Here is a 72,089-nt window from a genome sequence, read left to right on the forward strand (position 1 = left end):
TTATGGTATGTGGCTTTTGACCCATGAGGATCAGAGACACCAACGTGGGGAAGTGGGCTATACTTTTTACAAGATACAGACTGTACTAGTAATCAGGAGACAGGTTGTGGTCTTGGACAAGTTTGTAGAGATCTGTAATAGTCTAGAATTTATAGTTCTTTTAGAGAGAAGCAGTGGAGACAAGCTGCTAGTGTGACATCTGTATGTGAGTATGTGAGTATGTGAGTCCTACAAAACCAACTAATTGCTGTAGATAACTAAGTGTGTGATTCCCTTCCAGATGTGAATTCAGTGGCTTTACCTTTACACAAACTCTGTGAGCATTGATGATTGGGCATGTGTTAAGAGACATAAGAAAAACTTTGAAATACTGATTTGATCATTTTAAAATTAGTGAAGTGTTTGAAGGAGAAACCAACTGGAGACACACCGACCATTACAAATACATCCGTAACCAAAGGGAAACACAAGGAGAGTCTTCAGTCTCTGCATTGTGCTGCTTATTGGACTTCTGAGGTTTAAAGGACATTTAGTACAATATATTTATTAATCGTCATATGGCTACTGTAAAAGTGATCAATTTGATTGTTTGATATGTACAAATTGTTTAAATGATTCCAATGTTATTTTTTCTATTCCTATTATTGAGGAGGAGCTGGTGACACCATACCGCTAGAATTTTATACTGTAAAATATGAATAAGTGGGTATGTATTTTCAGGTTTATCAGGAATATTAGTAGGTTTCGTAGAAGTATTGTGGTTGTGCAGGCCAGACTCTTTAGAACTTCACTTCTGATTCCAGTTTGGTAAATGATACTAACCTGTGTAAAAAAGTATAGGGAGATTTTAGAACCTCATTAACATGGAGTGAAGATCCAGAAGAGAAAGGTCTTAAAGTCACAGAAAAGAGGGAATTTAATATATGTTATTCTAATGATGGGAATGGGCAAAGGTTGAAAATGTAAGTTGGTCAAATATGAGAGATTTTTAAGTCAAGGGACTGCTGTACTAATTGATGTATATTGGCAATGTGGTAGTCTGGCGTATACCAGACTCCCCGGAGACTGGTCCGTTGTGTGCTCAATGGTTAAATTAATCCACCCCTTGTTGGTAATCCCTAAGCATGCATGGGTTCCAGGTGAGTGTGTGCGAATCAAGAGAAATCCATATTTCGCTCCAGAGCAGGTTCCAGATGATTTTAAAATATTTTTAAAAGCTGAAATTTTTTTTGCAAGTTAGTTGAGTACAAGCAGTGGCAAATACAAAATGGATCCAGAAAAACAAGTACGAGCTATTAAAGTTTATAAATATTACAGATAAGGCCTTGAATGCCATCAAGGAGGAGCTCAGAGGTCTGAGATTGACAGCGGTACAGAACCGATAGGCTCTCGACATGATTCTCGCTTATTAAGGAGGAGTTTGTGCAGTTATTGGAGACTATTGCTGTACTTTCATCCCAGCGAATGATGATAAGCAAAACAGGACTCTTGTTAGGGACCTCGAGCACATCCATTCTTTGAATAAGCTAATGATTGATGAAGCTCGAGTCACAGGTGACTGGTTCTCAGGGTGGTCTTTGAATCTTCCATCTTGGTTCTTGCCGTTACTGCTCCAGTACTGTTATTGTGTCTTGCAGGCCTATTGTTGTTTTTGTGTTGTAAAAGACTGTTCTCGAAAGCCACCATGATGCTCACCTACGCACCTGTTGCTACAGAGGAAGCCAAGGATACGGAGTGTGAACTTTGTTCATTGTATCAGGAGAACATCATATATTGAATTGCAGAAAGCCAGAGACATTGTGTGTGTGGTATAAATGTTGGTATCTGTGTGTGTGTGTGTTGGGAAAACCAACAACAGGGGAGAATGAAGAAGAAAAAGAAAAATATATAGTATAATGTCGCCTGATTATACCAGACACTACATTCCTAAGGTGGGGGGTAAAGTTTAGGATGGTTATGTGTATAAGATGAGTGTGGGCCTCTCCCCCTTTGAGCATTCTCCCCCTGCGATTGAAGCTGTTAATGTTGTTCGGCTAGCAATAAACCTTATTCTTCCTGAAGAATGCGTTTTCTGAGTTGTTTTCCACAACAGTGCGCAGTGCGATCCCCAATGGCCGTGATGTCTGCCTTTATAGTGTTTAAGGCTGACTGAATATCTGAGTGTATAGACCTTTACAGGTCTGCCATTAAATCTTGCCACTTTGACGCCTGGTAGATGGGCCCAACACGTATGTGCGCTAAAAGCTTATATTATTCATTTATAGTCTGTATTGTACCACTTTTATCTAGAATGACTCCCATTTCTTAGCTCTATTGTTTGTATATATAATGGTGTGCAGCCATTTTGTTTTTTTGCAATTAAATCTTGCATAGCAGACAGGGTGATCCTATCATGTTCAGAGCTTATATTAGGGCTCATGCTAAAGTCAGACTTTGCCCCTGCTGGAGAGCTTTGGGCAGACCCCCAACTCACATGGCTAGTTTTACTTGCAGGGGAAATATGTCCTACTAGCTTCTCATGGACCTGTAGCTTCATGGGGCGCTTGTTGCTGTAGTTCATTGGTGTCTGTGCTGCCTCCTGCATGTTTCCCGGGGGCCATCTTGGACCGGTGCTACTACAAAGTAAGAGGTACGTTTTGTGGGGGGACCAGGGTTTTTCTTTATCCTCGTCATCTCCAGTGTCTTCCTGGTGGTGAGTGGGTGGAGAGGGGTCTGATCCAGCACAGTTTGGGTGCCTCTGGGGTGCTTTATAATGCTGTACTCGGCTGTGGCTGCTGGAGCTCAGCTATGCTTCTTACGGCTTAGCTCTGCATCTGGCTCTGCCCCCCCAGTCTGACTTGTGACTGTCTGATTTAGCTCTGCTGTTATGTCTGGAAACTTGTTTTCATCTGGAAAAACTGCTGTGTCATTGCCATTGAGTATCATTGAAGCTCTAGTGTAAGTCTATGAGAGACGGAAAGTGATACAATGTATCTGTTTGTGCTAAGCTTCTCCACTCCACCCCTCCCACTAGTAGGTTCTAGTCTAGCTAAAACTGTATATAAGGAGAGCAGTTAGACCCCCTAATGTTCTGCCGTTAAGGACCAGTGCTTGGAGGGGAAGACTCATGCCAGTCTGCATGAGTAACCAGAAGAAGACGCTGAGATGGGGACGCTGAGCCAAAGACCATGGGTCACTCGCCCTGTGACCAAGGAGCCACCCGGACTACTGAGCTACAGACCGTGGGCCCTTGACCAGGATGCCAGCCTTCTAAGAGAGAGAGGGCAGTTAGTTCAGGCCTTTCCTCAGCATCAAACATATATGAAAAAGGGATGCTATTTTCTTTACTGTGCAAAGATTACTATATATTTTGACCTGTGCCATTGTTCACTACAATTCTATATGCTGTATACTATGATTTAGATACACTTGGTGTCAGTATACAGTGCTAGTCTAGTATTAAATTTATTATATTCAAAATAACACACACCAACCACAGTATTATGTTGAGATTATTATATACTTTTAACAGTCCCATTACATGTAACAAATGTACAGAATACAACTCAGACTCATTGGGTGTCAGTATATACCGCAATTTTGCATAACATTTAAAATACTTATTGATTGTCTGCTGAGCTGCGTATCTAATCCTATCATGAGTGATACTGCCTGCTAAGCTGCATAGCTAATCATACCATGCGTGATACTGTGTCCTGATCTGGGTATCTAATACTACCATGTGTGATACTATTTGCTGAACTGTGTAGCTAATCCTATCATGTGTGATACTGTCTGCAGAGTCGTGTGTCTAAGCCTATTTTGTGTGATACTGTCTGCTGAGTTGTGTATCGAATCCTATCATGTGTGATACTGCCTGCTGAGCTGCGTATCTAAACCTACCATGTGTATTACTATCTGCTAAGCTGTGTATCTAATTCTGTTCTGTGCAATACTGTCTGCTAAGCTGTGTATCTAATCATATTAGGTGTGATAATGTCTATGAAGCTATTATATGCATGTGTATAGAGTGTGATACTGTCTGCTGACCTGTGTTTTTAATCCTACCTTGTGTGATATTGTCTATGAAGTTATTGTATGTATCTGTATAGAGTGTTATACAGATACAGAGATAAGGAGCTCTGCTTTGTGTACATACTGTACATGCCAGCCACTGCTGAGAAAAGAGAGGTGGGGGAGGTGCTGATGGATGTCAGTCCCTGTATTTCCTTGTCTTGTGGATAATGCCTGATTACAAGTTAAGTTATAGAAGCCATTCGAGTTGCTATTAGAAAACATAACACAAAACATTCTGAGGCCCCTTGCAGATGAGCGTCTCCGTATTAAGTTGAAAATAGTGCAAGTGCATACGCAATTTCATTCACTTTTGACTGCGATTGCATTGCGTTGCTGAGTTTAACATGGTTATAAGGGAAACTAATAGCATTCTTAATACAGAATGCTTACTAAAATGTGGCTTAGGGGTTAAAAAAATAAATAAATTAACTCACCTCATCCATTTGTTCGCGCAGCTGGCATGTCTTCTTTCTTCTTCTTTCAGGACCTGCAAAAGGACCTTTGATGACGTAATCGCGCTCACCCGTCAGCGCAGGTCCTGCTGAATGAAAATAGAAGATTCTATCTTTATTCAGCAGGACCTGCGCTAACGTCACTGCGCTCACCAAATGGTGAGAGTGACTATGTCATCAAAGGTCCTTTTGCAGGTCCTAAAAGAAGAAGAAAGAAGACATGCCAGCTCCAGCGGATGAGGGGAGTTAAATTCTTTTTTTTTTAACCCCTCAGGCCACATTTTACTAAGCATTCTGTATTAAGAATGCTATTATTTTCCCTTATAACCATGTTATAAGGGAAAATAATACAGTAAATTGACTTTAATGGGGTTGCTCATCCCTATCATCTCCTAGCAACCATGCATGAAAATCGCACCGCATCCGCATTTGCTTGCGGATGCTATGTGATTTTCACGCATCCCCATTCATTTCTATGGGGCCTGCGTTGCGTGAAAAACGCAGAATATAGAACATGCTGCGATTTTCGCGCAACGCACAAGTGATGCGTGAAAATCACCGCTCATCTGAACAGCCCCATTTAAGTGAATGGGTCAGTTATCAAAGTAGAACTGGCTTAGTTGTCCACAACAACAAGATTCCTCCTTTGATTTTCCAAAGGAGCTGTCCAAAATGAAATATGGAATCTGACTGGTTGCTATGGGCAACTAAGCCAGTTCTACTTTACACCAGTTTGATAAATGACCCCTATAGACTTCTTTTATGGGTTAAATGAGGGAGAAAAAAATATCTGAAAAAAAACATCCATCTCTCCCAAGATTTAAACCTGGGATTTCTACACGCAAGGCTAAGCACTTAGCACTAAGCTATAGCATTATCTTATCACATAGAGAAGTGTGGTCTTTCTATGCTCAGAAAGCTAACACATATTGCCCGTGTCTTTATAATCATATATTGTGCCTATGAATAAAGCAGCATGTATATTGGCTTTCTAAGTATATCTCAATGTGGTAATGCAATATTATATAATATATATATTAGTAGATTCTGCAAAACAACTCTTTCCTCAGCATGCTGATTTGTGGCCCTGTCAATCAAAGGGAGGGGACAGTGTGCAGAGCACAGGGGTGTTACAAAGCAGTGCTCAAAGGATTCAGACCCACCACCTGGTGCTCCAACTTGCTTATTTGCATGTGAATAAAACACAGCTATCTTTGCAGCAATTTAGCATAACGACAAAAGAAAGATATCATTTTAATCAGTCTGCTGAGCTCTACCATGCAGTATGCCTGGTTTAATATGATTGATCATGCTGACTGAGCCTGCTTAACATATTTATAGACATTTGCAGTGATTACAAACTCTATAATCCAACCTGTTTCTTCTTCAGAAGATCATTATATTGAACTTCTGGAAGGACAAGTCTGTGACACAATTTTTGGTCATTTTGTTCTAGCCCAGACTTAAGATTGTACCCTAGAATTGTAGCTAAACCAAACTGCTTTGGAAGCATTGATTTGTCTTTTAGTAGACTTGGGTCCACTTGACCATCTAGACATTTCTCAGAAAGCTGTGCCCGTCTTGTTTTTAGTTTCTCCACTTCATACCGCATGCGTTCCCTCCCAAACCTTTCCACATGATTCCAAAATGAATTGTTAAAGTAAATGTACAACTGCCAGTCCAGCTGGTTCCAACTTTTTATTCTCTCCTGGGCCTCATCAGATAGATTTGATCTGCTCTTGTTACTTCTGGTATTGAGTGGAAATGACAAGACATCATCTAAATTCCAACAGAGGGCATCTTTAAGGAGCACCAAAGACTCATCAAAGTATTCTGCTATCAACACCAGATCAAATATTGCGTCTACTGCTCGCCAAGGTAGCTTGAAATGCTTCAACAAAACAGGCCCATTGTGGTCAAAACCTAGATCAAAAGTCATGGGATTCTTAGCAAAACCACTATCAAGTTGGTCGCGTTGATAAAATTTGTTGGAGTTGTTTAAAAAGTCTTCTATATTTTTAGCTTTAGAGAAAGAGCTTGTGTTTTTGTAGTATGTGAAGGCTGATTCCATTAGGGTGACTGGATTTCGCAAGATGGTGAAGTAAAATGTATCACTGGGCATGACCTTTTCTACCTATGAAATAAACATATAATTTACCAGATTATTATTATTATTATTATTATTATTATTATTATTCCAATTCCATACACAACTGTTTGAAAATAAATGTTACAAAAGTATTTTTGAAGTATTACACCTTAACTCTAAGGCAGGATGATGTAGAAGCTACAGGAGCAACACCACCAGCACCAATAAGACTTAAAGGGGAACTCCAGTAAAAGCAAGTTGTCCCAAACTTGTTTGTTGGGGGCAAACATTGGGATCCCCACCAATCGTGTTAAATGATGTTCTGTTTCCCGTCCCTCACCCACCACATATAAATGGACTGATGGTCAAGCAGGCTTCAACTGCCTTCATTTCTAGGTGACGGCTGATACAATGCTTGGATATCTGTACCAAATGAGCATGCTTGACCGCTACTCCAATCAAAAAAGGGACATAGAATCCCCATTCACGTAATTAGTGGGTGTCCCAGCTGTTGGAATTCCACTGATCTAACAGTTATTCCCAGTGGATGGGAGATAACTTGCTGTTACTAGACTAACCCTTTATTGGTGACAACAAAGTGGCACTATTTATCTGGGAACCAAACCTGGACTGTTCTTCCTGTGACTATAAGGAAGAAGCATTTATAGACCGAATCCAATGAGGTGCCGTGAGAGAGGGGCACACGATATTGAAATTCTGTTCTTGTCATCAGAAAAAGCCATCTATTTCAGGCACTGAAAAACATTTTCGATGCATATGTAGTGCCCTGGAGAGGGGGTACTTTAAAGTAGAGTAGTGGAGATTTGCGAACATTTTCCCCTGTTTCCCCTTTGCAAAGTCATCAACTCCTTATTTTATTTCACTCTAAAGGGTTAATTTGCACTGACTTATACTGTTTAACTGTGTAACTGCATTTTACATATATGTTATCATATATGTAGAATACCGCTCCGGCCAAAAATTCTGAAGACTTGCCGCAAGGCCGGATCCGGAATTAATGCCCATTGAAAGGCATTGATCCGGATCCGGCCTTAAGCTAAACGTCGTTTCGGCGCATTGCCGGATCCGACGTTTAGCTTTTTTCGAGTGGTTACCATGGCTGCCGGGACGCTAAAGTCCTAGCAGCCATGGTAAAGTGTAGCGGGGAGCAGCATACTTACCGTCCGTGCGGCTCCCGGGGCGCTCCAGAGTGACGTCAGGGCGCCCCACGCGCATGGATGACGTGATTGCATGGCACGTCATCCATGCGCATGGGGCGCCCTGACGTCACTCTGGAGCGCCCCGGGAGCCGCGCGGACTGTAAGTATACCGCTCCCCGCTCCTACTATGGCAACCAGGACTTTAATAGCGTCCTGGGTGCCATAGTAACACTGAAAGCATTTTGAAGACGGATCCGTCGTCAAATGCTTTCAGTTCACTTGCGGTTTTCCGGATCCGGTGTGTAATTCCGGCAAGTGGAGTACATGCCGGATCCGGACAACGCAAGTGTGAAAGAGGCCTAAGATACACATTTCCATTTTTCACTGACGTGCTATCTACATTTTCCAGGGACAGCACACATACCCATTCATTTTAATGTGCTTGTTCACACATCAGTAGTTTTTACTGTCCAAAAATGATGGAGACATGCACTACATTAGTCTGTGATACAGACCAAACATGCCCATTGAAGTCTATGGGTCTGTGATAAACCACTGACACAATACGGATGGCATTGCTCCATTTTCACTGACCACTGGAAGGAGATGCTTTGGAAATTCATTTTTAGCTTAGCAGTGTCCGAAGAATACAGATTGCACACGGAGGACAAAAAATGGACACGTAGACCAAACACGGATCCTTAACATACATCTTAGTTAAAGGAAAGTAATGCAAATACTAAGGGCAAGGAAAAACCTTAAAGCACATATTAAATAATTAGAGTATAACCTGGAGCTGTAAGCCCCCCACCATTTATGGGAAGCAAGCAAGACAGGTCATTCCTCTATCCCAGCACATAAACACTTCCATGCACTGCGGTTGGGGTAAACTAGAAGACTTGCTATAAACCCAGGGGTGCACAAGTGCACCAGCCCAAAAAAAAAAAAACTCAAAGCCCTAATTGCTACAGTGCTGACAGGACTGTAAGGATGTGGGGCAAGTTACCTTAAATGTATTTCTCTGTTATGTTGTTAATTGCATAATTACTGCAACAACTCACCTTGGTCAGTAGATGGCAGCAAAGCATAAGGTGGTCAAAGTCTACATTGGAGCTGCCTATTAGAGGAATACTATAAACCTATTTAGTTTGCAAAGTTGGAAGATAGCTAATTTCTGGGCTGTCTTGGACTCTTATAAGTGTGATAGAAAACTGAAAATGCAGGTTTAACACTGCACGGAGCAAATCACTTATTGCATTACACTCTTCCTGTGTAATGGGAGGAGGTTCCTAGAGGAGCAGGAAGTGTCCAGACAGAGGCTGTGCTTTGTGGTGCTGGTAAACAGAAGGAAGCAGCTCTGCTGATTCTAGAAGTGAATGGACTGGCTCACGGTGGAGACTGCCAACAGCATGAAGGGGAGGTTTGCAGCGACAACCTCAGGAGTGTCGTGTGTTTAGGATCCAGTTCTGGAGGGGACCAGGAAATATGGAAAAGCACAAAGAAACTGCTCAAGGAACTGTAAGTGCGGCTTTGCTGCATCACATTACACCACACTGTTGAAGTGGCACTTACAGTTAATACACCAAGTAGAGTTACATTCATAGGGTGTTATATACTGGGAGCTGGCGTAAGGATTACAGCTATAATCAAAAGGGATAGACATTTACCTGTGGATTACAAATAGTATTGACCAATACTTAGGGTGCACCCCAACGAGATACTCGTCCAGGAACATACAAGTGCAGCTACACTGCTTAACGAACTTTGTGGAAAACATCAAATTGACAGGTTTACTGTTAGGCAGTGTTACATTTACTGTTTATTCTCTGTTACCAATCTGTTTTATATTTTCTCAGCATTTTTTTCACTATATTGTTTAGCAAACTCAATTGCTGCAAAAAAAAAATATATGTTGTCTGTGTCTGTGTGGCATAGTGTACCCTCTGTACCTGGACCCAGCTCTCAATTTTCTTTCAGTACCAAGGGACTTTTGTTCATCATTACTGTTCTAGATGTCATTATTCATTGGATCAGGTAATATATATCCATGTTCTCCGCAGCAGAGTTTGACAATTATTACAGATCACGTCTGCCTCCGTTTTGGTATTTCTGTAGTGATTAGTATGGTTATAGCACTATCTAGCAGTGTTAAGTTGTATTAAACTTTGTTTTTCCTATTAAAAAGACTGCTGTATTGTTGGTTGTGCAAAGCATTGTGGGAGTGAAAAGCATCCTGGGAAACAGAAGTCTCCAGTTACCAGGACACATCAGCAGAGCTGTGCATATCTCCTTCTCAAACGCCACCATCCTTGTACAATCATATCTGGTGAGAGATCTACCTTTGTTTCTGGGATATTATGTTATGCAGAGCTGTTCAGTCAGTTGTAATTGTTACTCTGGGAGTTGTTACTACTGTTAGTTAGACATATAGTTCTATGTTAGGCAGCCATTTTACCATGTGCTTCAGTGTTATGCAAATGTTACAGTACATGCTATTCTATACTTTATACTTATAAATGTTATTTGTATTCTTGTAGTTTTACCACACACTTGTACCATCTCTCACTCACGTGCATTGCGCAGAGAGTACAATCTGTTGACCAATAAACAATTTAGACTACAAAGAACAGTCCTCTTATTTGGAAGACAGGAATGGTTTATGCTAAATGTCCTACTGCACACTGTGTGAATGTGTATGAAGACAGAACAGTAAAACAGATGCCAGTCACCAGCGATGGTGGATCTGACTATATGGAGCCGCCCTAAGCCACTTGGTTCTGCGTACACGATTTCAGTGGCTGCCATACAGTCACAAGAAGTGAGAGTGCAGCCCCCAGCAAGCGCAGCATGATCCATACCACTTAAGTCTATTCCTACCTAGATTGAGTCTGCACAGAGACATTAAGCAGCCAGCAAAAGACAATGTCCACTAGCCAGGCATCATCATACAGGACCAGGTGACGAGCAAGCTGCTCTAGCAAGTCCTCAATAAAAGAAAAGGCTGCTCTCACCCATGCAGAAGCTGAGGCTGCAAAAGTAAGGGACAAGAGATGCAACTAAAGAAAGAGAAAGCATGCCTGCAAGCATCACTGGAAAAGGAGAGAGCATGCCTGCAAGCATCACTGGAAAAACTCACAGCAGAGAAAGAAGCGGCAGCCGCAATAGCCAAAGCAGAGTTCCCCGGATCCGAGAAACACAGCGAAGTATTTGGGCCAGACCTAGGTCAACAAGATCCAGCACAGCGCATCTCAGAATATGTCCATCAGCATCCCAAGACAGATGACAACTATGATCCAGTATATTAGCCAGCTTATACAGAGTGCCAAAGATGCTACCTTGAACCGCAGTACCTAGAGCAGGACATTTCGTGACAAATCGATGCCAGCCACAACTACCTCCCTACGTAACAAACACTACAACCTTTGCTTCAACTTAAAGGGACAACCTTCGAGTCAGAACGGTATTATACAGACTTCCCTAAGCCAGAAACCCCTAAAAGGTATGGTGTAACACCGCACACCGAACAAAACAACAGCACACCCGGTAGTATTGGCGCTAACCAGGCCGCCATGGACTTTGCTAAGTTCTTTGCTAAACGGGAGCTGGTTACCAAAGGACTTATAAAGTTCACCGATCGCCCCGAGAACTACAGGGGATGGCGAGTCTCCTTCCAAAAGGCCATAAGAGACTTAGATCTTTCCTGTAGTGAGGAGTTAGATCTCTTGGTAAAGTGGCTTGGAAGCGAGTCTGCTGAACACTCCAAAAGATTCAGAGACATTAACATAAGCTATCCGGGCAAAGGCCTAAAGATGGTGCGGTGTGGGAAAGACTTGATGAGTGTTATGGGTCAATAGAAGCTATAGAAAATTCTTTATATAAGAGAATTGATAATTTTCCTAGAATAGTGGGTAGGGGTTACCAGAAGCTCAATGAACTCAGTGACTTGTTGATAGAGGCACAGGTTGCTCAGGCAGAAGGATATCTGCCGGGGCTACATTTCTGGACACTGCCAGAGGTGTCAATCTGATTGTCCAAAAACTCCCTTATAAACTGCAAGAGAAGTGGATCACGCATGGTTCCCATTATAAACAGTTTCATAATGTACCATTCCCCCTCTTTGTAGTGTTTGTAGACTTTGCTACTAAACAGGTGAGGATTATAAATGATCCCGGTTTAGACTTTACTCTGTCATGTCCCACTACCCCTTGTGCCAAACCTCATAAAACACCAGTGGCAGTCCACAAAACTAATGTCGCCTCCACAGGTTCTTTTTACAGGTCGTGTAAGTCTTCTCAAGAAGAGAACAAACCCAAAGATCTTACCAAACAATGCCCCCTGCACAAGAAACCACATTCTCTACTAAAATGCAGAGCCTTCAGGGAGAAGTCTTTAGAGGACCGCAAAGAATTCCTGAAAGAAAACAACATCTGCTTTAGGTGCTGCACTTCAACATCGCACTTCGCCAGGAACTGTAAGGTCAGTGTGACATGCACAGAATGCGGTAGCACAAAACACAACACAGCTTTACACCCTGGACCACCTTCTCAGGTATCATCCCAAGCAGGGGAGCATGACGGGAAGCAGATAGACACTGACATAGACACCGCAGTAGTTACTTCTCACTGTACAGAGATCTCTAAAGGACTTGCACAACAGTAGTCCTGCAAAAAAATCTGCCTTGTCAGAGTTTATCCGGTTGGCCACCGAGATAAGGCAATCAAGGTATATGCAATCTTAAAGAGGACCTTTCACCAATTATGACAATGTGAACTAAGTATACAGACATGGAGAGCGATGCCCAGGGATCTCACTGCACTTACTATTATACCTGAGCACCGCTCCGTTCTCCTGCTATGCCCTCCGGTAACTTCGGTCACAAAGTTATGGTAGGCGGAGTCTGCCCTTGTTCTGCTCTAGCGCTGGCCAATCGCAGCGCAGAGCTCACAGCCTGGGAGGTTACTTTCTCCCAGGCTGTGAGCTCTGCAATGCGATTGGCCAGCGCTACAGCAGAACAAGGGCAGACTCCGCCTACCATAACTTAGTGACTGAAATCTCCGCCTACTATAACTTAGTGAGCAAAGATACCGGAGGGCATAGCGGGGGAACGGAGCGGCGCCCAGGGATAATAGTAAGTGCCGTGAGATCCCCGGGCGCCTCTCTACATGTCTGTATGCTTAGTTCACAGTGTCATAATCGGTGAAAGGTCCTCTTTAAATTACCAAATCAACAGGTCTTTAGCTAAATCTACCTTCTTCGACACCTTCAACATCGTAGGGCCAGGTTCTCCCTACTCCTTAAGGACATGCTTGTCCCTGCCAACCATACTGGAGTGCAATCAAATTCCTGAAAATTGGTCAGAGATACCTACACCAGAGGTAGCGGCATACCACCCCCACCTGAGGCATATACAGTAGCTCACCTGATATCGGAACTGGACCCAAAAGCCCAGATAGTCTTACTCCTTGGAAGAGACATACTATGAGTTCATAAGGTTAGAGGACAGATTAACAGTCCCCAGAACGCTCCAAACGCCCAGAGACTTGACCTAGGACGGGTCATCATAGGAGACGTCTGTCTAGGAGGAGCACACAAGCCAACCGTATGCTCACCAACACACTTGAAAATGGACGTCCATCCTTATTCCAGCCATGTCACAGCAGTTTCCTGATAAAAGAATTGCCACACAGAACTCATGTGCCTTTTCCTTTCGCAGATACCTCCTGTGAAGACCACCCATGCGATGGTGAGCAAGATCACTCAGGGTGGACAGTCTTTCACAGGACAAGAGAAGACAACAGGGTCGCAATGTCCATAGAAGACATGCTGTTCTTGGATATCATGGGTCAAAGAATAGTAAAAGACAAGTCAAAAAGCTAGGTTGCACCTTTACCGTTTAAACCCCAGAGACAACGCTTACGTAACAACAAAGAACTTGTCTACAGTCGATTCATCTGCCTCAAACACAAACTTCAGAGGACACCAGAGATGAGAGAACATTTCTTTACCTTTTACCCCAAAGCAATCAGTCTCCGAAATGCTCAGAGACTATTGCCCCTTCCAAGGATAGAAACTACCACAGACTGAAAGTTACTGCTGCATTCGTGACCCTATGATGATCTCTTGTCTGCAGTGGTGTCTGAATCTGTTTGTATATATATTCATAAGCACTTCCTACTTTGCTCTTGCTACATATATATATATATATATATATATATATATATATATGCTGTGAACTGTGAACAGTAATGCTTTTCAGTGCAATGTGTTTCTTTTTTTCTATTGTAATACTTTAATTTAAATGTCAGTTCTTGTTCCTCGGTCCGTGGCATCTAGGATTGCTCCAATCAACATTTCATTGTATTGTACATTGTATTCATTGTATTGTACAGTGACAATAAAGGCATTTTATCTTATCTTATGGAAAGAATATTCCAGAACAACCGTGCAGAAATGGCACCCACGCTCCAAGACTCCAAGGAGTGTTGGTACTTACCCATATTTAGCGTGTATCATCCTAAAAAAACAGGGCAGATAAGAGTAGTATTCGACTCGAGCGCCAGGTGCAAAGGCATTTCGCTATATAATGTCTTACTGTCTGGTCCAGACCTCAACAACAGACTTCTGGAGGTACATCTACACTTCTGCAGAGATTCCGTAGCATTCATGGCCGACATACAACAGATGTTCCACTGCTTTCTCGTCAAGGAAGAACACAGAAACTACTTGAAGTTCTTCTGGTACCGCAACAACGTCCCCAATGAAGACATTGTTGAGTACTAAATGAGAGTGCACATCTTCGTAAACAGTCCTTCCCCTGCACTTGCTATGTATTGTCTCAGGCATTCAGCCTAAGAGGGTGAAGCAAAGTATGGCTCAGATGTCAGATCCTTTGTGGAAAAAAGTTTTCTACCTGGATGACTGCTTGAAGTCCACACCCATAAACGAGACCGCAGTCTCCTGAAAAGGGCCCAAAAATGCTTGCTCTATCTAATTTGAGGTTGCACAGAATCGCCTCCAACAGCCATGAGTTAATGGAGGCCTTCTCACCCCAAGACCATTCAAGTGATCTAAAGGACTTGGATCTTAGCACTGACTCCCTTCCCATGCAGCGGAGCCATGGTTTGCTCTGGGATTTAAAGGCAGACACATTGACCTTCCAAATCAGCAAGGAAGAAAAGCCCTTTACACGTAAATGAGTTCTGTCCACCATAAACAGCTTATATGATCCTCTGGGATTCGTAGCCCCTGTTACTATTCAAGGCAAAATTATGTTAAAAGACTTCACCACAGAGACGTCATATTGGGATGATCCGCTTTCCACAGAGAAAAAAGACCTGTAGACAGGTTGGAAGAAGTCTCTTGAAGCTTTGACCAGCCTTCACGTGCCATCAACAGAGGTCAAGATGCAAAATTTTACTTTTTTAGCAGATTTTCCATTTTAATCCATTTACATCAAGGGTTAACAGCCAAACAAAACTCAATATTTATTACCCTGATTCTGTGGTTTACAGAAACATCCCACATGTGGTCGTAAACTGATGTAAAGGCATATGACAGGGTGCAGAACAAAAGGAACTCCATATGGTTTTTGGAAGGCAGATTTTGCTGGACTGGTCTTTAGATGCCATGTCCCATTTGAAGCCCCCCTGATGCACCCTTACAGTAGAAACTCCCAAAAAGTGATCCCATTTTGGAAACTATGGGATAAGGTGGCAGTTTTATTGGTACCATTTTTGGGTACATATGATTTTTTGATCATTCATTATTATACTTTATGGGGCAAGGAGACCAAAAAATTGTTAATTTGTGTTCACCTGAGGGGTTAGGTCATGTGATATATTTATAGAGCAGATCATTACGGACGTGGCAATACCTAATATGTATACTTTTTATTATTTTTTTAAGTTTTACACAATAATAGCATTTTTGAAACCCCAAAATTATTTTTTTGTGTCTCCATGTTCTGAGAGCTATAGTTTTTTTTTATTTTTTGAGCGATTTTGCGTGATGATGTGACAGTTTTATTGGCACCATTTTGTGGGACATACTCATTTTTGATCGCTTGGTGTTGCAATTTTTGTGATGTAAGGTGACAAAAAAGGCTTTTTTTTTTACACTTTTTTTTTTTTTTTTTTTTTTTTTACGGTGTTCACCTGAGGGATTAGGTTATGTGATATTTTTATAGAGCTGGCTGTTACGGATGCGAAGATACCTAATATGTATACTTTTTTTATTTTTATTTTACTTTAACACAATAATAGCATATTTAAAAGGAAAAAATGATGTTTTAGTGTCTCTATGTTCTGAGAGCTATAGTTTTTTTATTTATTGAGAGATTTTCTTATGTAGGGTCTCATTTTTTGCAGAATAAAGTGAAGGTTTTATTGGTATCATTTTGTTCAACATTGATCGCTTGGTATTGCACTTTTTGTGATGTAAGGTGACAAAAATTGCCTTTTTTGACACCATTTTTATTTTATTTTTTATGGTGTTTATCGAACGGGGTGGATCATGTGATATATTTATAGAGTCAGTTTTTACAAATGTGGCGATACCTAAAATGTGTTTTTTTCTTTTTTTTTCTATTTTGCATTAAGAAATCTGGGGAAAGGGGCGTTTTTTTTTTTTTTTTTTTACTTGAAACTATTTTTTTTATTAAAAACCCTTCTTTTAACTTTATTTCTGTCCCAATCTAAGACTTCAACCTTTGGGGGTCTGATCCCCTCTGCAATGCATTACAATACATCTGTATTGTAATGCATTGCCTGTTAGTGTATTACACAGAGTAATACACTAACAGGTTGCCTAGGAGACCCAGCCTGAGGCTGGATCTCCTCGGCACCCATAGAAGGCAGGTCCCGATGCCGTTCAAGGCATTGGGCAGCCTCTGCATGGCATCGAGCTGCCTTGTCACCCATCGGGTCCCCGCCACAGCAGCGCGGGGATTCGATGGGCTCCCTCACACGCAGCAAACCCCTTCTATGTAGCAGTCAGCACTGACTGCGGCATACAAGTGGTTAATCGGCTGTAAACAGTGATGCCGGCGGATACAACAGGGGCTCGGCTATAAGGGACTGCCGGACCCCTTGCAGTAATCGGGCATGCAGCGCTCCGATGCTCGCCCAATCATCATGATATACTATTACATCAAAATGCAGGAAGTCACTGACTTCCATGACGTAATAGTACGTCAAATGTCGGGAAGGGGTTAAAATCTGCATCATGTCTGTGGACTGGTTTTCCCCTTAAACTTCAATTAGATTATTTACATAAACAGAAAATCTGCACCAAATCTGCACAAAAACGCATAAAAACAGCACCAAAATGCGTTTTTGTGCAGATTTTCTACACATAAATCTAGACTGTGCAGGTCAGTGATGGTCAGTTTGCAGTATTTGCCAGCGAACACATGCGGGCTGCCATCTTTAGTAAGATAGACTCACCCGTCCGGCGATGCACAGGTAAACCCTTACCTGTGCCTGTGCCGGTCTGAAATTAAATGCAGTCACCGGGAGCAGGCAGTTTCGAGAACAACCGCCAGGCGCCTAAATCGGACTGTTCTCGGAACTGCCTGCTCCCGGTGACTGCATTTGATTTCAGACCGGCTCCCGGCACAGGCACAGGTAAAGGCTTACCTGTGCATTGCCGGACGGGTGAGTCTACCTTACTAAGGATGGCAGCCCACATGTGTTCGCTGGCTAACACTGCGAACTGACCATCACTGGTGCAGGTACCCTAAGGCCACCTTCGCAATTTGCGGATTATGTGTGGTTTTTCTGCGCAGATTCCTGTGCAGATATAATGCAGTGTAATACAAAACCAGGAAAGTGTATGAGATTACACTAATCTTATGTAAACTTCTGTGCAGAAATTGGCCTTTTATGTGGATTTCCAAATTTATAGCATGTGAGTCAGGGGTGCACAACCTTCATGTATTCTCCCATTAGATGGGAGTACTAGAAGTGTAACTAGACATTTATAATATATACTGTATGTTCAATATGCCATAAATAAAGTATTTCAGTTGGTAATAACCCTTTAAGTAGAATTTTTGGCCGTTGATATTGGTTTAGGGTGACAATGTGGCCCCCAACCAGAAAAGGTTGTGCATAGAGTTGAGCGGACACCTGGATGTTCGGAAAAAAGTTCGAGTTCGGGACCCGAACTTGACCACAAACCCCTTTGAAGTCAATGGGGACCCGAACTTTTGAATACTAAAATGGCTGTAAAAATGTCATGGAAAGGGCTAGAGGGCTGCAAATGGTGTTAAAATGTGGTTAAGAGCATGGCAAGTGCTCTGCAAACAAATGGATAGGAAAATGACTTTAAATAACATAAAATACATAGAAATAAAAAAAAAAAAATCTTGATTTAGGAGGACCAGGTCCATATGGAGTAGAAGGTTGAGGAGGCCAGGATGTGGCGGTGTAGGTAGAAGTGGTGGTGGAGGAGGAGTAGGTAGCCTACACTGCTTTTTGTTTTAAAATGTACTTTTATTTGTTTAAATTAGGGTACACCCCAGAACATTGGGAAATATAACCCTCTAGTCATGCTAAACACACGTTCAGACAACACACCGGCTGCAGGGCAGGCCAGCACCTCCAAGACGTAAAGGGCAAACTCAGGCCAAGTTGCAGGGGTTGACCCCTGTCAGTTAGTTCGTGTAGGCGTGTGCATACTTACTGCCCCACCCACCATGTCGCACATCCCTGTGATTTTCACGATCCAATTTGATATCTGCTCTATCAACTTTCGATGTTCTTTTAAGCGCCTACCATGGTGATTATGGGTGGCGGGGAATGAGGGTTCCAGGCCGGAGAGGGAGCGTGAGAAAAAGAGACCAAAGTTAAAGGGATTGTCCAGGTTCAGAGCTGAACCTGGACGGCCCTCCATTTTCACCCCGCCAGCCCCCCTGACATGAGCATCGGAGCAGTTCATGCTCCGATGCTCTCCTTTGCCCTGCGCTAAATTGCACAGGGCAAAGGCATTTTTCTGAGTTCCGGTGACGTACCGGGCTCTCTATGGGGCTGACAGGAACCCTGGTGATGTCACCGGCACTGATGGGCGGGATTTGGCTCTGCCCTAGCCAGTAAAACGGCTAGGGCAGAGCTAAAGCCCGCCCCTCAGAGCCGGTGACGTCACCGAACACACCGCTGAGCGGAAGTTACCGCCCGGCAGTGTGTTATTGAAAACACAAGAGCCTGTGCCCTGCGCGATCTAACGCAGGGCACGGGAGCGCATCGGAGCATGAGATGCTCCGATGCTAACATCAGGGGGGCTGCCGGGGTGAAAATAAGGGTATGTCCGGGTTCAGCTCTGAACCCGGACAACCCCTTTAAGGGAGATAAATTTTTAAAAAATTTGGATCGAGAAGAAATGTGGGAAAAGCTATTGAGGCGCAAATGTGGGACAAATTACAGAAGACAAAAACACAGAAATATAGTGGCAAATCTGGGGGAGCTGCTCAACCCCTAACACTGTAGCGTGTTTTTCATTGGGGGAGCAGCCCCACCGCATGTGGACCGCAGCAAACGACTATCCCCAGCAAAAAAAAAATTGCATACGGTGGATGTCGGCGCGGTCCACATGCACCACAAAGGCATCCTACACAAAACGGAGCATTGTGCGGATGAAAATATAATCATATAAATCACAGAAGAAATGCACCAAACGGATATGCCCCTGACTATACTGGCTAGTCATAAATGCAGATATTAAAAGCTGAGACTTTTGCCAATATATTCCTGTCAGGAAGATATCGGAGCCCAACATGCACAACATGATTTATACAAATTACAGAAGCCCAAATGTGGGACAAAAGAGTCAAACGGAATTGTGGGAAAAGCTATTGAGGCGCAAATGTTGACCAAAAGAGTATAGCAGAAATGTGGGACATAGTATTGATGCTTAAATGTGGTACAACTTGTTTAAGTTTAAGCATTGAATCAAAGAAGGGGGCGTGCATCAATTAAAGAAGCATTTCAGAAATTGTATTCCCTGTCACCTATGCAGAGCAGGGGTTTATTCACGTCTAAAATTATATAATGTCAACCCAAGAATGTAACAGAAAAATTACAGAAATTAATTAACCTGTCTACTTGGTAGAGCAGGGGTCTATGACAGAAAACAAATGTCTATTGTCATACGAAAATGTAAAATAAAAATTATGCGACCTGGATGTCTGGGATGGCGTTACATAATAAAAGAGAGGAGACTCACCAAGATAGATGCGACCTGGATGTCTGGGATGGCGTTACCCCGACGCGCGCTTCGGCGTACGCTGAAACGCGCGTCGGGGTAACGCCATCCCAGACATCCAGGTCGCATCTATCTTGGTGAGTCCCCTCTCTTTTATTATCCATCCTTCGGTCTGGCCCCTTGCTACACAGATGGGATAGAGGTCCAGTTAGGTCACACCATCGCCTGGTGCACGGGCTGTATCTGCGTATTGATTACCCTCTGGTCACCACCCATATTATCTCAATAATTTAGCCATACCATATACCTTGGACTCATATGTAATTTCATCAATGTTTAATTTAGCTGTGATTTTCTATGTCGACACCGTAGAGCTGGGATGGCGTCTGTGCTCCCTATTTTCCTTGTTTTTATGGCATTTTATTATTAACTGACTGAGTATTTAATAATGCTTAATATTTTTTCACCATTGGACGTCTAAAAGCTTTTAGTTCTCTGTTTTTTTATTTTAGGTATAGCAGTGGTACTATACACCTAGTTAATTTCACCAGAAAATGTTAATGACATATTTATTTTTAACCGGCATACTAGGTATAGCAGTGATACTATGTGATTTTGTAAAATTAAAGGGCTTCTGTCACCCCCCAAAAGTCTGCAATTCAAATCCCGCGCCTGCACCTCATTCGGTGACGTCATCGGCGCAGGTGCACTGAGGGAGTGCTGAGGAAGTGAGCGTCCTTCTCTCAGAGCGCCTGCGCCGAATGAGTTGCAGGCGCGGGATTTGAATTGCAGACAGGGCCAGCCGGAGGAGGAGAGCACTTGCTGGCCCTGTCAATCAGCAGAAGGAGGGGGCGTTTTTCTTAAAGGAGGATGCGGCGGCTACCAGCAAGTAGACACCCTACTTGCTGGTAGAGAGGTAATTTACATATTATAAAAGTGCAGTTTTTAAAGAAACTAGCCAACATAAAAGGGTAAGAGCCCTATATATTGAAAAATCGCAGTATAGGGATTTTAATTAGCCTAAAAAAAAAAAAATGACTTTTGGGGGTGACAGAAGCCCTTTAAGGTAGACTCCAAAAGAGTGTGAAATATACAAAATACAAACATGAGCAATTGCGCTGCAGTATAAGGCCTCATGCACACGACAGTTGTTAGAGTAGGACCCATCTGATTAGAAGCCACCTTGACGTCTGGTAGATGGGCTCGACATATGTTTTATCAATCATATGCACAAAGAGCTTCTAACTGCACTTGCAATAAGTATGGCCACCAAGCTGCTATTATTTTTTCAGTGTTTGCTTATATCTTTGTGCAATTGACTAGCAGTGTGCTGTTACCTGTAGTTCTACTAATCCAATTGTGTTTCAGCCAAGGTAGCGTGCACCTGCGCTCTCAAATTTACTTATTATGGAGGTGCTGGTTCGTTTGTTTTTCTTCCCCTGTATTACATTCATTGGTGGCCAGTGCGCCCCCCCCCCCCCCCGTACCCCCCTCCCTCCCGCTACTGTATTACATTCATTGGTGGCCAGTGCAGTCCCCCCCGGACACCCTCCCTCCCTCTACTGTATTCATTTCATTGGTGGCCAGTGCGGTCCCCCCGGCCCCCCCTCCCTCCCTCTACTGTATTAATTTCATTGGTGGCCAGTGCGGCCCCCCTTCCTGTATTAATTTCATTGGTGGCCAGTGCGGCCCCCCATCATTGGTCGCAGCAGAGAGTTCCGATCGGAGTCCCAGTTTAATCGCTGGGGCTCCGATCGGTAACCATGGCAACCAGGACGCTACTGCAGTCCTGGTTGCCATGGTTACTTAGCAATATTAGAAGCATTATACTTACCTGCTGCGCTGTCTGTGACCGGCCGGGAGCTCCTCCTACTGGTAAGTGAAAGGTCTGTGCGGCGCATTGCTTAAAGCACAGATCTGTCACTTACCGATAGGAGAAGCGCCCGGCCGGTCACAGACATCGCAGCAGGTAAGTATAATGCTTCTAATATTGCTAAGTAACCATGGCAACTAGGACTGTAGTAGCATCCTGGTTGCCATGGTTACCGATCGGAGCCCCAGTGATTAAACTGGGACTCCGATTGGAACTCTCTCTGCCGCCAACGATGGGGGAGAGGGGAGATGGGAGGCCGCACTGGCCACTAATGAAATTAATACAGGGGAGGGGGGGCCGGAGGGGGCCGCACTGGCCACCAATTCAATTAATACAGGGGAGGGGGGCCGGGGGGGCCGCACTGATGGGGGCGCTTCAAGTTAGAATATACTACGAACTGTGTACATGACTGCCCCCTGCTGCCTGACAGCACCTGATCTCTTACAGGGGGCTATGATACGCACAATTAACCGCTCAGGTGCGGCACCTGAGGGGTTAATTGTGCTGATCACAGCCCCCTGTAAGAGATCGGGTACACCATGGGAACACCTCTGTGTTAGAATATACTGTCGGATCTGAGTTTTCACAAAGTGAAAACTTAGATCTGAAAAAGCTTTTATGCAGACTGATCTTCGGATTCGTCTGTATGAAAGTAGCCTACGGACACGGATCACTGACACGGATGACAATCTTGTGTGCATCCGTGTTTTTTCACGGACCCATTGAGCCATAGGACAGGTCATATTTTTTGGACGGACAGGAAACATGGATCACGGCCGCAGATGAACAACGGTGCATTTTCCGAGTTTTCAACAGACCCATTGAAAGTCAATGGGTCCGCAGAAAATCACGGAAAACGGCCACGGATGCACACAACGGTCGGATGCATGAGGCCTTACAATGGCTGCTTAGTGCCAGTATACATGTCTATTTTGCACAAGGTACGGACAAGTCCTGAGGGATCCATGCCTAGTTCATTTTAATGAATGTGAGCTTGTCCACATTGGCTGTGGACAGGCGGCTGCTCTTGTCTGTGATGACGCCTCCTGCCGTGCTAAACACACGTTCCGATAATACACTGGCTGCAGGGCAGGCCAGCACCTCCAAGGCGTAAAGAGCAAGCTCAGACCATGTGCTCAATTTGGAGACCCAGAAGTTGAAGGGGGCAGACCCGTTATTCAGTACGTGTAGACGCGTGCACAGTACGTGTAGGCGTGTTCCATGTCAGCTGGTGGTGCTGGTTGTTGTAGCGTGCTTAGAAAGCTTTTCCAAATTTTTGGCCATGCTAACCCTGCCTTCTGAGGTGCAGGCGGTGCTCCAGCTGCGTTGGCGACCTCTTCCTCGTCCTCTGCCTTCGCCTTGTGCTTCCACTGTGCCCCCGCTGTCAGGTGGGAATGCCACCAGCAGCGCGTCTACCAGCGCATCTTAAGATCATGCTCCAGTGACGGAATTAAGGGCGGTATGTTGTCCTTGTAATGGGGATCCAGCAGCGTGGCCACCCAGTAATCATGTATCACAGAAATATTAGCTATTCAATTAAAATTTACTTTTAATGGATAATAATTAAGAGAGGTATTGATTCCAAATATTTATTGATGTATTATCAAAATGCCAGAATAAAGGTAGAATCAAGACCCACCGTGGACATCAGGGCAGTAGGTCATTCATTAATGAACGTAAGAGATATAGCACTTACAGTTGGATGGTTCATATATAGCTGGATCAGATCTGGTGAGGTCAGGAGTTATTGTCCCTAATGATGCCCTGAGGTATCTACCCCTGCCTACAGGCAGAGCACCCGCCCCGAAAGGGGCGACTCCACCTCTCGGTGGCTAAACCCTTTCCTTACCCTCACGTGACCCTAGGTGTTACCTCACGGTGGGTTAAATGGTTCTCTGTTTTATAGGACAAAGATATCAGTCCTAGATGGTATAAGTTTTTTGTTGTCCCGACGCGTTTCCCCAAGTAAAAAGTCCTTGGTTCCTCAGGGGACTTTGCTGGTTACATTCCCATAGCCGAAGGATGGTGGCTATATGCTGGCGATAACAGTGGCTGATGATACGCTGCCTCTATATCTTAATGCAAGGTTTAAATAGCAGAGTTTTGGCGCCACATGAATAGTACCGCCCCTTATGATTTGGGAGTGATTGATATCTAAGATGGCCAATCGTTAATGATGTCCCACTATGCCGGTTATATCATTGGTCTAGGGTCTGGGTATCAGGATAGTGAAATACCTGTCAGCCAGTCCCGCTGCTGGTTACCTCCGAGAGCACCGGTAAAACTATGCGTCATGTCCGGTCATGTGATTGGGAGCTCAGACCACACATGATCACTCTCATGTTTTATGGTTAATTGACTGGAGACATAGTTGGAACAAGGGTGTTGTGAAGGGAAGGGATGGCTCGCCTTGAAAAGTAGTGGCGGCTGGGCATGACGTACTGTGGGACAGCCACCGCCATAAGGCCTTTAAAACTATCCGTCTCCACCAAACGGAATGACAGCATTTCAAAGGCCAGTAATTTAGAAATGCTGGCATTCAGGGCTAGGGATCGAGGGTGGGTAGGGGGGTAATTCCTCTTTCTCTCCAGCATTTGGGATATGGAGAGCTGAACGCTTCCGTGGGATATTGTGGAGATGTTTGGTGACCCAGGTGTTGGTGTTGCTGACAGATCCTCTGTTTGTGGGGTGGCAGGTGGCACTGTCACTCCAGAGGTGGATGAAGAGGCCGCGACTGCAGCAGAAGATGAAGCAGGAGGAGCCAGAGACCTTTCTTGGTTTTTGAGGTGTCTACTCCTCTGCAGCTCGTGATTTGCACTTAAATGCCTGGTCATGCAGGTTGTGCTCAGGTCGAGAACGTTTATGCCTCACTTCAGGCTCTGATTGCACAGCATTCAAACCACTCATGTCTTGTCGTCAGCACATTGTCTGAAGAACTGCCACACCAGGGAACTCCTTGGAGCTGGCTTTGGTGTGCTCGGTCCCTTGCTGCGGTGAGCAGTAGGAGGCATACTGTCTAGAGGACGGCCGCTCCGCTTTTGCACCCTGCTCCCTCTTCTGCTGTGCTGGTGGCTCTGTGCAACCACCGCCTCTTCCTCCGAACTACATAGGTCACTCGCATGACCTTGATTCCATGTGGGGTCGAGGAACTCATCGTCCTCCACATCATCTTCCACCCAGTCTTCACCCCTGCCTTCCTTGTCTGCACACTTTCGAAAAGCCACAGCAGTTGGCACCTGTGTTTCGTCATCATCCGAGACATGCTGTGATGGTCCTTTCATGTACTTATCTTGAAAGAAAAGTGGTTGGGCATCGGTAACTTCTGGGGCAGGGATAGGTGGATGGCCCTGGGAAACCCTGCTAACAGAGTCATCAAAAAGCAGAAGAGACTGCTGCATGACTTGGGGCTCAGACTGCTTGGCTGATCTGAGGGAGTGAGGTGAAAGACTGTGCATATGACTTTTTGATCGCTTGCTATTACACATTTTGTGATGTAAGGTGACAAAAAAATTGTTTATTTAGCACAGTTTTTATTTTTTATTTTTTACGGTGTTCATCTGAGGGGTTAGGTCATGTGATATTATTATATATCTGGTCGATACAGACACGAAGATACCTAATATGTATACTTTTTTTTATTTATGTAGGTTTTACACAAAAACAAATCATGTTATAGTGTCCCCATAGTTTTTTTTATTTTTTGGGCCATTGTTTCATGTAGGGGCTCATTTTTGGCAGGATGAGGTGACGGTTTGATTGGTACTATTTTGGCATACATGCAACTTTTTTTATCACTTTTATTACCTTTTTTGGGAAGTAAGGTGGGCAAAATTTCAATTTCCTGATAGTTTTTATTTTTTTTATTTTTATGGCGTTCATTGTGCGGGGAAATTAACATGACCGTTTTATAGATCAAGTCGTAACAGATGCGGCGATACCTAATATGTGTAGTGTATTTTTTTAATTTATTTTTATTCAGTGATAAATGTGTTTTTATTATCTTTACTTTTTTTTCACATTTTTTACATTTTTTGGACCCAGACCCACTTGGTTTTTGAAGATCCAGTGGGTCTGATGTCTGTATAATACAGTACAGTACACTATATAGGGTACTGTACTGTATTTTACTTACACTGTCTGAACAGATCTATGCCTTTAGCATAGATCTGTTCAGCACCGTGGACAGCAGGACGCCTGAGAAGGCATCCTGTTGCCATAGGAACCTTCCCCGTCTGCCACAACTGACCAGACGGGGAAGGGGAAGGAGGGGAGCTCCCTCCCTCTGTCACCCCATCCATCTGGGGGCTGCAAAAGCACAGCAGCCCCCCGATGGCAGAGGGAGGGAGCTCCCTGACTTAAGCCTTTCCATACATCGGTCTGTACGATGTCAGCCGTTTATACCAGAGTGTCAGCAATGTGCTGACACTCTGGTATAAACCACTGACCAACATGAAAATTCTAAAGGAGGCCTCCCGCAACTCCCACACCGCCCACAACCCGCCCCCCCCCCCCTGCACCCCGCCGACATAAAATCATTCAGGGGTGCAGGGGGGGGGTTAAAAATATTTTACTTTGGCCATTTTAACCACCTCCGGACCGCCTAACGCAGATGTGCGGTCCGGAGGTGGCAGCCCTGCGCACGACGACGCATATACGCGTCATCTCGCGAGGGCCGGGATTTCCTGTGAACGCGCGCACACAAGCGCGCGCGCTCACAGGAACGGAAGGTAAGCGAGTGGATCTCCAGCCTGCCAGCGGCGATCGCTCGCTGGCAGGCTGGAGATCCGAATTTTTTAACCCCTAACAGGTATATTAGATGCTGTTTTCATAACAGCGTCTAATATACCTCCTACCTGGTCCTCTGGTGGTCCCTTTTGTTAGGATCGACCACCAGAGGACTCAGGTAGGTCAGTACAGTCGCACCAAACACCACACTACACTACACTACACCCCCCCCCCCCGGTCACTTATTAACCCCTTATAAACCCCTGATCACCCCATATAAACTCCCTGATCACCCCCCTGTCATTGATCACCGCCTTGTCATTGATCACCGCCCTGTCAGGCTCCGTTCAGACGTCCGTATGATTTTTACGGATCCACGGATACATGGATCGGATCCGCAAAAAGCATACGGACGTCTGAATGGAGCCTTACAGGGGGGTGATCAATGACAGGCGGGTGATCACCCATATACACTCCCTGATCACCCCCTGTCATTGATCACCCCCGTCATTGATCACCCCCCTGTAAGGCACCATTCAGACGTCCGCATGATTTTTACGGATCCATGGATACATGGATCGGATCCGCAAAACACATGCGGACGTCTGAATGGAGCCTTACAGGGGGTGATCAATGACAGGCGGGTGATCACCCATATACACTCCCTGATCACCCCCCTGTCATTGATAACCCCCCTGTAAGGCTCCATTCAGACGTCCGCATGCGTTTTATGGATCCGTAAAAAATCATGCGGATGTCTGAATGGAGCCTTACAGGGGGGGTGATCAGTGACAGGGGGGTGATCACCCTGATTACCCTAATCACCCCCTGTCATTGATAACCCCCCTGTAAGGCTCCATTGAGACGTCCGGATGCGTTTTGTGGATCCGATCCATGTATCCATGGATCCGTAAAAAATCATGCGGATGTCTGAATGGAGCCTTACAGGGGGGGTGATCAGTGACAGGGGGGTGATCACCCTGATTACCCTGATCACCCCTTGTCATTGATAACCCCCCTGTAAGGCTCCATTCAGACGTCCGCATGCATTTTGTGGATCCGATCCATGTATCCATGTATCCGTAAAAAATCATGCGGATGTCTGAATGGAGCCTTACAGGGGGGGTGATCAGTGACAGGGGGGTGATCACCCTGATTACCCTGATCACCCCCTGTCATTGATAACCCCCCTGTAAGGCTCCATTCAGACGTCCGCATGCGTTCTGTGGATCCGATCCATGTATCCATGGATCCGTAAAAAATCATGCGGATGTCTGAATGGAGCCTTACAGGGGGGTGATCAATGACAGGGGGGTGATCAGGGAGTCTATATGGGTGATCACCCCCCTGTCATTGATCACCCCCCTGTCATTGATCACTCCCCCCCTGGTAAGGCTCCATTCAGCCATTTTTTTTGGCACAAGTTAGCGGAAATTTTTTGTTTGTTTTTGTTTTTGTTTTTTCTTACAAAGTCTCATATTCTACTAACTTGTGTCAAAAAATAAAATCTCACATGGATGCACCATACCCCTCACGGAATCCAAATGCGTAAACATTTTTAGACATTTATATTCCAGACTTCTTCTCACGCTTTAGGGCCCCTAAAAAGCCAGGGCAGTATAAATACCCCACATGTGACCCCATTTCGGAAAGAAGACACCCCAAGGTATTCCGTGAGGGGCATATTGAGTCCATGAAAGATTGAAATTTTTGTCCTAAGTTAGCGGAAAGTGAGACTTTGTGAGAAAAAAATCAAAAAAAAATCAATATCCGCTAACTTATGCAAAAAAATAATAATTCTAGGAACTCGCCAGGCCCCTCATTGAATACCTTGGGGTGTCTTCTTTCCAAAGTGGGGTCACATGTGGGGTATTTATACTGCCCTGGCTTTTTAGGGGCCCTAAAGCATGAGAAGAAGTCTGGGATCCAAATGTCTAAAAATGCCCTCCTAAAAGGAATTTGGGCCCCTTTGCGCATCTAGGCTGCAAAAAAGTGTCACACATGTGGTATCGCCGTACTCAGGAGAAGTTGGGCAATGTGTTTTGGGGGGTGATTTTACATATACCCATGCTGGGTGAGAGAAATATCTTGGCAAAAGACAACTTTTCCCATTTTTTTATACAAAGTTGGCATTTGACCAAGATATTTTTCTCACCCAGCATGGGTATATGTAAAATGACACCCCAAAACACATTCCCCAACTTCTCCTGAGTACGGCGATACCACATGTGTGACACTTTTTTGCAGCCAAGGTGGGCAAAGGGGCACATATTCCAAAGTGCACCTTTCGGATTTCACCAGTCATTTTTTACAGATTTTGATTGCAAAGTACTTCTCACACATATGGGCCCCTAAATTGCCAGGGCAGTATAACTACGCCACAAGTGACCCCATTTTGGAAAGAAGACACCCCAAGGTATTCCGTGGGGGGCACGGCGAGTTCCTAGAATTTTTTATTTTTTGTCACAATTTAGCGGAAAATGATGATTTTTCTTTTTTTTTCTTTTTTCCTTACAAAGTCTCATATTCCACTAACTTGCGACAAAAAATTAAAAATTCTAGGAACTCGCCATGCCCCTCACGGAATACCTTGGGGTGTCTTCTTTCCAAAATGGGGTCACTTGTGGCGTAGTTATACTGCCCTGGCAATTTAGGGGCCCAAATGTGTGAGAAGAACTTTGCAATCAAAATGTGTAAAAAATGCCCTGCAAAATCCGAAAGGTGCACTTTGGAATATGTGCCCCTTTGCCCACCTTGGCAGCAAAAAAGTGTGACACATCTGGTATCGCCGTACTCAGGAGAAGTTGGGCAATGTGTTTTGGGGTGTCATTTTACATATACCCATGCTGGGTGAGAAAAATATCTTGGTCAAATGCCAACTTTGTATAAAAAAATGGGAAAAGTTGTATTTTGCCAAGATATTTCTCTCACCCAGCATGGGTATATGTAAAATGACAGCCCAAAACACATTCCCCAACTTCTCCTGAGTACGGTGATACCAGATGTGTGACACTTTTTTGATGCCAAGGTGGGCAAAGGGGCACATATTCCAAAGTGCACCTTTCGGATTTCACCAGTCATTTTTTACAGATTTTGATTGCAAAGTACTTCTCACACATATGGGCCCCTAAATTGCCAGGGCAGTATAACTACGCCACAAGTGACCCCATTTTGGAAAGAAGACACCCCAAGGTATTCCGTGAGGGGCATGGCGAGTTCCTAGAATTTTTTATTTTTTGTCGCAAGTTAGTGGAATATGAGACTTTGTAAGGAAAAAAGAGAAAAAAAAAATCATCATTTTCCGCTAACTTGTGACAAAAAATAAAAAATTCTAGGAACTCGCCATGCCCCTCACGGAATACCTTGGGGTGTCTTCTTTCCAAAATGGGGTCACTTGTGGCGTAGTTATACTGCCCTGGCAATTTAGGGGCCCAAATGTGTGAGAAGTACCTTGCAATCAAAATGTGTAAAAAATGGCCTGCAAAATCTGAAAGGTGCACTTTGGAATATGTGCCCCTTTGCCCACCTTGGCTGCAAAAAAGTGTGACACATCTGGTATCGCCGTACTCAGGAGAAGTTGGGGAATGTGTTTTGGGGGGTCATTTTACATATACCCATGCTGGATGAGAGAAATATCTTGGCAAAAGACAACTTTTCCCATTTTTTTATACAAAGTTGGCATTTGACCAAGATATTTTTCTCACCCAGCATGGGTATATGTAAAATGACACCCCAAAACACATTCCCCAACTTCTCCTGAGTACGGCGATACCAGATGTGTCACACTTTTTTGCTGCCAAGGTGGGCAAAGGGGCGCATATTCCAAAGTGCACCTTTTGGATTTCACCGGTCATTTTTTACACATTTTGATTGCAAGGTACTTCTCACACATTTGGGCCCCTAAATTGCCAGGGCAGTATAACTACCCCACAAGTGACCCCATTTTGGAAAGAAGACACCCCAAGGTATTCTGTGAGGGGCATGGTGAGTTCCTAAATTTTTTTATTTTTTGTCGCAAGTTAGTGGAATATGAGACTTTGTAAGAAAAAAAATAAATAAATAAATAATCATAATTTTCCGCTAACTTGTGACAAAAAATAAAAAGTTCTATGAACTCACTATGCCCATCAGCGAATACCTTAGGGTGTCTACTTTCCGAAATGGGGTCATTTGTGGGGTAGTTATACTGTTTGGGCATTGTAGAACCTCAGGAAACATGACAGGTGCTCAGAAAGTCAGAGCTGTTTCAAAAAGCGGAAATTCACATTTTTGTACCATAGTTTGTAAATGCTATAACTTTTACCCAAACCATTTTTTTTTTTGCCCAAACATTTTTTTTTATCAAAGACATGTAGAACAATAAATTTGGTGAAAAATGTATATATGGATGTCGTTTTTTTTGCAAAATTTTACAGCTGAAAGTGAAAAATGTCATTTTTTTGCAAAAAAATCGTTACATTTTGATTAATAACAAAAAAAGTAAAAATGCCAGCAGCAATGAAATACCACCAAATGAAAGCTCCATTAGTGAGAAGAAAAGGAGGTAAAATTCATTTGGGCGGTAAGTTGCATGACCGAGCGATAAACGGTGAAAGTAGTGTAGTGCCGAAGTGTAAAAAGTGCTCTGGTCATGAAGGGGGTTTCACCTAGCGGGGCTGAAGTGGTTAAAGTCTCTGATCCCCGCGGACAGGGACCGCAGGGATCAGAAACGACAGAAAGCGATGCAAACCGCAGGTCACAGGACCCCCCCCCCCCTAGGCATTGACCCTGGGTGCCTGGCTGTGTGTAACAACCGGCACTCAGCGCTGTCACCATGTCTGCAGACATGGTGACAGCTTAATGCCATGACGAGTATACTCGTCATGGAGCGCTAAGTATCAGTGCTCCAGGACGAGTATACTCATCATAGGTCCTTAACGTGTTAAATTGCACACTGACTAATCAAGATGTTGTAGATTGCCCAAAAAGAGTTTTTTTTGTAACAGAATATGAAAGCTGTATATATTAATCCTGAATTTAACACTTGCAGATCTGGAAAATACTGTTTTTTGAAAAAAAATATTGTGTTTTTCAAACCCCCAAAAATGATGGGTGTATTTCTAGCTTAAATTGCACACTGACTAATAAAGATGTTGTAGATTGCCCTAAAAGTGGTTTTTTTTTTGTAACAGAATATAAAACCTGTATATATTAAACTTGAATTGAACACTTGCAGATATGGAAAATACTGTATTTTGAAGGGAAAAAAGTGTGTTTTTCAAACCCCAGAAAATGATGGGTTTATTTCTACCCTAAATTGCACACTGACTAATCAAGATGTAGATTGCCAAAACAAGTGTATTTTTGGTAACAGAGTATGAAACCTGTATATATTGAACATGAATGTAACACTTGCAGATATGGAAAAAAAAAAATGTAAAGTGTGTTTTTCAAACCCCAGAAAACGATGGGTGTATTTATAGCTTAAATTGCACACTGACTAATCCAGATGTTGTAGATAACAGAATATGAAAGCTGTAGATATTAAACTTGAATTTAACACTTGCAGATCAGGAAAATACTTTTTTGGGGCAAAAAATTGTGTTTTTAAAAACCCAGAAAATGGTGGCTATATATCTACCTTAAATTGCACACTGACTAAGGCCAAATGCACACGACCGTTGTGTGCACCCGTGGCCGTTGTTCCGTTTTCCGTGATTTTCTGCGGACCCATTGACTTTCAATGGGGTCCATTGTAAACTCGAAAAATGCACCGTTTGTCATCCGCCTCCATGATCCGTGTATCCTGTCCGTCAAAAAAAATATGACCTGTCCTATTTTTTTGACGGACAACGGTTCACGGACCCATTCAAGTCAATGGGTCCGTGGAAAAACACGGATGCACACAAGATTGGCATCCGTGTCCGTGATCCATGTCAGTAGCTTGCTTTCATACAGACGGATCCGAAGATCCGTCTGCATAAAAGCTTTTTCAGAGCTGAGTTTTCACTTTGTGAGAACTCAGATCCGACAGTATATTAACACAGAGGCACCTGAGGGGTTAATTGTGCGGATCAAAGCCCCTGTAAGAGATCGGGTGCTGCCAGGCAGCAGGGGGCAGTCATGTACACACTTCTTAGTATATTCTAACTTGAAGCGTCCCCATCACCATGGGAACGCCTCTGTGTTAGAATATACTGTCGGATATGAGTTTTCATGATGTAACTAAAATCCGATGGTATATTCTAACATAGAGGCGTTCCCATGGTGATGGGGATGCTTCAAGTTAAAATATACCATCAGATTGGAGAAAACTCCGATCTGATGGTATAATAGGGACTCCTGACTTTACATTGAAAGTCAATGGGGGACGGATCTGTTTGCAATTGCACCATATTGTGTCAAAGTCAAATGGATCCGCCCCCATTGACTTGCATTGTAAGTCAGGATGGATTCGTTTGGCTCCGCACGGCCAGGCGGACACCAAAATGACTTTTTCCTTCATGTCCGTGGATCCTCCAAAATCAAGGAAGACCCACGGAAGGAAAAACGGACACGGATCACGGAACTACGGGACCCGTTTTTGCGGACCGCCAAAAAAACGTCTGTGTGTATGAGGCCTAATCCAGATGTTGTAGTTTGCCAAAAAAATTGTGATTTGCAATGTCCCAAAAGTTCAGATGCAGTGCTGGTGCACTGAGCATGCATAAAATGGCTCCCGCTGCCACCCACCTAACTAACAGAATTATAAAAGTTAGTCTTTTTTGGTCAATGGCCTAAAGGGCAGGGTAAAACGATAGTGCCCTGCACCCACACAACTATTTGTCTGTAGATCGCTGAGTTAGATTCTCCTCTATTCTCTCCCTGAAATCACAAGTCCAGCAGCATCCTCTCCCTACACTAGTAACAGCAGAGTGACATGCAGCGCTACGTGACTCCAGCTTATATATAGCCTGGGTCACATGCTGCTCTGGCCAATCACAGCCTTACCACTAGTAGGCATGGCTGTGATGGCTTCTACGGTCAGACAGTTAACCGCTTGTTGATTGGCTGCTCTGCAGCCTTTCAAAAAGCACCAAGAAAGCGCCGAATACCGAACCCAAATTTTTACGGAAATGTTCTGGTAAGGCTCCATTCACACGTCCGTGGTGTGTTGCGGACCCACAAATTTCGGATCCGCCACACACCAGCCTGGCACCCCTATAGAAATGCCTATTCTTGTCTGCAAGTTCTATCTTTTGCCGACGTGCGGACATGAAGATCGGGGCCACGCTCCGCAAATGCGGATGCGAACAGCACACTGTGTGCTGTCCGCATCCATTCCGTCCCCATAGAAAATGAATGGGTCCACACCCATTTCTAAAAATTGCGGAACGGATGCGGACCCATTTGCGGACGTGTGAATGGAGCCTTAGGGTCCAGGGTCCAAAAATCCTAAAGTTCGGTACGAACCCAAACTTTACAGTTCGGGTTCGCTCAACCCTAGTTGTGCACCCCTGATGTCAGTTATATTTACGGTTTTAGCTGCAGATTTAACCCTTTTCCAATGAAGGATGAGATCTGTGGCAAAACCACATCAAATCCATGTGTATATGGTGCAGAAACACATACATTTTTTTATGCAGTTTTTTGAAACAGCGAAACGAATATAATTCCCCCCTACACTTCGGTAACATTTGGCTAAGTTATGACGAAGCGTGCGTCTCATAAATTGGCTGAATCTACAGCAGTCTGTGTGCTCGCCGTAAAAACTGTACCCACAATTACGCCTGTTTCCAAGAGTAAACATGATTACATTTTCCGGGGCCAGAGTCCGGGCACGGCCTCTAACCGGCCCTTGCTCTGCCCCATTCCACCCAACTGCTGAACACAGCGTAAAACTTGCAGTGTGACTAAAGATTGTCACATAGTCAGTCAAAAGGGAGACTTGCAACTATTTTTACAACTAAAATATTTGCAAGTCCCTTAATAAATGACCACCATTGTGTCCCGTTATCACATGTTGGTTCTTGATGTCTCACCTGAGAAGTGATTTCCTGCTTTGAAATTGAAAGCTGATCATTGCTATCCCAGAGAAGATGACAACAGCACAAAACAGCATCGGGCAATGAAGTGTTCTGTAGGAAAAATCAAAATGTTGTATTTTCCTTGTATATTTTGCTTATATTCAGCAAAGGAGACAGAAGAGTTGCCGGGCTACGCGATCAAGTGGAATAAGGTGAGTTAATTTTTATTTATTTTTTTAACCCCTCCAGCGCTATTTTACTATGAATTCTGTATTCAGAATGCTATTATTTCCCCTTATAACCATGTTATAAGGGAAAATAATACAATCTACAAAACACCGATCCCAGACCCGAACTTCTGTGAAGAAGTTCGGGTTTGGGTACCAAACATGCACGATTTTTCTCACGCGAGTGCAAAACGTATTACAATGTTTTGCACTCGCGCTGAACACAACACACCCGCACATTTTCCCACATCGCCCGTCTGAAATAGGCCTTAGGGCTTTTTCACACGAGCGGATGCCGTGTGTGGCATCCGCTCCGTGAAAGAGTGCCAAAACCCGATGCAGACTGCAGAGGCACGGAGCATTAACATGACTGATAACGGTCCGTGCCTCTCTGTGACCTCTTTACTACGAAATCACAGTGACAACTTTATCTCGCTGTGATTTCGTAGTAAAGAGATCACAGAGAGGCACGGAGCATTATCATTCATGTTAATGCTCCGTCCCTCTGCAGTCTGCAGCGGGTTTTGGCTGTCATTCACGGCGCGGATGCCACGCACGGCATCCGCTTGTGTGAAACAGCCCTTAGAGGCTCTGCCTTTTTTTCTATCTTCAGTGACCACCCCCTTTTACTATTATTTAGTAACCTACCTGCTCTGAACTTGATTTTTATGTATTTATGTATGAACTTTGAATATTTAAATAATTTTTCGGGATTTGTTTTATTCCCTTTGGCCACCTGCCGTTCATTTTGTATTTATACAGATATCTTTTTTTTTATTTATTTTTTATTAAACCCTTTGTAAATTCCAAAGGCTACAGCTGACTTTTCAGATTTGTCTTTTTAAATTTCCTTTTCTTCAGATTTATTGCCATTTTTACAGTAGCTGTAAGCCATGGGGGGCTTTAATTTTAGCCGTTTATACTTGTTACCTACAGGAATAAATTATGCAGTGCGTTTACCCAATGTAGATTTATAGGTCTCCTATTCATCCTCTGTATTATTATCTGATAGTAGCTGCTCCCAGTCTATGCCCTTAACCCGGAGAAACTGACCTTTTGTTTTGCCCTCCTAGACAGAGTTAGAAATTACCAGATCAAACAGAGCATCGCCCCTAGTGGGATCGTCTACACATTGTTCCATAAAGTGGTCCAGCAGCAAGTTGAGGAATTTTCTCCCCTTTGCACTTGAGGCAGAACCATAACCCCAATATCTGGGAAGTTATGACTGCTGTACCTGCCTGTGCAGCCCACTCTATTTGGTTATATAAGGTTTCAACATCCTCACCCACAATTTGCCTCTTTCACACTTGCCTTCCTATCACCCCTCACATTCAGACACATGCCACCTCCTTTTATATTTGCCCTGTCATTCCTAAAGAGTGTAAAACACTGAATATTAACAGCCCAGTCGTGTGAAGAGTCCAGCCTTGTCTCAGCCCCACTAACTACATCTATGTATCTAGTATCTTAGATTCCAGCTCCCTGTTTTGCTTGCTAGACTTGTGGCATTTGTAAGCATACGTTTTAAGTTCCTAGAATATAAATAGGCACTTATCTGTTTCTTGCACTTCACTATATTTCTGCTCCATCTACCAAACCTCTCTGTACTCGCAAACCTCGCTTGCAGTTTCCGTAGCTTGAAGCTTAACCCCTTAATGCCCAGTGTCGTACATGTACGTAGCTGGGCGGGTGTTTAAAGATGGCGCCTGCTCCTGCCCACTGCGGGCGCCATAGCAGACACCCGCGGCTCATGTCTGCAACTGGCAGTAATGCCGATCGCGGACATTTACCCCCTCAGATGCCGTGGTCTATCCTGACAACGGCATCTGAGCACGCTGAAACCAAAAGTGCGCACTTTCGGTGGTGCTCCAGCTCCCCCATCAGAGGAGCCGGAGCATGTATACAGCAGCCCTTCTCTTTATCATTGACAGAAGGCTGCTGCATAGTATTTCCTATGGAGCCTCTGCCTGTAATAGGGCTCCATAGGAAACTAGTAAAATCATCATAGATTCCAATGCAAGTACATAGATTTCCCAAAATAAAAATAAAGGAATAAAAAAAACAATATATATATGTATATGTATATTTATATATATATATATATATATATATATAATCACATCATGGGTATCGCGATGTGCGAAAACACCCATAGTATAAAAATATAAAAATATATTCCCCATATGGCAAACTAATAAATAGGAAAAAGCGTCCAAATGGCCGATTCGCCGTTTTCTACAATTTTTTTTATAAAAAGTGATCAAAAAGTCATACACAACCCAGAATGGTATCAATAAAAAGTTCAGATCACCCTGCTAAAAATTTGCCCCGATACATCTCCGTACGCAATTACAAAAAAGTTATAGGGGTCAAAATATGGCGACAAAAAAATAAAACAGATTTTTATCCACTTTTAAAAAATGTTATCACTATCAAAATGCAAGAAAAACTATACATATAAAGGTATCGCTGGATTCAAACTGACCTGTAGAATAAAAGTATCTGGTCAGTTTTATAGCACATCGAACGTCATATGCAATATAAAATGGTGGCGTTGGAAAAAAGTACAACTTCTCCCGCAACAAAAAAAAGCCCTCATATGGTTATGTGAACAGACAAATAAAAAAGTTATGGTTGTGGGAAGGCATGGAGTACAAAACTAAAACGCCAAAAAAAAAAAAACTCTGGGCTTGAAAGGGTTAAACAGCAATCAGGCCACTGTTTTAACACCAGTTATTTTTTATTTTTTTATAGGGGTTTTATAGTTTTGTATTATAGGGGTTAAGGCTAGGTCTACACAACGACATTTGTCGCACTACATTTTGTTGCACTAATGTCGTGCAACAATTTTAATAATGGCAGTCTATGGTGTCGCACTGCAACATGCGACATGCTGCGACTGCGACGCGACAGTCACAGAAAATCCATTCAAGATGGATTTTTCTGAAACTGTTGCGTCGCAGCAACAGTCGCAGAAACAAATAGAGAAAAGCATCCAGCTAATGAAAGGGGTACATAAGATGAGTATTGCAGATTATTGAGAGCATAGATATAGCGGTCAGGGAAAGAGTTAAAAGGGCTGGGGGATGATACATAAGGAGAAACAATAGAGCTGGAGCATAGAAGATGGATCAGGCAAGGAGAGAGATGTTTCTTTGAAGGAGCCCAAGCAGTAAAGAGAAATATCCCCAATGATTCCCTACCTGTACATGGCTGAAGGTGTGGATTCCTTGTTGATCAGTCCTCTTCCTGATGTAGTGCTCTTCCTTCTCCTCGGCTCTTCTTTTTCCTCTGTAGTTGATGTTCTGTCAGGAAAGAGCAGATGCAGTCAGGATCACTATCAAGACTGAGCTACTTGAGGATAAACTAGTGAATCTAGTGATCTCATATCTAGAGATGGCCTTGCGGTTTGCCCGGCGGTCGTTTCGCAAACTTTGCTTGTTCTTGTTATTCTTTTGCGTTGTGCAGAACTTTAAACCATGACACATCCATCAGGTAGGACAGGACAGCCAACTGAGACATTTCGGCACATGGACACACACCCTACCGTATAAATAAACCTCATCTGGCCGCCATTTTACATTCAGTGTATTGCCAGTGTAGGGAGAGGTTGCTGTGTGGAGCAGTGACAGACTGTTAGGGATGCCAAATGCTAGCTAGTAGGTCCACAAAAGCCCTTTTAAGGACTGGTATAGGTGTCCTATCGATAGGTGTGATATACTGAGGGGTGTGATATACTTCTAATATATATTCTAACATACAAAGTATATTATAGTGCATTTGTATTGTTCAGCAGTTGTGTGTGGTTCTGCAGCGATGCTGCATCTATACAGAGGTACAAACACTAATACACCAACAAAGGCTGAGACCAGCAATTACATATACCGCATGGCCACAAAACATGAAACTCCTACAAAAGCAAAACCAACCGGCGGTAATGTCCGTATCAATCTTTATTAAACAATTATGCACACATACAAGATAAATAATTAAAACCCAGTAGGGAAATGCAGAGAAGTGTGGATAAACCCCCCCAAAAAATGCCAGTACATATATTAATGCATTATAATTGCTTATAGTTACCGCTGCTTGTGTGATACACCAAGAACTATCCAAGAAGGAATGAACAGATAAGTATGCTAACTGCTCATCAATGAATGCACACATGTACCACAGGCCTATATAGTACACAACCTGGGTGGCTTGAAGAGACCCATAAGCATACCGCTATATGAGGTACCACTAACACTCGGTACTGACACACAAACAGTGATAATAGCATAATAAATACATAGCAAATAACCAACCTGGGTAGAGGGCTCGCCTTGCTGACATTCAGCAGCAACACCACTCGCCCGTCAGACATCTAATTTGTGACTGCCCAACGCGCTGGAACTCCACCTTGTATATGCTTAATAGGCTGCTCCAGTAGAAATATGCCATTAACGTCTACCTGTACGAACTCTGCGGCAGGATAGGTTCTGGGGAGCTTGTTTTTTTTTCACAGCGCCAGTGGCTGCTCATGCGCGACGCATGCAGACTTCTGCGGCCATTTGATGAGATCACCAAACTGGTTAGTCACAGCCAGGGTGTCATCAGTGACATCGTACCTTACACCTTTTTTTCTGGAGCGTGCATTGTGTCATATGTCATTGATCAAGCCGTCGAGGAGCAGGAGCAGGAAGATGAGGAAGTCGCAATGCTGAATGAATTCCCAGGGGGGGCTACTCCATCTGAGACAAGTCAGCAGGAGTCTGAAGAGGAGTTAGATGAGGATAGTGCCTGGGGGGAGGAGGAGGAGGAGCAAGAAGAGCAGTCTTTAAACTTTTCTGGGATCCCTGGTGCTGTCCGTGGATGGGGGGAGGAGACCGAGGACAACATTCTCCTGGGCGATGAGCAGGAGCCAGGCCTCTCCACCGCTTTCCAATTTAGTGCAAATGGAGGCCTTCATGCTCCAGTGTTTGAAGCGGGACCCCCGTATAAAAAGCATAAAGGGCAAGGACCAGTACTGGGCGGCAATGTACTTATACTCCCGGTACAAACACAAAATGGCGAACATGTTAAAAGCATCACAGAGGGCTGTCAAAATGCAGCATTTCCAGGCCTTGCTGCAAGAGATGCTGCATTCTGCTGTTGCGGGCGCTGGCAGAGGAATTTCTACCCACAGAGAAACAGTTTTGAGTACCAATCCTACAGCGCATGCAAGAAGAGGGCGGATTGAAGATGTGTTGGTCACTTCAGATATGAGATCATTCTTGCAGCCAACCCATCGACAGCCACCATCCAGATTCAGCCTCAGGGAACGCCTAGACCGACAGGTGTCTGACTACATCGGGTTAACGGCCGATGTGGATGCTCTGAGAAGCGAGGAACCCCATGACTACTAGGTGTTCAAGCTTGACCTGTGGCCAGAGCTGGCACAATTTGCCATGGAACTCTTGGTTTGTCCCTCGCCGAGTGTCCTGTCCAAAAGGACGTTCAGCACAGCAGGGGGGGGGTCGTGAACGATAAGCGCACACGCCTAGCTCACGACAGTGTGAACTACCTCACATTTCTAAAAATAAATGAGGCATGGATCTTGGAGGAATTCAACACCTGTGATGACCATGTTTAATTGATTTTCCTCATGCCAGCCCACACATATCGGCCATAACACAGAATAATTAAAGGCCTTTTCTGTCTGGTGAATGCCTAATGTTTGGGACCTTGGAGGAATTCAACACCTGTGATGACCACGTGTTATCGAATTTCACCTATTATCATTTGTTTTTTTTTTCAAGAGGGGGGATTTATTAGCCATGTTTTTAATCCAATTTTATATTTTTTGTTCTTTTAAACATATGTATTTGACAGTAAAATTGATATCCATGACCGTCTAATATACCTCCAGCCACATAATCACTTAATGTTTTATGTACCGTGAAATAATAATTTTTGGGGCCTGTAGTCCACTAGCCTGCATTAAAATATATATATATATATTGACCATGTAATATACCTCCAGCCACACAATTACTTGATCTTTTATGTACGGTGAATGCATATTTTTTGGGGCCTGTAATGCAACTGGCCAACAGTAAAATTGTTATACGGTGACCGCTTAATGTACTTCCAGACACATTATCAATTGTTCTTTTCTGTATAGTGAATAAAAAAAAATTGGGCCTGTAGTCCACTGGCCTGCAGTAAAATTGATATCCATTGACCGTCTTATATACCTCCAGCCACATAATCACTTGATCTTTTCTGTACGGTGAATGCCTAATTGTTGGGGCCTCGGAGGAATTTAACACCTGTGATGACCAGGTGTTATCGAATCTCACCTTTTATCAGTTGGGGTTTATTCAAGAGGGGAGATTTCATTAGCCATGTTTTTAATACAATTTTATATTTTTAGTTATTTTAAACATATGTTTTTGACATGTATTTGTACTGTAAGGTATGGCTCATCCTCCAAGTTGTAATGAAAAAAAAGGGTGCACCCCCTAAAAAGGTTAATTATAGGATAAGAGGGGCACACCTACATCTAATTCACATCGACCACTAAACAGTAATAAATAAAAAATTTATTAAATATACACACGGTACCTAATAGGTCTAAAATACATAAAACTGTGCTATAAATTAATAACAATACAGATAAAGTACAGTCGTGCTAAGGGTTAATAACGTCATGCACTAGGTTCTCAGTGGTGAAAGTCTCTAGTGGGAATGCTGAGACTCGATATAGTAGATAACGATGCAGTCACTATATTAGTCCGCAGTATGCGATTCTTTCAAAAAAGAAAAAAATGATGCATTAATCTTTCAATATAGGAAAAAATGCATTATCCTTTGCGTATGATTACATACATTCCTTTTCGTAGTGGTAACTTTGTTTCACAGTTGTAGCTCCGCTAGTACACTGTGATACAGTATAGCAAGTACTCACTGTTTATAGAAGCGGTGGAGTGTTCGGGTCGTTGCGCTTAGCGTGGCGTCCCACGTGTTGTCAGCGCAGATGATCGTACCTCCAATCGACTTTATCGTGAGTTATAAACTTGCACTGAATGAACTTGCACAATAGAGAAACAGTCCATTTGATAAGCTAGGGTCAGTAAGGAATTCGGCCCTACTTGAGATTTGCATTGCTTTGTGTCTTTTTTACACGGCGGAACTTTCGTTTCTTTACGGATTAGTTGCAAATTCGGTTGAGATGCGCAAATGATATTGCGGTTTCCTTCTTTCTGTTGAGACTTGTCTACACCATACGCGTTTCGGAGTTAACACGACTCCTTCCTCAGTGGAGCCACACAATCACTTGATCTTTTATGTACGGTGAATGCATATTTTTTGGGGCCTGTAATGTAATTGGCCAACAGTAAAATTGTTATACGGTGACCGCTTAATGTACTTCCAGCCACATTATCAATTGTTCTTTTCTGTATAGTGAATAAAAAAAATTTGGGCCTGTAGTCCACTGGCCTGCAGTAAGATTGATATCCATTGACCGTCTAATATACCTCCAGCCGCATAATCACTTGATCTTTTCTGTACGGTGAATGCCTAATTGTTGGGGCCTCGGAGGAATTTAACACCTGTGATGACCAGGTGTTATCGAATCTCACCTTTTATCAGTTGGGGTTTATTCAAGAGGGGAGATTTCATTAGCCATGTTTTTAATCCAATTTTATATTTTTAGTTATTTTAAACATATGTTTTTGACATGTATTTGTACTGGCCTGCAGTAAAATTGATATCTAATGACCGTCTAATATACCTCCAGCCACATAATCACTTGATGTTTTCTGTACGGTGAATGCCTAATGTTTGGGGCCTGTACTCCCGTGGCCTAAAATAAAATGTTCCTTAAAATAAAAAGCAGGCCACATTTTTTACAGTTTCCCTTTAGGACGCATAAAAATGGCCTGTCATGAATCGCACCCACAGCCAAGCTAAGCTCGGTGCAACCACCTCCAGTTGCTACTAGTAACAAAGGCGCCTGCCAGAAAAAGCCTGTCCGCGTAACACGGCCGTGACAATATATCGATGCCAGGAATAAATCAAAGCATTAACTCCCCACACCCCATATTTGCTGCCACCAGGTTCGTAAAGAGAACCACACTAAACCTGAGGATCAGGGATTTTGATACTGTAATTGCCAATCTACCGTCAATTAAGAATCAACGCTCCCTCCCGATTAAAATATCTTATTGATCGCCTATGACCTATTGCACTGTAACACTAGGGTGCTATACTAAAAGACCTATTTGTCACTTTCCTGCACACACTAATCGTCTCTCAAATGACCCACATCTGATTGGACAGTCCCCATACATATACAATCATCATACAATTAAATGTTAACCATAACACTGGAACATACCAATTCTCTCCTGAAGGAAGTTGGATTCTCAAGCTGTTAATATTTCAGAGCGAAAGGAAATAGACAATTAAAACGAAATAGTTCTTGTTAATGGAACAAAGTCATTCACAACAAGATGCGTTTTCAAAGATTTACAGAAAAAATGGTAGACAAGACATTGGGCATGAAATGTAAACAAAAGGGGTTTAACTTCTTTCTAACCTATGACGTACTACAACGTCATGGGAACCACTGCGTTCCCGCAATTTCGCAATTTGACGTAATACTACGTCATGTTGATCACGCGGGCACCGGAGTGGTGCGCGCGATCACTACAGAGGCCCGACAGTCCCTGGTAGCCAGGTCCCTGCTCTATCCACCAGCATCGCTGTAAAACCCGATGCCGGCAGATTAACCCATCCTATGCAGCGGTCTGCGCTGACCGCAATATAGAAGGGGTTTGTGTCGGTTGAGTGATCGCATCGAGTCCCTGAACTGCTGTGGGGGGGGACCTGATGTGTGACAAGGCAGCTCGATGCCATGCAGAGGCTGCCCAATGCCTTGTACGGCCTCGGGAACTGCCTTCTATGGGTGCCGAGGAGATACAGCCTCAGTGTCATACACTAACAGGCAATGCATTATGTAACGGATCTCCTAGCACCCCGACCAGGTACCTCCGTCGATAGATGCTCCTAGTACTTTCCAAGGACTCCAAGCACTCCACTTGACACCGTACGCACTGCACACCCCATGAACCGCCGCAGCTTGGTTGGGGTCTCACCGTCCTCCACCCACGCTGGACCCAAGACCGGGCTTCAGCTTCCAGTGGGTGACCCTCTCCTACATCCAGAGAGCAGGAACCATGAACAAGCTCTTACAAGAGCTTATACTAAGGGGAATATTGTGCTATAGCAATCCCCAAGAGTGTAGTTATCGCATTCCCCAAACATGAGTCAAAACTTCATGAAGGTATAAAGCAGCGTCTTTATTTTAACACACAAGCATTTTATACACATCTTCCAACAAGGTTACCACCCACAGGGTTTTGTAAAAACAACCAATAACCACATACAATACACTCAATCCCACACAAAATCCTCCCCTCTGCCCGTGATAGAATTACCTCACACTGGGTTGATGCAATCATCACAGGCAGGCGAATACACAGTATCCTCTGTCCTGGAGAAAACCGAGAAGTAATTCAATTATCTCTCAGGACAAAGGACATCGCCAATACACATAGAGAGACAATGGAACAGACCTCCCTACTCAACGTATACAATGTCCCACCCTTTTCAATACACATAGACATTTAACATCTCAAAATGGCACGAATTAGACCAGGGGTTCAAGTTAGTCCAAGTCCTTTGTGAACAACGGAGGCCTGGATGATGAGAGGGCCCATAATCCTGGGGCAAGAGGCTAGTAGCCAGGCCCCTCCAAAACCCAGTGGTGAGGTTGGTTTTGCCACATATCTCCTCCTCCCAGGGAAGACTAACCAGATACCTGACCTCACGGTCAGTACCTGAGTTAGTCTGGCAGTCCAACCCCAACCCAATACTGGACCTGTTGAATTTTGGGGCCTGGCTCTGTTCTGTATGTCCCCAGCTGTTGAGGGGGCATCTGCTACTCCTTGCTTCCTTGTTGCTCTCTAGCTTGGAGCTGTGGGTACTTGGTGGGCAGAGGCCGACTGTGCTCTGCCCCGATGCCAGCTCATCCGCTGGGGTAGCCTGTGGGAAGTCCGGCTCTGGGGAAGAGTATAGGGGAGGGCAGAGGCCAACTGTGTTCTGCCCAGATGCCAGTTCCTCCGCTGGGGAAGCCGGTGTGGAGTCAGCCTCTGGAGAAGAGGATAGAGGAGGGCAGAGGCCAACTGCGCTCTGCCCAGATGCCAGCTCTTCCGCTAGGGAAGCCTGTGGGGAGTCAGCCTCTGGAGAAGAGGATAGAGGAGGACAGAGGCCAACTGCGCTCTTCCCAGATGCCAGCTCTTCCACTGGGATGGGGTCAGGGAATCCTACCCCCAGGACCTTGTTGCGGATCAGCTGTGGAGAGGAGGGATCGCTTACCTCCTCCTCCTGGCATTCCTGCGGGGTCGGTGGAAACTCTGTACCGGCCATCCAGCATCCCAGTAGGCCTTGTGCAGAGACTGCGGACCCATCTGCATCATTGGAGTTAGGGGTGCTGTCTCCCTGTGGTTGGGGAGAGAGACCGGTTGTCTCCTCTCCCTTCAAAGTACACTGCCGCTGGGGATCTGGACCAACTGTCCCTACTCCCTGAAACTCCGGCTGCCGTTGGGGATCTGGGCCGACTGCCCAGCATCTCTGTAGGGCCGGTGGAGAGACCTCGGTCCCATCTCCACCTGCCATATGTGGTTCCCCCCAGGACCAGTCTATGAGGTCCCCTACCTGTGTAGCTGGTACAGAAGCAGGGGATACTTCAGTCGGGTCTTCCCAGTAAACCTCCACAATATCCTCCCAGCTGAAGGGCTCTGGACCTGGGTCTGGCACTCTGCTCTCTCGCTGAGCCCTCTCAATGGAGTGGAAGAGATCTCTGTAGTCCTGCTCCAGTTCCCACTCCAGGGTTGCTAGGTGAGCCAGGTCTTTCTCTACCTCGTGGGGGTAATTCCAATCCTACCTAGCCTCCCTCTCGTAGAAGATGTTCTGAAGTCTGGACTGTGCAGGGCTCCCGAAGTCAGGCTCTTCAAAGGACTCCTATAACAAGCCAGGGCCATAAAACTCCTCTCCCTCTGGCTTGTCATGCTCAGCTGTTGAGGGTATATACTGTGCCATATACCACCAGAGCACCAGGTAGGCCTCCTCCAAACATAGCTCCTGCCATACACAGTGCTCTAGTTCCTTCACCCATTCCTCCAGGGGCTGCTCTCCCAGGAAGGGCATCCGCAGGGCCACTTGCTTCTGCAATCGCTGCTCTACACTGGGGAGACTCTCATCTTGCTGGTATTGCACATTACCCAGGGCCTGGCACCAGATGTCTTTCCTTAATGCATCCCGGCCATCCAGGTCTTCCTCATCGTAGTGGAACGCTGTTTGAAGACTAGCAGATTCCATCCTGCTGTAGCCAGGGGCGCTGTACGGATACTAGCGTTGCCCTCAATATACTCCACGAACGGTGTCTCCGAGCTGCTTCTCCTCACACTAGGACGCCATCCCACTGCTTGCCACCAAATGTAATGGATCTCCTAGCACCCCGACCGGGTACCTCCGTCGATAGATGCTCCTAGTGCTTTCCGAGGACTCCAAGCACTCCACTTGACACCGTACGCACTGCAGACCCCACAAACCGCCGCAGCTTTGTTGGGGTCTCACCGTCCTCCACCCACGCTGGACCCAAGACCGGGCTTCAGCTTCCAGTGGGTGAACCTCTCCTACATCCAGAGAGCAGGAACCATGAACAAGCTCTTGCAAGAGCTTATACTCAAGGGAGTATTGTGCTACAGCAATCCCCAAGAGTGTAGTTATCGCATTCCCCAAACATGAGCCAAAACTTCATGAAGGTATAAAGCAGCGTCTTTATTTTAACACACAAGCATTTTATACACATCTTCCAACAAGGTTACCACCCACAGGGTTTTGTAAAAAACAACCAATAACCACATACAATACACTCAGACACAAAATCCTCCCCTCTGCCCGTGATAGAATTACCTCACACTGGGTTGATGCAATCATCACAGGCAGGCGAATACACAATATCCTCTGTCCTGTAGACAACCGAGAAGTAATTCAATTATCTCTCAGGACAAAGGACATCGCCAATACACATAGAGAGACAATGGAACAGACCTCCCTACTCAACGTATACAATGTCCCACCCTTTTCAATACACATAGACATTTAACATCCCAAAATGGCACGAATTAGACCAGGGGTTCAAGTTAGTCCAAGTCCTTTGTGAACAATGGAGGCCTGGCTTATGAGAGGGCCCATAATCCTGGGGCAAGAGGCTAGTAGCCAGGCCCCTCCAAAACCCAGTGGCGAGGTTGGTTTCGCCGCACATTACAATACAGATATATTGTAATGTATTGCAGAGGGCATCAGACACTCAAAAGTGAACATGAGAAATAAAGTAAAGAAAAAAAGTAAAAAAAAAAGTGTTTTTAATAAAATTAATAAACTAATAAAATGAATAAAGTAAAAAAGAAAAAAAAGCCCCTTTCCCCTTTTTTTATAATAAAAAACTGAAAAAAAATATTAGGTATCACTGCGTCCGTAATGCCTGGCTCTATAAATATATCACAGGATACACCCTGTCCGATAAACAGCATAAAAAAATAAAATAAAAACTGTGTAAAAAAAAGCCATTTTTGTCACCTTACATCACAAAATGTGCAACACCAATTAATCAAAAAGCTCCTACCTAAGACAATCGCCCCCCAAAAAAACTATAGCTCTCAGAACATGGAGACACTAAAACATCAATTTTTTTGTTTTAAAACTGTTATTGTGCTAAAGTGAAAATACATAATAAAATATACATATTAGATAGCTCCGTAACAACCAGCTCTATAAAAATAACACATGACCTAACCCCTCAGGTGAACACCATAAAAAAAAAAAAAAAAAAGCAATTTTTGTCACATTACATCACAAAAAAAATTGCAACAGCAAGTGATCAAAAAGGCGTATCCCCTCCAAAATAGTATCCATCAGACCGTCACCTCATCCCGCAAAAAATGAGACCCTACGTAAGAGAATAGGTCAAAAAACAAAAAAGCTATCACTCTCAGACAATGGAGACACTAAAATATGATTATTTTTTGCTTCAAAACTGCTAATATTGTGCTAAAGTGAATTTTTTTAAAAAAAAGTATACATATTAGGTATCGCCACGTTTGTAACAACCAGCTCTATAAAAATATCACATGACCTAACCACTCAGGTGAACACCGTAAAAAAAAAACTACAAAAGCCATTTTTGTCACACTACATCACAAGAATTGCAACAGCAAATGATCAAAAAAGCATATCAGACTGTCACCTCATCCCACAAAAAATGAGAGAATCGGTCAAAAAATAAAAAAGCTATGGCTCTCAGACTATGGATACACTAAAATATCATTATTTCCATTTAAAAAATGCTATTATTATGTAAAACTTAAATAAATAAGAAAAAGTATACATATTTGATATCATTGTGTCCGTTACGGACACAATGATATCAAATATGTATACTTTTTCTTATTTATTTAAGTTTTACATAATAATAGCATTTTTTCATGCGCTCTATAAAAATAGCGCATGATCTAACCTGTCAGGTGAATGTTGTTAAAAAAAATAATAATTATGTTGCCAAAACATCAATTTTTTGGTTACCTTGCCTCACAAAACAATAATATAGAGCAATAAAAAATCATATGTTCCCCAAAATAGTACCAATAAAACTGGTGCCTTATCCTGTAGTTTCCATAATGTGATTACTTTTTTGAGTTTCTACTGTAGGGGTGCATCAGGGGGGATTCAAATGGGACATCTAAAAACCAGTTCAGCTAAATCTGCCTTCCAAAAATGATATGGCGTTCCTTTCGTACTGCGCCCTGCCATGTGCCGGTGCAGCAGTTTATGATCACATGTGGGGTGTTTCTATAAACTGTGGAATCAGGGTAATAAATATTGAGTTTTATTTGGCTGTTAACCCTTGCTTTGCTATTGGAAAAAATGAATTGAAATGTAAAATCTGCCAAAAAAGTGAAATTCTGAAATTTAATCTCCATTTTCCATTAATTCTTATGGAACACCTAAAGGGTTAAAAAAAATTGTAAAATCAGTTTTGTATACCTTAAGGTGTGTAGTTTCTAAAATGGGGACATTTTTGGGTGGTTTCTATTATGTAAGCCTCACAAAGTGACTTCAGACCTGAACTGGTCCTTAAAAGTGGGTTTTGGAAATTTTCCGAAAAATTTCAAGATTTGCTTCCAAACTTCTAACGTCCCCAAAAAATAAAATGTAATTTTCAAAATGATCCAAACATGAAGTAGACATATAGGGAATGTAAAGTAATTACTAATTTTGGAGGTATTGCTATCTATTATAAAAGGAGAGAAATATACATTTTTACATTTGCTAATTTTTCAAAATTTTTGGTAAATTTGGGATTTTTTATGAATAAAAATGTTTTTTTTTACTCATTTTTACCACTGTCATGAAGTACGATATGTGAAGAGAAAACAGTCTCAGAATGGCCTGTATAAGTAAAAGCGTTTTAAAGTTATTACCACATAAAGTGACACATGTCAGATTTGCAAAAAATGGCCTGGGCAGGAAGGTGAAAACAGGACCGGAGTTGAAGGGGTTAACATTGAAAAAATACCTTTCATAAATATTATCTAGGCTCTTAGGTTATGTCTAGAGTCCTGCACACATTTGGTATCCTGTCAGAGCTGTTACCACACAGCTCTCTCCTCTGCTGCTGCTCTCTCAAGTGAACTCCAAAATGGCTTCCTGCATCCAGCTCACACAGACTCTGACAGGTTGCCTAGGTAACCAAACTCTTACTGAAATGGCTGCCAGTCTGGTGCCATTTCAGTTAATTCTAACAGAAAATTAGCAGATTATAAACAGATAAAAACTCACAAGAGGCAAGTGTATATCCCTGTCCCTGAAATGCAGCTGAATTTAGATAGCTGTGTGTGTGTGTGTGTGTGTGTGTGTGTGTGTGCGAAACATCATGGCGCCGTGCTATTGTTTTGTGAGATTGTGGAAAAGCTCTGCCTGCATAATGTTTATGCCTATATTGTATTGAAGCTGTAATTTGGCATTCCGAGCACTAGAGGCCACTGTTTTGCAGCTACAGTCAGCACACTCTGGGATCTGCATATACAAAGCAGATGATGACTCATGCAAGCTGCTTCTGAAAACCAGGAAGTCTGAGCTGATCTGACATGGTGGAAGGATTGTGCTGTGAGGGACTGAATCCGATTCCATCCTGGCTTGCGGATGTCCGGCAGTGAATGGACACTCAAAGGAAGGAGAGTAACTGTTGTCCCCTTACTGGATCCAGCCCTTTGAAAGAGAGGTTGTCCCAGGAAGACCAGTTCCAGTGTGTGAACAGAAAGCCTTATCATCACGCAAGGCCGCATGGTTGCTGAGAGCTTGGTGGCCATCCCAGATAAGTGGCATCCTAGGGCCCAGAACGGACGCAGGTCAGTATACCCGTTTACTCCTTGCTCTATAGTAGTGGCGCCTAAAGCAACAGAGACTAAGCCTAGGCCTTAAACTAGATAGATAATTAGGGCTGTGTGATTGCCAGGTTTTACAGAATTGTTCTGTGGCGCAGTATTGACTTTGCAGGCTCTGCTGTGTCCGCCATCGGCTAGGTTTGTCCTGTTCTGCGGCACAGTATTGACGTTGCAGGCTCTGCTGTGTCCACCATCAGCTAGGCCTGTCCAGTGGGCAGGGACAGTGACTGTGGGCCCGGGGTATAGTATTTTCTGTGCATGTTTGTATTGTTGCGATTATACTTGTGTTATTACTTTTGCCAAAGTAAAGTTTCTGTTCTCGCATATTAAGCTGGTGTCAGTGTTGCTTTCCTTGACTGTGACTTCGCTGTATCCTGGGGAGCCCACCCCGGTACACGGCTTACAACTTGGCGTAGTCGGCAGGATACAGCGACTGCAGGGTGCACAGGCGCAAGTCCAGCTTGCCCCCAACAATATGGCTACCCCAGTAGGATACATCCCTGTAGGGGCACTGCTGTGTCATCTGCCAAAGTATGACGGTAGAAACATGACATTGCAGGACTGGACTGAAAGGGTGCAAAGTATGGTTAAAATGTGTAACCTGACCCCCAAACTGCGGGCCAAGGTTGCATTGGGAGCCCTAGAGGGTGACGTCAGGCGGACAGTGATGGTAAGGCCTGACTCCGAAAGAGATACCCTAGATAAGATATTCTCCCTGCTAGAGAGAGCCTAAGGGGGAGGGCCAAAGTGGTACAGTTACGGAGTTACTTCTTTAACCGCCCCCAGCGAGAGGGCGAGACCCTGATGCAATATTCCAATGCTCTACAGGAGACGCGGAATGAGATACAACGACGAGACCCTGAGGCCATGGGCGCCTTCCGGGAGGTGGACCGGCTTCTACGAGATCAGTTCATAGTTGGGCTCTATTGTGCAACGGCCACATCATGGAGCGTGTCAGAGGACGCGCCTCATTCCCTGATTGGTGACTGACGCCGACACATACCTTCTAGGGGCGGGTGTTAGATTATTTATATCCAGCGTGTGTCTGGCCGCACACAGCCATCACAGCGCCGATGTATGCACGCTACAGTGCGGCAGCTTCACTCACGGGTGACACTGTTACGAATTATGTTCGCTCCTGATGACACATGACACATAAGAGTCATATAGAAACGCGTTGAGCGATTTGTTGTGTCATTCATCGCTCAATAGATAGGGCAGCTTAAATAAGCGATATCTTACTCACACTGGCTGTCTGGCTTTGAGCATATTGAAGCGTTATATACCGCTCACTTATCAGGGTAGCGCTAATAGGGTGCACCAGTACCCATTATAGCTGCTTTAACTGTGCTGACCATCCACTGTATAGCTCAACACACAGAGCATCAGAAATTGCCAAGTGGATTAGCATTGTTAGTCCCTGTACTAAGTGCAGTGTTATTATTATCCTGTTGTTACAGGTTATACCTTCATCAGTGTGTTGCAACACTGAGTGTTAGCCTGATACACAGGTTATTAGTCAGGCCTTCAGAGTGTCGGACGGTTTATTACCTGATCCCTCTCCGCACTTCTTATTCCCTGTATGCCTGATTTTATCTATTACCCTTTTGATTGATTTTAATAAAAACTTTATTATTTTCATATTTAACGTTCTATCAGGCTGAGATTTAATATTTCCATTGAACGTGTACCGCCATATTTACCTTATACTGTGAATTCATAGTGGGGCTCTCCAATAAATTCTTACAAGATAAATTACAAGAGATGACCCGAACAATGGCCGACATAACATTCTACAGCGTCTACTTAGCCGCCGTAGAGAGAGAAGAAGAGTCCATACCTGCGGCAGCAAGAGTAGTGAATAGCACGCATGTTACCATGGACTGGCCGGGGTATGAAGAATCAGAGTCCTTAAATGATGTGGTCCAGGCCCTGCGGGCGGAATTGAAAGAGCTCCAGCTGGAAGTGTCCCAGATGAAGGCAGAACCGTCCTGGCCTCCAGGAACGGTGCCCGTACCTCGTGCCACTCCACCCAGATCAACCCCGTGAGGGGGCCGGTCAGAAGAGGGCCTCTCTGTTGGGCTTGCCGAAAGTACGGCCATATGGCCAGAGAGTGCCCAGAACAGGTAGCGTCTGAGCCAGCGTTAAACTTCTGACCTCTGCAGTAGCTGGGCGTCCTGCGGTGGTGCACCAGAAGTTAAGCACTCTGCGTGAAGAATGTGATCTGTATGCCAGAATCCCCGTATTAGAAGCCGAGTTGGAAGGCCAAAAGGTCTGCTGCCTAGTTGATACAGGGTCAGAGTGTACCCTAATGCCTCTGGAGTTCTTCAAGAGCCACTTGATGGGGCCCGAATACGGGAGCGTCATCAGGCTGCCAGCTGCCGATAACAGAGAGATGGATGTTCGAAGGATAGTCTGGATGCGAGTCCGACTGTTTGGGAAAGACATCGCCAAGAAAGGGGTCGTGTTGGTGGACCATTCGTCCCGGAAAGGAATGGACATGACCCTGGGCATGAATATACTGAGAGAACTGGACCATTAACTCTATGCCAAGGAAGGAACGAAGTACTGGCAACGGGCCACCGCACACCGTCCTACCCAGAAGGTCTTACAACAGATGGTGAGGAGCTGTAGCCTGCAAAAGAGTAACCTGTCCGGTCGGGCCATTGGAGACGTGAGGGTGCTCCGGAGGACCCCGCTGAAGATTCCACCTCGACAAGAGTGAATATTGATGCTGCCAGTGGGGGGCTGGATGAAGATTGAATGGACTGGAGGTCCTAATCGAACCCGCTTATCAAGAAGAAACGCAGATTTGCCCACTGGTAGCCGGGCCCTTGCCATTGTGAAGGACAGATGTGTGCCTATACGATGCTGTAATGTTGTGAATTGCAAGTTAACTGTCCCTGCAAACACCCTGCTGACCAAAGTTTATATGTCCGAAGGGGGTATCGCTCAAAGAAGGGGCTTCACGTTGCAGCCTGATAGGAGATCAGCCTGGACCTACGTTACCAGCAGATCCCACCTAAGATGTATCAGGAGGTGAAAGACATGGTGGCCAGCATGTTGGAGAACCGGGTGATCCAGGAGAGTCAAAGTCCGTGGGCTGCTCCGGTAGTCTTGGTGCGGAAGAAAGATGGGAGTCTCCGGTTCTGTGTGGATTATCGGAAACTGAATGCTCAGACCATCCGGGATGCCTACCCCCTTCCACGGATTGAGGAATCATTATCATCCCTAAGCCAAGCAACTCAACTCTTGACCTGACTAGTGGGTACTGGCAGGTGCCGGTGGCTAAGAAGAACAAAGCCAAGCCAAGACGGCCTTTATTCTACCTGTTGGACTCAACAAGTTCAACCGGATGCCCTTCGGCCTCTCCAATGCTCCAGGGACATTCCAGCGATTCATGGAACACTGTCTGGGGGACCTCAACTTCGAATCAGTATTGATATACCTGGATGACATAGTAGTGTTCGGGGCTTCCTTTGAAGATCACCTCCAGAAGCTGCGACAAGTCTTGGGATGGCTAAGGGACCATGGGCTCAAGATCAAGCCAAAAAAAGCCAGCTGTTCCAACAGCAGATAGAGTACTTAGGACATGTGGTCACCCAGGAGGGGGTAAAACCATCCCCCAGCAAGGTGGAGGTCGTTCAGAAGTTCTGAAAAAAAGCTAATTCATTGGATTGCCATAAACACCTCTGTGAAGTTAGGGAATCTGCTACTTGTGATACTAAAGTTAAAAGCTTTGTTAAAGGACTACATTAATTTTAATTGATTGTCAACAATCATGCTGAGAGCGTGAGATTCTTCATATGAGGCTGAATGGACAGTTACAGTACTTAAAATTCCTTATAAAGTTCTACCAAATTATAACTGGTAAGAAAGAAAGGGGAATGACAAAGAAGTCACAGCTGTTCACAGACGCTTCTGAAGAAGATCAAGGAATTCCTGATATATAAGTTAAAATCTGTGTCCAGAAAAGCTGTGTCAAGCTGTGTCAAATAGTAAAAGGTGATAAATCTTGTACATGAACATCATTGGAAAATATGATATCATTCAATTTAAGGACTGCACATCATCTACATACAGTTCTATCAATCCTATCATAGACTTTATGTGATTCAAATTTAAGATAAATAAACTGAAATTACAGTATCAAGATCATGACGAGACCAGAGGAAGATGACGAAGAGAAAAAGATGCCTAATAGATAGTAGATTAGTTCTTAAATTTATTTAATTGGAGGTGCCTGGGCTTCCAGATGTGAAGGTGCAGATGGTACATTTTATGTTCCTAGACAAGTTGGACACTGAGTCGAATAAAGACAAGAAAACCAAAGGGTTTTTTAAACGGTGGAAACTGTTTATTGCCAATAACTATACGCAGGAGGAAATTAAGGACATTATGCAGTCATTCAAATATACGGAATGGTATAGTCTAGAGGCCCTCAAAGGCACCCTGGGGAGGCTAGCCATTTAACCTCTAATGTGCAGTAAAGGGAGTGAGCCCGGAGGAATACTGATAGGACGTATATCAGAAGATGCTAGAGATGACAGTTTGATCAAACCTGGAGACAGTTTTGCTGAAGTGACCTAGTTGGGTGGGAGGGGGGGAGGGGGAATTGGGGGGTTGGGATATTTTCCATTGTTGTGTATAAAATTGATAAAATGATGTATCACCTCTGTATTGATGCTGTATTCAGAATCCTGTACTGTTTCTATATCGTATAGTGAAACGAATAAAACAATTTTGGAAAATTTTTTTTTATTTAATTGGTATTCAATCACCGTTTACCATATGTTCAGCAAATATTATTATTGTGTTGTCAAATAAATTATTGATGGACAATTAATTTATAAAGTAGAAAAGAAGAATGAAGAATCCAAGATAATTGTAAAATTTTATATTGTGGGTTCGAAAAGATTATTTCACCCTCGAGAGGGGGAAATGTTAAATATGTGATATAATATTAATTTATATTTATTATAAAGTATGTATTACATTACACACAATTTATAGTAATACACTTGGCAATGGGAGGTCTGTATGGGAACGTCAAGACCTATATTTGAAGTCTACCATATATGACAATGTATAAGCCCATACATTATTAAGGACACGCCTGTATCTATCGTATAAATGACCTACAGGGACAGACAAGGGGTGGTCTTCTTATACTCACTCTCAAGTCTGTTGGGGGTTGTTATTGCTGGCTAGAGATGAAGACACAAGGAGCCTTGGGAGGAGGATTCCTGACCTTCAACAATGATACTTCAAGGACTCTCAACACTCACTCATGGACAATAGATTAAGACTTTTCCTAAACTATTTCTGTAAGTAATCAACTCTCAGGAAGACCAAAAATAAATTGCATTATTTATTTTTTATGTAACTTTTGTTGAATCCTGGTGATGAGTCCTCCGGGTGTTCTTTACTCCAAATAAATATACACTAGATTTGGAGAGGATTACCAAATCAGGTTGATATATTTTTCATACATAAGTATTTTACATTTGGAGACATATTACGGGTAACCCCTTTAAGGACAAAATAGATATCAATGTCTTTAATCCTCAGCACCTAAACAAGAAAAGTATCAAGCTGAAAGACGCCGGCCACCAGTGGTGGCCCCCTGTTCCCGACATGTCTCGCAAACTGCTTCATCTAGGAGTGGTGCACAACTACTAGATACCAATATTTAAAGTATTATATATTAGCCAATCATTCCTAAATTATGAAGGCGGTAAATGACAGACTTCAGTATTGTTATATGTTCACCAGAGTCCTTCTTCTCTTGATGGTTTTCACTTATGGGAACTGACCTGTCAAGTGACCTGGGTGCGACTCTCAAGGGTCAACCTATTTCATACACTCAATCTTGCATGCTCCTACACACAGATTGAACATAAATCACACTGCAACACGGACATTCATACTCCACAACAGGCTGCCACTATATATATTTAAATGAATATACAAATAGATAAATGGCTCATAGAAAACCCCCAGCTCCCCACTCTCAAGCAGGCACACAGTAGCACTAGCTACACTTATAACAGACACACGGTCAGACAAACCACACTCATACACTTAACCCTTTAATGACCAGGAAATGTTGAATTTTTTCATTTTAGTTTTCTACTCCCAGCCCTCCCAAAGCCATATTTTTTTTATTTTTTCATTCATGAAGGTTAGTTTTTTTGTAGGACAAGATGCACTTTGTAATGGGTCCATATACGGTGGTATAAAATGTAGTGGGAAATGGGAAAAAAATTCCAAATGGGGTGGAATTAGAAAAAACACCATCCCTTAACAGTTTTATGCAGGTTTTTTTTACCCCATTTCCTAAGCAGTAAAACTGACCAGTTACTGTTATTCTCCAGGTCAGTATGTACAGTATGTATAGTTTTTCTACTGGGAAAATAAAATAAAAAATACTTTGAAAAATAATGTTTTTTTTCTTCTTATCACCATATTCTGACCCCTCTAACTTTTTTTCCAGGGCGACCTGTACTTTTCAATGATACTATTTTGGGGTGTGTATGACTTCTTGATCACTTTTTATTGAAAAAATTTCTGGGAGGTGAAGCGACCCATAAACGGCAAAATGGCATACTGGAAGAAAAGTCAAAATGGCCGTTTTGGGAAAAATATTTTTATATTTTAATAGTACGGGCATTTTTTGCACACGGCTATGCCCATGATGTGTATTCTTTTAGACTTTTATGTTACATATTTTTGGGAAAGAGGGGTGATTTGAATTTTTTAGATTTTTCATATTTTTATTTTTAAAAACATTTTTTTTACACTTTTTGTATAGTTAGAACTATATAACTATAGAACTATAACAAGCAGCCATCATATTGCTTGTCTCACAGACTCACACAGGAGGACAGGGGCTGCCGCAAACATGCTCCGGCTCCCCCGATCCCCGCAGGGGGGAACCGGATCACAACCGGGTTTTAGGGAAGCCAGATGCCGTGGTCAGGATTAACTATGGCATCTGCAGGGTTAAATGTCCGCATTACCACCGATTGCAGACTTTAGACCCGGGTGCCTGCTGTTTAAAACAGCAGGCACCCGGTGGCCATGGCACCCACTGCAAGCGCAAGTGGTGCCATTTTTAAATGCCCTCCCGCCAAAGTAAATTTACTGTTGGTGGTTGGGAGAGGGTTAATATGGAGCTTACTGGGCTCATTACAGGCCACAAGGCAAACAATTAAAGACTTAGAAGAAATAAAAATATAAAATGGATTAAAACAGAAAGGTTCTTATACTTGGCAAATGGTTTGATGAGAGTCTGTTTATTGGTCCTGGGCAAAGAAAGAATGCAGAACACAATCCAATGTCTGATCCCCAAATTGTGTCAACAGGCATATCCACAGCCACACATTTTTATCCCCACTCACAGAGGATTGGGCTGAGAGGGATCCCCCTCCCATTCCTGGCCCAGCCTCCGAGGTATAAATGTATTAATTATGTTTACTTCACCTCCTGCCTCCAGCTGGCAGACATGGAATATTAGCAAACTATAGTTTTCCATCTGCTACAACCTGCTGTCATAAGTTATATTGCATCATGCCGATCGTTCAGATACCAAATATGACCCAGCATATGTAGATTGTACAGGAGGTGAGTTACTCATTACATGGGAAAGCAGGCGTCCACCTGTGGGGTTTCAGTCTCCGTGCAATGCTCACATTCTACCACATGCGATTATTAAAGTTATGACAATGTAGGTCCTATAAGGGATGATATACAGCTTGCAAACACCTTCACTCATATTATAATGTGCTATCTCAAGGATCCTGGAGGCATGCTGGGAAGGAGCCAACTTGTGTTACTACTTTCCTTCACAGAGAAGGATTCATTTGGTTTAGCAGTTCCAGAAAATCCAGTTTCTAGCAGTCAGGTGACAAATGGATGACAACGAAATGTGTATTCCTACTCACAATAAGCTATCACGCCAGACATATTGCTAATTTGAGTCAGTAAAAACTAAAAATATAGTGATCGGCAGTTTTGTGAGCAGGTACGGTATGTCAAATATATGCACTAAAGCAATTGCGTTGCTCACGGAGTCTGTGTTATATAGTTGCTGCGGTGGGTCTCTATGACAGAACAAAATTCCAATAATATAGCCAAACAAAGGAACTAGTCATGGCACTCACCAGCATAAAATATTCTTCCTTTATTTCTCCTTATAAATAAAAACAGGGTAGTCAGATGCGGGGCGCCCAGGCGACAGCTGTTTCGCGTTGATCAGCGCTTCCTCAAAACCTGCATAATGACCCGGTTGTGCACTCGTCTAATAAAGCCATGAGCACTACACATCATTAAATCACGCTAAACAGCATGCTAATTTACATATGCAACTACTTCTTAAAGGAACATGCTCAAATAATTTTTGTCATTGAAACCTATTGAACCCATCCCTCTGGTTTGCATTATTAACTGAGCCTCTGTTTGCAATAGTACTTTTTGGCAACCTCCTCCTTTCATCAGGAGTTTTACTTTTTATATTTTATTGCTAATAGAGATGAGCAAATTTTTTCTAAATCCACTGGTTTGCCAATGTTTGGGGGAAAAATTTGGTTCTATCCGAATTTGTTTGCGCTGAATTTTGTTAAAAAACGGCTATTTCCAAAACCCTAACTAAGTGGTACAATGATCCCCACAAGCTATTTAGAATGGGCTGTGCAGAAAACGACACATGTTGGAGATGTGGGTCCCAAACAGGTACACTAGGACATATCATGTGGAAATGTCCTCTGATTCGCACATTCTGGGAACAGGTTGAACAAAAAATTTATGAAATCTGTGGCACTACAATAGAACTGACACCTCCTTCAGTCCTTCTTTGGCTCCCTTCCAAGGGATGGAAGCCCTCGAAGTTTGACTTGCCCACCCTACTTGTTCAATCAGCAAGGTTATTAATACCAGTTAATTGGCTTAGTACCTCCCCTCCTTCACTAAAAAATTGGTTCGAAAAGATTGACCAAGTTTTTCTGATGGAGGAACTCGCTAGCTGGGCAACCAGAACACACTCGAAGTTCCGAAGCCTGTGGAGTCCTTGGAAAGTGTTCCGCGATTCAATGACCTTGTAGGAGATTTCTACATTAGACTCATTATTTATCCCACTTCAGGTGGAGATATGATATTGAATTCATGCCCATCAAGTTTGATAGATTATGATGTCTAATATTTATTGCATGCTGAGGGTATACCTTGTAGCTCGTCATCTAGTTTGTAGCTGATCATTTGTCACTGATAGATTGTACCCATGAGTGAGTGAGTAACATTCCTAGGACATTAAACACCCACCTACTTGGAGTGTACCAAAAGTTTTCCATAACCTTACTACATTATTATGTAATAATAATAATATAGGCTGAGTTGTTTATCTTTGTACGTAAACTTTAATAACATATGTTATTGAAATTATATGTAATCTGTACATTGTCCCCCCCCCCCTATTTCTTATCCTTCCCTTCCTTTACCTTCCCACCCCTCCCTCTTGCCTCTCCTCCTTCCATCACCCCTCCTTATCTGATCTCGTTAATGCAACTTGATATTTGCCTGATGTTAATGTGATGCCATCAGACTGTCACTTGCATCTTGTCTGATTTTCATGATTTCTTAAATAAAAAGAGATTTGTTAAAAAAAAAAAAAAAAGGCTATTTCCTGGCTGCAGAGAACCTTTATAGTGGTGTAGAACACTGTGCCTTGCAGTAACACACATAGGAAATCCGTATGACATGCAGATGACAGGCATTGCTCTTAGAATCACTGCACACTTCACTTATTTGGGCAGTTACGGGGCCAAAACTGACCAAATAACTTATTCAGCGTACCAGACACCCTAGGGGTGATGTGTGGTGAGTGTACTAGTGATGAGGTGCTGAGGATAGTAGTACTCACAGTTCAGTTGTCCCCTGGGGCCGGCGTGCAGTGATGAGAAATAGTGATGGACGAACATCTGCCGGGACGGTTAGCGAAGGCGATCAAATGTTCGGCTGGCAAACCCGGAAAATCCCCAGATGCACCTCAAAATTTCAGACCAATTTCATTACTCAATTCGGACATAAAAATATTCGCCAAATTAATTGCCAACAGATTGTCACCCATACTACCATCCCTAATCAAAGACGACCAAACAGGGTTTTTTAAAGGCCAGCTATCATCCGATAACACCAGAAGATTGGTGGATCTGCTTGATTATGCTGAGCAGAAAGGCCTCCCTATGCTGGCAGTGACACTTGACACCGAGAAGGCGTTCGACCGCTTACATTGGTCGTTCGCATTCTCGGTTCTCCAAAAGATGGGGTTTAGGGGAAGCATAGTGAACGTCTTTCATAGCTTGTACCATTCACCCATGGCCAAAGTATGGGTAAACAGGGTTTTATCAAACTCTTTCCAAATTAATAATGGATCTCGTCAAGGGTGCCCGTTATCACCCCTCTTGTTTATTCTAGCCCTGGAACCTCTTGCTCAGCACATAAGAAATGCCCCCTTCATCCATGGTGTAGATATAGGTGGACGAGATCACAGAATTTCCCTTTATGCAGACGACATTATTCTTACATTGTCGAACCCTCTTACGTCTCTACGTTTTGCCCTAGACACCATAAAACAATTTGGCACGTTATCCTACTATAAAATTAATAATTCTAAGTCCCAAGCCCTACCTCACAATATCCCTCAAAGTGATGTAACATTATTAAAATCCCATTACCCCCTCGACTGGCAAGAGTCGGAACTTCCATATTTGGGAATCAAGCTTACATTCCCTTGCTCTCTCCTATACAGGCGGAATTACGAGCCCCTCCTCTTGACCATGTCCTCCGATTTTTCTCAGTTCTCCATAAAAGAGATTTCATGGGTGGGAAGGCTGGCGGCATTCCAGATGATGACTCTGCCTAAACTGATCTATATCTTCCGAGCTCTCCCAATTTCGGTCCCCACATCATTTCAAAAAAAGGCACAATCAAGCTTATCCAAATATATATGGAAATCATCCAAACCTAGAATACGGATGTAGCATGGTTAGCACTCCTTTTTTCTGAGATTTCTGAGTTTGGTTATCTAATCTAAGCAAACACCTTCAATTGCTTTTCAATGACTTTTCTCTCAAGATAATGAAATGAGTTAAGAATTTTGAGTTAACAGCGGGAGTGCTAACCCTGCTACATCTGTAGCTCAGAAACAACTGTTTTTAAGGAAAAGAGTAGGAGGAATAGGGTTACCCTTTATTAGTGATTATTACAAAGCAATAGGACGTTCACTAGCTAGGGAATGGTGGACACAAGATTGTACCAAGGCTTGGCATCAAATCGAATCCCATTCGATTGGCGGAGGCTCCTTGAGAGACCTCTTAATCCATATCATATGGAGTAGGAAGGTCCCTGACCTTACTCTTATGACCGCACAGCATACAGGGAAACTTTGGTTACATACCCAGGTCGCCTTCCCAGACTCTAAAGATTCCTTGCTCTCTCAATCTGACCCTTACACCCTGGAGGCATCAATCCAGAACATCAACCTGTCCAGATGGCGTGAGAAAGGGATTGGAAGGATTGCTCATCTCATTTCTGTTGATGGGGTACTCCCTTTCCCTAATATTTAGCAAAGATTCCAACTGCCAGTCGGAGAAATATTTAATTATCTCAGAATTAAACATTTCCTAGCAACTATTCTCAAAGCACCCCCATCCATTCATAAGGGGATCCTCCAATTATATCAATCCCCAGGCTTATTGGGTTAGGAGTTCCAGAAAATCCAGTTTCTAGCAGTCAGGTGACAAATGGATGACAACGAAATGTGTATTCCTACTCACAATAAGCTATCACGCCAGACATATTGCTAATTTGAGTCAGTAAAAACTAAAAATATAGTGATCGGCAGTTTTGTGAGCAGGTACGGTATGTCAAATATATGCACTAAAGCAATTGCGTTGCTCACGGAGTCTGTGTTATATAGTTGCTGCGGTGGGTCTCTATGACAGAACAAAATCCCAATAATATAGCCAAACAAAGGAACTAGTCATGGCACTCACCAGCATAAAATATTCTTCCTTTATTTGTCCTTGTAAATAAAAACAGGGTAGTCAGATGCGGGGCGCCCAGGCGACAGCTGTTTCGCGTTGATCAGCGCTTCCTCAAAACCTGCATAATGACCCGGTTGTGCACTCGTCTAATAAAGCCATGAGCACTACACATCATTAAATCACGCTAAACAGCATGCTAATTTACATATGCAACTACTTCTTAAAGGAACATGCTCAAATAATTTTTGTCATTGAAACCTATTGAACCCATCCCTCTGGTTTGCATTATTAACTGAGCCTCTGTTTGCAATAGTACTTTTTGGCAACCTCCTCCTTTCATCAGCAGTTTTACTTTTTATATTTTATTGCTAATAGAGATGAGCAAATTTTTTCTAAATCCGCTGGTTTGCCAATGTTTGGGGGAAAAATTTGGTTCTATCCGAATTTGTTTGCGCTGAATTTTGTTAAAAAACGGCTATTTCCAAAACCCTAACTAGGTGGTACAATGATCCCCACAAGCTATTTAGAATGGGCTGTGCAGAAAACGACACATGTTGGAGATGTGGGTCCCAAACAGGTACACTAGGACATATCATGTGGAAATGTCCCCTGATTCGCACATTCTGGGAACAGGTTGAACAAAAAATTTATGAAATCTGTGGCACTACAATAGAACTGACACCTCCTTCAGTCCTTCTTTGGCTCCCTTCCAAGGGATGGAAGCCCTCGAAGTTTGACTTGCCCACCCTACTTGTTCAATCAGCAAGGTTTTTAATACCAGTTAATTGGCTTAGTACCTCCCCTCCTTCACTAAAAAATTGGTTCGAAAAGATTTACCAAGTTTTTCTGATGGAGGAACTCGCTAGCTGGGCAACCAGAACACACTCGAAGTTCCGAAGCCTGTGGAGTCCTTGGAAAGTGTTCTGCGATTCAATGACCTTGTAGGAGATTTCTACATTAGACTCATTATTTATCAATTTGGCACGTTACCCCCTCGACTGGCAAGAGTCGGAACTTCCATATTTGGGAATCAAGCTTACGTTCCCTTGCTCTCTCCTATACAGGCGGAATTACGAGCCCCTCCTCTTGACCATGTCCTCCGATTTTTCTCAGTTCTCCATAAAAGAGATTTCATGGGTGGGAAGGCTGGCGGCATTCCAGATGATGACTCTGCCTAAACTGATCTATATCTTCCAAGCTCTCCCAATTTCGGTCCCCACATCATTTCAAAAAAAGGCACAATCAAGCTTATCCAAATATATATGGAAATCATCCAAACCTAGAATACGGATGTAGCATGGTTAGCACTCCTTTTTTCTGAGATTTCTGAGTTTGGTTATCTAATCTAAGCAAACACCTTCAATTGCTTTTCAATGACTTTTCTCTCAAGATAATGAAATGAGTTAAGAATTTTGAGTTAACAGCGGGAGTGCTAACCCTGCTACATCTGTAGCTCAGAAACAACTGTTTTTAAGGAAAAGAGTAGGAGGAATAGGGTTACCCTTTATTAGTGATTATTACAAAGCAATAGGACGTTCACTAGCTAGGGAATGGTGGACACAAGATTGTACCAAGGCTTGGCATCAAATCGAATCCCATTCGATTGGCGGAGGCTCCTTGAGAGACCTCTTAATCCGTATCATATGGAGTAGGAAGGTCCCTGACCTTACTCTTATGACCGCACAGCATACAGGGAAACTTTGGTTACATACCCAGGTCGCCTTCCCAGACTCTAAAGATTCCTTGCTCTCTCAATCTGACCCTTACACCCTGGAGGCATCAATCCAGAACATCAACCTGTCCAGATGGCGTGAGAAAGGGATTGGAAGGATTGCTCATCTCATTTCTGTTGATGGGGTACTCCCTTTCCCTAATATTTAGCAAAGATTCCAACTGCCAGTCGGAGAAATATTTAATTATCTCAGAATTAAACATTTCCTAGTAACTATTCTCAAAGCACCCCCATCCATTCATAAGGGGATCCTCCAATTATATCAATCCCCAGGCTTATTGAGGAAAGGAGCGACTGGCCGCATCTATGATTTTCTAGGTGACCAAACCATGTTTATTAAAACAAAACCGTTTGAAAAATGGGAACAGGAAATAGGGCGCTCATTCTCTGACGACTCCCGGTCACTCGCTATTGGCTTCTTGACTTCCAATTTTAAATGTGTCACTCACTACGAGGCGGGAGTTAAGGCGCTTCTAAATTGGTATTTCACACCCCAGAGGTTACATATAATATACCCTTCTACGTCTCCCTTATGCTGGAGGGGATGCGGAAATATGGGATCACTGTTTCACATCCTCTGGTCATGCCCAACTATTGCTAACTTCTGGAGACAAGTATTCACGTTACTCGAGGAGCTATCAAAACTTGCCGTACCATCATCCCCAGAATTAGCACTTCTTTTCGTAGGAATTCATTATATTCACCCTACCTATAGACCCCTGGTGGGACACATTCTCCTCAGTGCTAAATTAATTATGACCAGTCATTGGAAAAGTCTAACTCCTCCTGATATTTCAGAAGTGGTAAGCGAGTTAAACACAGCTTGCCGTTATGAAAGAATGCTTCCATCCTCACTGCTCTCTTCCGTGAAATATGAAAGTACATGGGCCCCCTGGATGTCTCATCCACGTTTTTCCCGATAGATTAATCCATATCCGTACAGTTTCCTAATAATGAAAACTCCTAAATTACCATTCGCGTCCTCATAGCTGAGTCTTTCCCATAACTGGGTCTCTTCAACAGCCAATAGTCGATAGTCGGGTCTCTTTATTAGTTCTTGTTTGCTTGTAGTTTCCATGTTGGTTTACTAGAACTCTGGCACCCTGCTGGAAGCAGTCAAATTCTCATTTAAGTGTTCTACTGAAGGGGAGGATATTACTCCAATAATTTTACCAGTATCAAACGTATTTGTTAATCCTGGTTGGTAAACCTGTTGTTATTGAAGGCAGTGACTATAACTTATCTGCTCCTTTTCTATGTGGGTATGTCCTTCACTTCTTCACTAGTGCTGCTAATCGTTCCGCCCATTAAACGGCGGTTGCATAACCTGTTTTATGTTTACCTTTTGGTGGCTGCGACCACTATATGCTATGTTGTTACATAAAATCCTGAAAATATCTAATAAAAACAATGGAATCAAATGTTCGGCGGGTCCCATTCATTTTAATGGTAGCAAACCTTAAAAACCTTCAGCTCATATTTGCAGCCAATAAATAATTATTAGAAATGCACAAATAGTCCCACAACATGGACAGTGACATACCAGATGTATTATTCGAATTTGCAATCTCCATTAATTATTTTTTTCAATGTGAAATATCGGCAATATAATTTTTGCATACGCACATGCGCAAATGCACTATACAGTACCTAAATGCACTATAGAGAAAGTATATTGGTATATAACACCGCATTTCAATCAGTTTTTTGGGGGGCGACTGGTATATCACACCAGGGCGAACCGCAGGGCCATCTCTATGAGAAGACAGCACTAAATCCTCCAGGGCATTCTCTATTGTAGGGAACACCAGCCAGATGGATGTTGAGGTGCCCTTGATGGCAGTGGGTATGCTTAGTGTGCTTTGGTGGCTGGGCGTCTGTGTTCGTGACACCAGCACCGTAAGGTGCAATTAAGAGATGTAGCAGAAGATTGAGGAATGAGACAGTAGTTCAACAGTTGTTCAAAGCATCCAATATCATCACTTTGTCTTACATACAGATGGCAGGGTAAAGGGTAAAGCTGCAAATCCAAATTAGCAGGTTCCTTCAGGTGAAGTGTAGAGGTTAGCTCCAGCTCACTTTAGTAGAGGTGATGTTCTTACTTGTACTTGGTTCCTGATCTTGCTTTTGTTACTCAGCCTTTCAATAGTAGTTTAGATCCTCTGTAAGTAAGTATTCTGACAGATGGCCTTTATGTCCTTGTTACGGTGGGCAGCCTGTAGCTTAGAAACTCTTCACCTGATGCAAAGGTGACTAAAACCTGATAAACGGCAGTTATCTTCCTTTGCCAATAGTCTATAGTTCAGTAATCCAGCAATCCAAGGGCGATCTCCCTCATGGCAGGCAAACTCTCTGCTTCATTATTTTGAAAGGTTGCGGTCCTCAAAGTGATAATTCACTTTATACCCCGGAAGGGTAATCTACAGTGTAGGATCAGATAGTCCTAATCTTGGACTCAAAGGGAGAACAGAGACAAGACTGTCTCCTCTCCTTCCTCCTAACTCCCAACTACTAATCTCCCTTTAACTTCCTGTGGCTGCACTATATAAATGGTGTTATGGGGACCTCTAGTGGTGCAAGTATGTAATGCATGTTACCAGCCCGTAATATGGATTCAGCAGCATAGACAAAGGAATAGTGCAAAATGACATCATACTATACGTAACAATATGGAGTGGACCATACACACTCATGTGGAACACTACACTCAGCCTTACAGGTCAATGTTAGCGCCAAGAAGAAGCGCACTCCTTTTACTCCATCATCAGCTGATTCCAGATAGATGTTTACAGAACCTTTTCTATTAAACGCTTATACAAGTAGAGCCCCCCGACAGAGTGGAGAGGGTGTCAGCAGTAAGTTTGTGTTGATGTTACTGATTATTTTGCCCTTCCTCTAATCTGTCAGAACAATAACCCAAAAAAATAGATCCTGTCTGTTAAGCATTTGCCTTCACTCCGTCAGCATGTGGTCTGTAATCCATCAGTATTGCTAATGCCCAAAAAAAAACAGAGATGACACACAAGTGGAATATTTTCATGTTTTCTGTGTTTTGTACCCACTCCTTCTTTTGGCTACCAAATCACAAGCCAATTCTGATGGGACCATACAGGTCTTACAACTGCTACACAGACAGGATCCGTTGTGTATCTCATTTTTCCTTGCTTCGGATACATCAAAAGAAGGGTCAAATAAACTATGATGTCAGCCAGACCAAAAGGCAAAATAGTGGCCCAGTCGTAAACTGGGGAGGGTGGGAACAGCCTTAGAAGTCCACAGAGTGGCCCTATGACATAGTGATAAGGTAGAAGCAGCATGAGGAGGCCACAGAGTGACCCGGTGACAGAGTGTGGAGGTGGCAGCAGCATCAGGAGGCCAAAGAGTGGCAAGGTGGCATAGTGTGGAGGCGGCAGCAGCATCAAGAGGCCACAGAGTGGCAAGGTGACATAGTGTGGAGGTGGTAGCAGCATGAGGAGGCTACAGAGTGGCACAATGACAGTGTGGAGGTCACAGCAGCATCAGGAATCCACAGAGTGGCACAATGACAGTGTGGTGGTGGCAGCAGCATCAGGAGGAGGCTACAGAGTGGCACAATGACAGTGTGGAGGTGGCCGCAGCATCAGGAGACCACAGAGTGGCAAGGTGACATAGTGTGGAGGTCGCAGCAGCAGCAGCATCAGGAGACCACAGAGTGGTACAATGACCGAGTGTGGAGGTGACAGCAGCAGCATCAGGAGGCCACAGAGTGGCACAATGAAAGAGTGTGGAGGTGGCAGCAGCATCAGGAGGAGGCCACAGAGTGGCACAATGACAGAGTGTGGAGGTGTCGGCATCAGGAGGAGGCCACAGAGTGGCACAATTACAGTGTGGAGGTGGCAGCAGCATCAGGAGGCCACAAAGTGGCAAGGTTACATAGTGTGGAGGTGGCATCAGCATCAGGAGGCCACAGAGTGGCACAATGACAGTGTAAGGGTAGCAGCCGCAGCAGGAGACCACAGAGTGGCAAGGTGACATAGTGTGGAGGTGTCAGAAGCATGAGGCGACCACAAAGTGGCAAGGTGACATAGTGTGGAGGTGCAGCAGCATGAGGAGACCAGAGAGTGACACGGGGACAAACTGGGAATGTGGGTGGCACTATCAGTACCCGCTGACGATGGTTGGTGTAATAAGAAGCACTTGGCATCAGATGTGTGACATTTGGTGGGTGGCAGCATCAGAATAGTAGCTGAGGCAGGTAGCCAGAAGAAACCTTTCTGGTTTGCCAAGGTTTGGGTGAGGCAGCATGGATGATCTAATCTGATGCAACAGGCATTGGTGTGTGGAAATCCTGGCTGATCCAAGCCTGATTCATCTTGACAAAGGTCAGTTTCTCCACATTTTGGGTGGACTGGCGAGTTCTTCTTAGGGTAACTATGGCCCCCAATATTCCACCGGTCACAAGACCGAAAATCCCTGTAGGGGCACTACTTATTGCAACTTAATAGCATAAACTTTATTGATTACATTTTAAAATAATGATCTCTAATAAACCATAACACCACAATAACTAAAACTCTCATGTACTGCAATTGGTTTCTGAATTTGCTTATTCTTCTAGTCCGCTCAACAATGTTGTGACAGAAACATGGATAAATATTCCTTATATATGCAGTTTGCAATGCCCTGAGTGGGATATATCCCTACAGGAAAATATGAGTTGGTTTGAACCTATCTCAATGAATCATCTTGGGATGGTTTGTTTGTGGGATGTTTACTCATGTATGCACTGCTTATTCACTGCATATTTTTTGCCAGCTAAGCTGTGACATCAACACATTCCCTCACACAGCCACATTCATTGCGAGTTGAGTAATGGATATATTCCAATATGCTCAAAGATTAAAGCGCCAGTAACCTGCCTAAAATAAGTGCGCCTAACACTACTCCCCACCCGACATGTTTCACCGCGATACGGCTTCGTCAGGGGTTCGGGGTATTAGCGTCGGCGCGCAACGGAGAGCCAGGTTTTATTAACTAAGCCACACCAATCATTTGCTGATGATCCCTATCACTATTGGCCGCAGCAAAGGGGATGTGACATTGATACAATGTGTCCACAGGAGCATAGTGGTTACATGATCATCGCATCATTCAGATGCGTCCCCACCCGGCTCATCTTGGTGAGCACAGTGACCTCGCCTCCGCCGCATCATCAGTGTGCGCTCTGCCCGATTGACCTTTGTGGGAGGAGTCACGTACGTCACGCTGTATAGTAAACAATCACAGAGAATAATTAATCTAGAATAGAGAAGGTAGATGTTCTTTCTACAAGGAATCCACATTAATCTTCAACCTATCATATTTACCTATATAATTACATCCCCATTCTATATTAAGTTTGCAAACCCTACTGCGTCATTCACCCATAGGTCCCTATGTGAGATGGATATCATTCTGCAACATCATGTACTATTCTAGTCCTATAAGAGAAAAAACTCTCCACCTCCGGACACTCCTTATTTGTAGGATATGGATTGACTTATTAATATACATTTTGTATTTTATTGTTAGTCAATAACAATTATATTGTAATTCACAAGTTATGTAAATTACATAACTAACCCAGAACCAATACCTATATGAAAGCAGAATATGAGAAGCCTTCATTCAGCCCCTTCGGGGCCATGCTTGATAATCTATAGATCCACTTGGCCTCTTCAGGTCAATATTTCCACGTCGGGGATACAGTTTGACCTGGGATAAACCCCAGAATTGTAAAACATCAACTTTACCATTATGGGCATATGAGATATGTCTGTATAGCGACGTGTCCTTTTTCGTATTTATTGCACTGATATGGCTAGAAATCCTCCTTCTTAGCTCTTGAACTGTCTTTCGAACGTATAATTTAGGGCATGTGCACGAAGCTATATAAACTACTCCACTACTTTTACAATTAAACCATTCTCTGATTTCGTATTCTCGCCCATCCACTCGGTTAGAAAATCTTTTTATTTGGGGTAGAAATTTACAGAAGGTACAGTTCCCACATGGGTAAGAACCTGTCACCTTGGATTTTAACCAAGTGCTATTGTCCTGTCCAATCTTAGGGAGAAAACTATGTACCAATTGGTCCTTCAAGTTTGGTCCCCGCCTGAACGTAACACTTGGATGGGGCGGCAACACCCGGCGCAGGTCCGGATCACTCATGAGTATTTTCCAGTACTTTCTCAAAATGTTGGCCATAAGGTGATGATGGCTATCAAAGGTGCCTATACATAGAATGGTTCTGCTGTCCTGGGAGGTCCCAGAGGGAATGTCCCCACAATTCAAGAGGGTGTCCTTCCTGGTGTCCCTCACTCGGTTATAGGCTCTTTTTAGAGCTTTCCGATGATAACCCCTAGCACGGAATCGTCTATATAGATCATCTGCTTGAATTTTGAACAGTTCATCTGTCGAGTAATTTCTTCTGGCAAGTAAATACTGCCCAAACGGTATACCATTTTTCAGGGCAGTTGGGTGCCAGCTCGACCAATGGAGAAAACTGTTTGTTGATGTAGGTTTGCGATAAATATCTGTCTGGATCTGTCCATTTTCATCCTTTTGGATTTTAAGGTGCAGAAAATTGATTTACGGTAATTTGGATGAATTTCAAACATGAAATGCGTTCAAATATCATTATTATTGAGTTTGTCCACAAATTCATGGAAACATACCTTCTCTGCCTCCCAGAACAGCAGAACATCATTGATATATCTACCCCAATAACTAATATACTTTGTGTACAATTGTATCCTTCCACCACCCAAGAAATAAATTTGCAAAGGTTGGTGCACAAGGTGTACCCATCACGGTCCCATTTATTTGGTGAAAAAGCTGTGGCCCCCGCCGAACTAAACACCCGCTCTGAAGCCACACTGCTGGCAAGGCAGCTTTTCCAAGGTAAACTCTGCTAGTTGCGGCCACAAATCCAGTTTGGCTGCCCAGTAATCCAGCAGATCTTTAATGTGGGGTGGCAGGGTGCTGTCAAGTATGCCACCATCTGCTGGTTCAGGTCCTGCTCCAGGTTTACCTGCTGCTGCTGGTGAGTAGTTTCTTCACCGGGCGGGTGAAGAAAGCTGCTCATCAGCAACTCTAGACTCAAGTTGCTGCTGATGGAGCTGGAACTGCTCATATTCCCCCCCCCCCCTCGCCACAGTATCCATGGCAGAGGAATGTGAGTACAGAGGGGCCCCCCGGTCAGACCTGAAGGACCTGCAAAAGGACCTTCGCTGATGTCATCGTGCTCACCACGTGGTGAGCGCGGTAATGTCAGCGCAGGTCCTTCTATCTTCATTCAGCAGGACCTGTGCTGACGTCACCAAGATGACATCAGCAAAGGTCCTTTTGCAGGTCCTTCAAGAAGAACAAAGAAGAAGATCCTGGCTGTGCGATCAAGTGGATGTGGTGCGTAATGTTTTTAGTATTTTTTAACCCTCAATTGCCATTTGACTTTGCATTCTGTATTAAAAAATTCAATTATTTTCCATTATAACCATGTTATAATGGAAAATAATAAAGTAAATGGGGTCCCGGGTGGCTCATCCCTCGTCTCCTTAGCAACCATCCGTGAAAATCGCATCTGCACTTGCTTGCGGAAGCTATGCGATTTTCACGCAGCCCCATTCATTTCTATAGGGCCTGCGTTGTGTGAAAAACACAGAATATAGAACATGCTGTGATTTTCAAGCAACGCAAAAAAACATTGCTCATAAACACAGCCCCATTGAAATGAATGGGTCAGGATTCAGTGCAGGTGCAATGCATTCTCCTCACGCATTGCACCCACACTGAATATTTACCCATGTGAAAGAGGCCTTACAATGACAGAACTGGAACTAGCTCCAATCCTGCCAGTTACAACAATGTGTCACCTGCATGTTATAACGGACACCAACAGATAATGGTCCAAGCTCAGCTCCTGTGTCTGTACCATGTATGGGAGGAAAGAGATGCAAATTAGCTCTTAACAAGCTCTGCCTCTAATGCCACCAGAT

General features: G+C 43.6%; 1 protein-coding gene across 1 annotated transcript; it reads right to left on the bottom strand.

Moving 5' to 3' along the window:
• Positions 1-5,012: 5,012 nt before the first annotated feature.
• LOC122935101 (galactose-3-O-sulfotransferase 4-like) lies at positions 5,013-58,596 on the bottom strand. Its single transcript, XM_044290862.1, has 4 exons — positions 58,467-58,596; positions 37,969-38,070; positions 34,554-34,649; positions 5,013-6,642 (listed from the first exon to the last, which is right to left on the bottom strand). Exons 1-4 carry the CDS (start codon positions 58,470-58,472, stop codon positions 5,872-5,874), a joined length of 975 nt encoding a protein of 324 aa, XP_044146797.1. The 5' UTR covers positions 58,473-58,596; the 3' UTR covers positions 5,013-5,871.
• Between the last annotated feature and the right edge of the window lie 13,493 nt (positions 58,597-72,089).

This window comes from Bufo gargarizans, chromosome 4 (genome assembly GCF_014858855.1).
Source record: "Bufo gargarizans isolate SCDJY-AF-19 chromosome 4, ASM1485885v1, whole genome shotgun sequence".
Lineage (NCBI taxonomy): Eukaryota > Metazoa > Chordata > Amphibia > Anura > Bufonidae > Bufo > Bufo gargarizans.

Coding starts and splice junctions, on each gene's coding strand:
- LOC122935101 (XM_044290862.1), bottom strand. Junction 34,650..37,968: donor ACACCTTCAGCCATGTACAG/GTAGGGAATCAT, acceptor TTTTTCCTACAG/AACACTTCATTGCCCGATGC. Junction 6,643..34,553: donor AGCAGGAAATCACTTCTCAG/GTGAGACATCAA, acceptor TTTATTTCATAG/GTAGAAAAGGTCATGCCCAG.